Below are 72089 nucleotides of genomic sequence, written 5' to 3' on the forward strand. Positions count from 1 at the left end.
CTGTTTGTCTTACTTCATTCATTCCCAATATTTCCCATAAGACTTAAATAGTTGGGCTTTCCTCCAGTTGTCTTGTATAATATCTTTGGCATCCATCTTGAAAGTATCATCTTCCAACAGTCTACTATTGAGTTTCCAATAACTCCGATTCTTTTTATTTACTTCAGATCCATTCATATTTAAAGATAAGAATATAACTTTATGATCAGTAAGAATCGATGGTTCAATGGATACCTTGACTACAGAATTATCTAATGAATTAGAAATCAACCAGAAGTCAATTCTTGACTGTCTGGACATGTCCTTGTTACTCCAAGTGAAGTCCTTTTTATCAGGATATTTAGATCTCCGAATATTGACTAATCCAAGACCAAGACATAGATTATTAAACTCAGGATGAACTATGCTGGATCTGTTAGGAGGGGGATATCTGTCAATCATCACATTAGTTGCAGAACTAAAATCTCCACCTAAGATAATTTTGATATCCTGAAATACACCTATAACTCTATTAATCTCTTCTTCAAATTCTTGAAGTAATATCCTGTTGTTTTGTTTGTTGTTGGATGCATAAATATTCCATAATAAAATCATTTCACTGTTGAAATTCACTGTTAAAATTAAACAACGTCCAGAGTGGTGAGTCTTACTACTGATGACCTTCCCTTTAAATGCACCTCTTAAAACTGCTACACCTGCAGAGTGGTTAGTCTTAGTACTGATGACCTTCCCTTTAAATGCACCTCTTAAAACTGCTACACCTGCAGAGTGGTGAGTCTTAGTACTGATGACCTTCCCTTTAAATGCACCTCTTAAAACTACTACACCTGCAGAGTGGTGAGTCTTAGTACTGATGACCTTCCCTTTAAATGCACCTCTTAAAACTGCTACACCTGCAGTGGTGAGTCTTACTACTGATGACCTTCCCTTTAAATGCACCTCTTAAAACTGCTACACATGCAGAGTGGTGAGTCTTACTACTGATGACCTTCCCTTTAAATGCACCTCTTAAAACTACTACACCTGCAGAGTGGTTGTTGCCATATGATAACCCGATATCGGTACCCCACTGATTTTTTCCCAAAAAGCTAGATCGGAATAACAAGCATGAGTCTCTTGTTGAAAGCAAAAGTCTGCATTAAATCGTTTGCAATACAGGAAAATAGCCTTATATTTGAGTAAATTATGAATACCCCTGACATGAATTGAACAAAGAGATAAAGACATAAACTTCAACCAACAACCTTGTTATGCTAATATAAGCTTTTCCTAAGGATATGTAACTCAAAAGGATTTCCATCCCATTATTAACCTCTCCAACAAAAACAAACAATGTATTCTTGTTCCCACAAGGGGGAGACATTGTGTAGACTTTACAATAAGCAGTTATTCACCCATAGTTAGTGTTAGTTTACCAGTTCTCAGGTCAGCCTTTTCTCATTCTGGTGTTTGTGTAAAAAAATAAAAATAAAAGGCTGCTTTTCACCTGGCAAATAGCCCGTTTTTTGGCCTACCAGTTCTGGCCTACCAGCTAACAAGCTTGTGTGTGCAGAGCAGCACTAGAATGAAAAACACGTCTTACCTTTTTGTAGTTAATAAATCCAATGTGACACTTGATAACTAACTATAGTATCCTTATCCAGCATTGAAAAAGTAAATCCATTCTTCTCTAATTAAACATCTCCCTAATTTCTGAATTGTGGTTGTAACTTTGTCAGTAGGCTACTGACCTATGCTTCAGAGGGGAGGGGCAGATCATAGCTTACACACGTACACCCACTGGCAAAGATTTCCAGCTGGCAGGCAGACGCTGGAATAAGTTTTTGAGAGACAGAGTGAGGGCTTTGCATAGACACTGTTGCAATTTTTGTTGGACTGGAAAAAAATGCATGGAATGTTAAAGAAGGTTATTAACCTGTTCCAATGCTTTTAAAATAACAGTTTTGTTCCGGAACAGTATAGATCACGTTCGCTTTTAGTTCTGGTTCTGTTCCTTAAATAATGTTGTTATTTTCCGCTTTTCTGTTCTGTTCCCTGAACCGTGTTCAGGAGTATCATTAAAGCATGTTAACATGCCCCATCAACATTAGACAACTTTACTGAAAGCCCTTAAATTGCTGAAATAAGTCAATCAAAACAATGATGAGTAGGGTCAGATTAACTGACACATGACATGGAAATGGTAGCATAGCAGGAATTGGTGTACTGTGAACCAAGAGGTTGGGAGTTCAAATCCTAGGTGAGGACTGTTGAATATGAGTTATTGTATAAAAGAACATGCACAATCTAGTATATGTGCGTTGAAAACACTGTATTTTAAAAGCACTGTGTGTGAGTATCCCTAACCTTGCCAACAGTTAAAGAGCAGTGAATGGATCAGTGGTATAGTCGAAATTACCATTAGGGACACTTGAAGTCAATCTTAAATTAATCATCCTTTCTTATCGGAGTGCTGGAGAGGTTCCAACCAAATCAATGCACCACAGTACACATGTCAATCAGGAGCTCTGCTGTGGCAGTCCCAGCAGTTGTCTTGTATAGGGCTATACATAGACAAGTTTACATGATTTAGCATAATTAATTCATCATTACCATTTTGTTTCTTTCATGTGACCGACCAATACTGGTTCATAACATGTGACAGACCAATACCTCATGAGACTTCTTCTCTCTAAGCCGAGACCTTGAAACTGAGATATCTTTGGTTCTCAAAACAAAGGTCTGGGCATGCTGCCAAATTGCAGCTGCTGATAGTGAGGATTCGTTCCGTCAGTCACTTGCATGAACACAGAAAAGCACATGAATAGAACACAGAAATTAGTTATTAGAAAAGCTCAAACATAAAAGATGTCCAGCACAGTGGTTCACCAATCAGGGCCTTGATTGGCTCGGCATTAGTAACAAACATCATTTTTGGGGGGGGGGGGGGTATTTGGGATCATCAGGCGACGTCCTGCATTCCAACTTAAATCAATTATTTCTCAATTATGCTTTAAGATACATGTGTAAAATGTACAATTTTTGCTGTGTTTTTGTTGTTACTGTCTTCCACTCACTCTCACCGAACTCACTCAACGTGCCATCTTCTTCTACTTCTTCTTCTTCTACTTCCTCTTCTTTTTCTTCTTCATCTTCTTCTTCTTCTTCTACTTCTTCTTCTTCTTATTTTTAAATTGGTATTGGAGGATTGCAACCAACTGAAAGGTGCATACACCGCCACCTACTGTACTGAAGTGTGAGGCCAGTCACGTCCTCCCTATTCATGTATTTCTCTTATCTAGCCTTATGTTTCCACCAGTGGAGGCTTCTGAGGGGAGGACGTGTCATAATAATGGCTGGAACGGCACAAATGGAATGGAATCAAACCATGTGTTTGATACCATTCCACCTATTCCGCTCCAGCCATTACCACGAGCCCGTCCTCCCCAATTTAGGTGCAACCAACCTCCTGTGGTTTCTACATACTGTTCTGTACTGGGAATTCATTACACTTTGTGAAACAAAAGGGAAGGGAAACAGGATGGGGAAAAGGGAAGAAAAATTGTCCTACCAACTAACCCTACACCATTAAAATCTCACCACTGTTCCACTACTTGGCCCTGATCTTACAACAGGCCGGCAGCCTGGTTAGGACAGGACCCTATCATTAAAACCCACACTAACTCCACCGCAGCAAAATCTCGTACATCCAAGTACTTCTCTGCAGCTGCCACCACAACATCTATTTTCTGTGATTTATGTTCCATTTCTGTGGTACAGTTGATAACCATGACTATGAACGCTAAGAATGTCACATCGACTCAAAAAGCTCTACCAGCCTCCATTACTCCTCTTGAAACTCCCTTCCAGTGATGACGTCATCCTGCCATCAGAATCAAATAGCATTTCCGCTTCCGCCATGATTCCTCCATATCCAACCGTGGTCCTCTACTGCTCTCAGGCCGGTAGAAAGCATGCTCTAACATGGAGGGGGAGAGACAGTGTCCTGAAGTGCATCCATGTGAACCGATTGGTTGGAAATTGGAAAGGGTGTGACAGGTGATTGACAGGCGATTGAAGTGAGAGAGAAATTCAGGGTGTTAGGTTGAGAGGGTTGGCCTTTTTTGTGCAAGTTTAGTGAGCCACCTCGATGTACTTTGCAGCCTTCAATAATGATATTGTCATTCTTATGATATATTCAACGATGCAAAACATTTGAGTTATTACCAAGTAGGCTACTACCTCAATGCATATAATTAGTAACCCCACAAATAATACCAAGAGCCTATAGGTGTTATTAGGATATAGTCCACTACAGTGGTTAAAATGTATTGGAATTAAATGAGTTAGAAATGATTTACATTCTCCAACTGCAACTTTGCAATTGGTTCTCCTTCACGAGGTTGACAACGTTAGCAAAACTTCCATGCAACGGCTAAAATATTGCTCCTTCCAGGGTCTTAGGCTCTGTTTACACAGGCAGCACAATTATTTTATTTTTTCCTTCCCAAATTGGTCAGTTGACCAATCAGATTATCTATTTTGCCAATAATTGGTCAAAAGAGCACAATTGGGCTGCATGTGTAAACGCAGCCTTATTGACAAAAGATCTGATCTGATTGGTCAAAAGTACCAGAATTGCGCTGGCTGTGTAAACCAACACAGCCATATTGGCGCAGTATTTGAGGGGTTGAATAGTTGCTGACGACTCCCTGAATTTAATTCCGCTGATCTATTGATCGCACATACATACATTCGGTCTAAATCTGCCATCCTAGAAGTCGTTTGTGTGACTTCAGTGATTGGATCATTTCTAACAAATCGGTGTCAAAATTGATAACTCATCAAGTAGGCTGGCTCTGGCACAACCCACCGATTTCTGAGACCAGTCAGAACGGTCAGAAATGGTTTGCGTTGTAAGAATCGTAGGGGAGGGAGGCAAAGTCAGACTCATTTTGGAGAAGAAACTACATTTGGCCGGAGCGATGTGGATGGGTAAACTGTCAAGTTGAATAGGCCTTTGCGCTCACCTCCTTTTCTACCACTAGATGGCAATATTGAGCCATGTTTATACACTCATGGTTGGGTGTGTTGAGAGAGCCAAGGGAAGACAGGACAAATGTTGTTATTAGTTTCAATGCACTGTTCTAGTGCATTTTTTTTTTTGATAGCAGCTTGGGGGGAAAAAACATTTGAACAACAGCCCTTTATTAGCTGTGTGATCATATGTATTATAGTCATTCAAGAGAGGAAACAGAACTCCTTACCAGCCTAATGATCTGTATTTGAGCTATTGTACATTTGAAAAGTATTTCATGCCTATGATTGCGAAAGTGTGTGTGTGTTGGCCGTATGTGTGAAAGATAATCCTCAGGAATACTTTATATAAACTGTGATATTGGTGCAGCAAGGGATACTGTTGGCATCCAGATTGTATTTCGCGTTTGGCTTAATTAATACAGTTTCTACTTTGAAAAGGATCAAACGACTGAAGTCACAGTTGCCGTACTTATTTTTTGACGCACTGCGTTAAGCTGGGCCTGGGGGGTAGCTAGGGCCATGTTTGTGTGTGATGGCAGAACAGAGTGGCTGAGTGGGAATCATCAGGAGAATCCCGCTATAGGCCCCATCTCCACGTAAACCAGCACGGCAGGGCTTTCCCATGAGCCAAGCCAGGTGCTCGTTTGTATTAATGAATGGACGGTAATTAAGAAAACATTTCATTCTGGCGTAAAGCTCTAATTCTAAATGCAAGAAAATGCCACTAATTGGGATTATGATAATAACGCCGAACCCGAGCAGAATCTTAAACAAATTTCTCCGATCCTAACCAAGGTTGGCCCCTACTAATCTTTTCACCATCAGCAACATGGAAAACAGCTTTATCAGATTTTGAACAGTGTGTGTGTGCGTGTGCACTTGTGCAGTGACAGCAATGAGGTGAACCCTGAATACAGTTTTTCTTATGGTTGTTTGGCTAAAGTCTCAGGGTCTCAAACAAATATCCTATTGTCCACAACTCAACCGAGTTATGCTTGGACCAATGGCGTGGGGTTTTGTGCAGGACTGTGGTCTCAATAATAATTGAGTCAAAAGGAACTTACTACCTCTGCAAACCTGACTAGAGGAGGAACCTGCATTCTAGAAGGATGGCTGATATTGGGAGAGGTGGTTTAAAGAGGGGCCCGGCCACGGATCTCAGGCTGTCAATGGGCCCCAATAGGCTGGACATCAATAGGGAAGGTTGGACCGCTTACCTCCACCAAATAGGACAACTACACGGCCCCAAATGGGATTGCATTATGGGCCTTGACCCCAAGGTCATGGGGTCAAGAAGGGGTGAAGACAGGCCAGTGCTTATGAACACTTTATGGAGTTCCTCCTTTTTTTCAAAGGACGTGTGACACTAATTGAAAACTGGTCAAAGATTGTCCCTCTGCCCCCACACCAAGCGCAAGGTGCTTGTCACTCGGTAATGACCAGCCACCCCAACTCCCATGGGTAGAAGGAGAGAAATTGTTAGAGAAGGGGGGGGGGGGGTCACCAAATGACCTGCTACACAGTATATTTTATAGGTATAGTTTAAAAATGTCACTAGCCAATAGAAAAAAAATGGGAGGTTTTAGTTAATGAGCAACAAATTGCAGCACAGCAAATAACAGCATTGGATCTCATTGGAGGGCTGGCATGTACAACATTTTTTTTAAATCGTGTTAAACAGGCATGCCAAGTTGGCTGGGAATCCCACCGATATTCTTTACCCATAACCCTTCACCCCAACTCTCATTGCATCCTGTCCCAAATGACCAACAACCTTTGTGTACAACAATCTCCCTTGCATTCCAATTAGCACAAATACAATATCAACAGCACTTTTAACATGGACAGCACCAACTCAAACCCTATCATTCCCTAGCTCTGGAGGAATCACACACACACACACACACACACACACACACACACACACACACACACACACACACACACACACACACACACACACACACACACACACACACACACACACACACACACACACACACACACACACAAAGTTCATCCTGCCATGGTGATTTTAAACAATTCACTTTTGACTTACAGATGTAGGATCTTAATTTGAGCCAGTTTGCTACAGCAGGAAAATAATCCTGCAGCAACAGGAAATGTGAATTATTATGTGGATTATAATTATTGGACATTTTTGTAGGGGTTGATACATTTTTCGTAAGAGAAAAGCAAGTCTGAAATTTCAAAGTGGAAATTACAAACTTCAGAAGCCTTTTTAAACCTCAAATACACTACAAGTTAAAAATGTCCTGCATTGCAGGAACGTTTACCTGCAACAGGGTGATCAGATTAAGACCCTACGTCTGCACAGAGAGGCTTGCAGGAGAGAGTCAGAGAGAATGGGAGGAGAATGGTGGCAATGGAGGGAACACCCTGAATGTTAATCAAATGTCAACAGCAGAAAAGAGCAGTGGCGTGGAAGTAGATGGGTCTACTTATTGATCCTACCTACTACACTACATGGCCAAAAGGATGTGGACCCCACTTCAAATGAGTGGATTCAGCTATTTCAGCCACACCCTTGCTGACAGCTGTATAAAATCAAGCACACATCCATGCAATCTTCACAGACAAACATTGGCAGTAGAATGGCCCATACTGAAGACCTAAGTGACTTTCATTGTGGCACCGTCATAGGATGCAGCCTTTCCAACAAGTCAGTTCATCAAATGTTTTCCTTACTAGAGCTGCCCCTGTCAACAGTAAGTGCTATTATTGTGAAGTGGAAACTTATAGGAGCAACAACGGCTCAGCCGGGAAGTGGTAGGCCACACAAGCTCACAGAATGGTACCGCTGAGTTTGGAAGTGCATGGCATGCAAAAGTTGTCTGTCCTCAGTTGCTACACTCCAAACTGCCTCTGGAAGCAACGTCAGCACAAGAACTGTTCGTTGGGAGCTTCAAGAAATGGGTTTCCATGGCCGAGCAGCCCCACACAAGCTTAAGATCACAATACGCAATGCCAAGGGTTGGCTGGAGTGGTGTAAAGCTTGCCGCCATTGGACTCTGGAGCAGTGGAAATGTGTTCTCTGGAGTAATGAATCACTCTTCACCATCTGACAGTCCGACGGACGAACCTGGGTTTGGTGGATGCCAGGAGAACGCTACCTGCCCGAATGCTTAGTGCCAACTGTAAATTTTGTTGGAGGAGGAATAATGGTCTGGGGCTGTTTTTCATAGTTTGGGCTAGGCCCCTTAGTTCCACTGAAGGGAAATCTTAATGCTACAGCATACAATTACATTCTAGACGATTCTGTGCTTCCAACTTTGTGGCAATAGTTTGGGTGAAGGCCCTTTCCTGTTTCAGCATGACAATGCCCCCATGCACAAAGTGATGTCCATCCAGAAATGGTTTGTCGAGATCAGTGTGGAAGAACTTCACTGGCCTGCACAGAGCCCTGACCTCAACCCCATCGAACACCTTTGGGATGAATTGGATCGCTGACTGCGAGCCAGGTCTAATCATCCAACATCACTGCCCGGCCTCACTTATGCTCTTGTGGCTGAATGGAAGCAAGTCCCTGAGGCAATTTTTTATTTGACCTTTATTTAACTAGAGAAGTCAGTTAGGAACAAATTCTTATTTACAATGACGGCCTACCAAAAGGCAAAAGGCCTCCTGCGGGGACGGGGGGATTAAAAATAAATTAATAAATACAACATAAATATAGGACAAAACACTGCAATGTTTTGTGTGGACGGGACCGTGTGGACGGGACCGTGCTTCCACACGGTCCCGTGTGGCTCAGTTGGTAGAGCATGGCGCTTGCAACGCCAGGGTTGTGGGTTCATTCCCCACGGGGGGACCAGGATGAATATGTATGAACTTTCCAATTTGTAAGTCGCTCTGGATAAGAGCGTCTGCTAAATGACTTAAATGTAATGTTCCAACATCTAGTGGAATGCCTTCCCAGAAGAGTGGAGGCTGTTATAGCAGCAAAGGGGGAACCAACTCCGTATTAATGCCCATGATTTTGGAATGAGATGTTTGACGAGCAGGTGTCCACATACTTCTGGTGATGTAGTGTAAGTAACTAAATGTAATAACATAGAATTCATCTGTATTGGCCCTGTAGCTGAGGCCTCCAAATGCACTGTAAGAGACTCCCTATTGGCTTTAAAGGCCAATGTGACACTCAATTAATGATTGACAGCTCGAAGGGGTAAGTATAAGATAGAGAGAGCGAGTGAGAGAGGCAGAGAGAGAGAGCGAGAGAGCGAGAGAGAGGCAGAGAGCGAGAAAGAGAGAGTGAGGCAGAGAGAGAGAGAGAGAGAGAGAGAGAGAGTGAGAGATTTTGTCTATCGCACCCAGATTCGTCCGTCGGACTGCCAGATGGTGAAGTGTGATTCATCACTCTAGACAACGCATTTCCACTGCTCCAGAGTCCAAAAACAGCGAGCTTTACACTACACCAGAAGATTCTTGGCCTTGCGCATGGTGATCTCAGGCTTGTGTGAGGCTGCTCAGCTATGGAAACCCATTTCATGAAGCTCCCGACGAACAGTTGCTGTGTTGACATTGCTTCCAGAGGCAGATTGGAACTCGGTACTGAGTGCTGCAACCGAGGACAGGCGATTTTTACACGCTAGGCACTTCAGCACTCGGCGGTCCCGTTCTGTGAGCTTGTGTTGCCTACCACTTCACAGCTGAGCCGTTGTTGCTCCTAGATGTTTCCACTTCACTATAACAGCACTTACAGTTGACCGGGGCAGCTCTAGCAGGGCAGAAATTTGATGAACTGACTTGTTGGAAAGGTGGCATCCCATGAAGGTGCCACGTTGAAAGTCACTGAGCTCTTCAGATTGTGAGTTGAATAGAGAGGTGCATGTTTTTGGAGGGGCAAACTATGTCCTTCTTCTGTGTTTAATGTGTCTGTTCACTGGGGATGAAATTAGGGATGTATGGCTGCCTATATGAGCTATAAATCTAGGCAACTGCGATTTTAGAATTTCTCACATCAACAGCCTACTATGTCTATAGGCCTGAACCTAATTTGAAGAGGTAGGGCATTTCAGTCAAAGAAAAAATATGTTTTGAGACCGTAGGCTATACATTTAAATCCTATCCTACAAACATTAGCCTAAGTGCAATAAAATTACTGAGAAATATGAAATAAATTAACCTTTATATTAGGCTACGTTTAGGGGCTGTAGGAGCTAATTATTTGCTAATCCTGTTGCAATTTTGCTGTCAATTGCATTGGGAGATTTTGCGAAAAGATACCCCAAATATGTGCCTGTAAAAGTATAGGATAGTCCATCTCGTTTAATGTCCAATAGACCTACAGTTGAAGTCAGAAGTTTACATACACCTTAGCCAAACACATTTAAACTCAGTTTTTCACAATTCCTGACATTTAATCCTAGTAAAAATGTGTTGTTTTAGGTCAGTTAGGATCACCACTTTATTTTAAGAATGTGAAATGTCAGAATAATGGTAGAGAGAATGATTTATTTCAGCTTTTATTTGTTTCATCACATTCCCACTGGGTCAGAGGTTTACATACCCTCAATTAGTATTTGGTAGCATTGCCTTTAAATTGTTTAACTTGGGTCAAACATTTCGGGTAGCCTTGCACAAGCTTCCCACAATAAGTTGGGTGAATTTTGGCCCATTCCTCCTGACAGAGGTGGTGTAACTGAGTCAGGGTTGTAGGCCTCCTTGCTCGCACACGCTTTTTCAGTTTTGCCCACAAATTTTCTATAGAATTGAGGTCAGGGCTTTGTGATGGCCACTCCAATACCTTGATTTTGTTGTTCTTAAGCCATTTTGCCACAACTTTGGAAGTATGCTTGGAGTCATTGACCATTTGGAAGACCCATTTGCGACCAAGCTTTAACTTCCTGACTGATGTCTTGAGATGTTGCTTCAATATAATTGTCCTTCCTCATGTTACCATCTATTTTGTGAAGTGCACCAGTCCCTCCTGCAGCAAAGCACCCCCACAACATGATCCTGCCACCCCCATGCTTCACGGTTGGGATGGTGTTATTCGGCTTGCAAGCTTCCCCCTTTATCCTCCAAACATAACGATGGTCATTATGGCCAAACAGTTCTATTTTTGTTTCATCAGACCAGAGGACATTTCTCCAAAAAGTACTGTCTTTGTCCCCATGTGCAACTGCAAACCGTAGTCTGGCTTTTTTATGGCGGTTTTGGAGCAGTGGCTTCTTCCTTGCTGAGCGGCCTTTCAGGTTATGTTGATATAGGACTCGTTTTACTGTGGATATAGATACTTTTGTACCTGTTTCCTCCAGCATCTTCACAAGGTCCTTTTCTGTTGTTCTGGGATTGCACTTTTCGCACCAAAGTACGTTCATCTCTAGGAGACAGAACATGTCTCCTTCCTGAGCGGTATGACGGCTGCGTGGTCCCATGGTGTTTATACTTGCATACTATTGTTTGTACAGATGAACGTGGTACCTTCAGGTGTTTGGAAATTGCTCCAAAGGATGAACCAGACTTCTGGAGGTCTACAATTCTTTTCTGAGGTCTTGGCTGATTTCTTTTGATTTTCCCATGATGTCAAGCAAAGAGCCACTGAGTTTGAAGGTAGGCCTTGAAATACATCCACAGGTACACCTCCTATTGACTCAAATTATGTCAATTAGCCTATCAGAAGCTTCTAAAGCCATGACATAATTTTCTGGAATTTTCCAAGCTGTTTAAGGCACAGTCAATTTAGTGTATGTAAACTTCTGACCCACAGTGAATTATAAGTGAAATAATCTGTCTGTAAACAATTGTTGGAAAAATTACTGTCATGCACAAAGTAGATGTCCTAACCGACTTGCCAAAACTATAGTTTGTTAACAAGAAATTTGTGGAGAGGTTGAAAAACGAGTTTGAATGATTCCAACCTAAGTGTATGTAAACTTCTGACTTCAACTGTATGCACCACAGTTTACAATACAACACGCTATAGACTAGTGGTGTGAAAAATAGGGGAACTTTCAGAATAAAGTGTTATAGGCCAACTACATTCTTAAATGATCATTTTTGCTCGTTGGAACTTGGAACATTAGAACATTTTATATAGGCTATTGCATTATCGAAGAGCAGCTCTGAAAATCGAAGTTGTTTGTATTTCTTCACTCTTAATCCAGTTTTTGGAGAACAGCACAGAGAGTGAACGAATGAGCATGCATCTCGGCGGACACGAACATTTGACCATATAAGAGCGTGACCTCGGCAGTAAGGGCTTCTTCCCTCCAGATATGACTTGTGCTGGTAATAAGAGAATGAATCCTGTACCATCCCTCAAGAGCTAGATGAAATAGCCCTACCTGAAAAGAATTGAAACAGATTTAGCGTGTTTCCTTTTTGATTTAGGGCCTACATCTAGGCCTATATGGGACATGCATTAACAAATAAATAGGTTGAACTAATATCTCTGCAAAATGTTCACGATGAAAATGCGCTAATTCCAAGAAAAATAAATAAAGAAGAGTCCAATTTCCATCGCTTATATCCTATTTTCGTGATGTTTATCTTGCTTTTGAAAGCAGTACTTTCCTTTTTTTTCCTACAACTGATAATCTTATAGACTGACATTTATGAAAGAAAATGTATCTAATTAAACTGATAGGCCTATATAACAAGAGATGATTTATGCAGGAAATATTGGGCACATTATGGGCGTATAGGCTATAAATGACACAGATTGGCGTATAACATAATTGTAACCTAATTTGTAAGAAAGGGTCGAAACATCGCAGCATGACAATATTCATCATTTTGAACATTATGCAATACACTTTGTTGGGCATTTTGCCACTATCGGGAATTATTTAAATAGTATTTTAAGTTCCATCTTTTAGACACGGTGCTTGTGCCATCCAGTTTAGTCTGCCACCCAGTGCAGACGTTTATTGATGTCTATCGGATCCTTGCCAATGTACTCCCATTACTGTAGCAAGATGTGAGCGGGAACGGGGAGGGGAAGCATTGGAGGGACTCAAGAATATAAGTAGCGCAGGAAGTCTAAAGGCTGTTCATTGCCTACTTGAAAAGCACTTCTGCACGAGACAATGTGCATGAATTCGCGCATTATCCACACAAAAAAAAAAGTATTTTTATTTTTATACAGTAAACCAATTATAGTCTTTAGGCTAGGGATACTCATTTGAAGGTCCAGTGACACAAATTTCCTCGGTGCAAAGGACGATGGTTATCGTCCTTTATCGGCGCTGTGGTACAGCGTAGTAACAAACATAGTCGTCTACGACTTAGGAAAAACGTTGTTATATAAAATGTACATTAAATGAGACACGAAATTTGAATTAATTACAACTTCTTTCGAATGTTAACATGTGCAACATTGCTTCAACATTGCTGAAGAACGAAGGTGGTTGCATAATTGTCTATGCACAAAGTGCACTGTGAACCATTGTACATGGGCCTTGAATTATTATATTTATTTTTTGTATAAAATAAAGTGCATGTTTTCTGGAGAACAAAAGAGAGTTGAACAAAAATAATCATCTGAATGCACAGAACGTCATGGTGGGCCATGCAATATTAATGTATAAGTCACTCTGGGCCTTGCCCTGCATTAATGAGAGAAATGACACTTTCTGTCTCCTGCCAATGCTTTGAACTTTGGCACAAATGGTGTGAGAGCAACTCTGAGACACTGGTGCAGGTGTTCATTGGTGAGCCTGGTGTGGTATTTGTTTCTAATAAAGTTAATTGTGGAGAAGGCTGATTCACAGCTGTATGTGGAGCCAAACATAGTCAGGATGTAGAGTTTCTTGAGAACAGGGACATTAGCTGCAGGCACCATCTTTCCTCAGAAAGTGACAGGGTCACAATCAGTCTGCACCTTCAAAGACACATTTTTTTGCAGCTCAATCAACTCCATTTGCAGTGATGCAACATCTACCCATCTGAAGATCTGTTTTGCTACTTCTGACAACTTTGTCACATTTGTGACCAAGAAGGGGTTCTGGATGAGCAGCAGTTGTTCTCTTCCAACAGTGAAGTCATCAAAGCGAGCCTTGAAGTTATCCATCAGCTTCTGGATGAAATCAACATGGTTGGCAACATATTTGTCTCCCTGCATTTGCACCAGAAGATTGGGGAAGTGGACAAGTTCTCATGGGAGATCATTCTTGAAAAGCTCAGATTTCTTCAGGATAGCCCAGACTGCTGTTATCATCTCACACACTGTGTTGTCCCGTCCCTGCAGCTTAACATTCAGTTGATTAAGGTGTGATGTAATGTCTGTCAAAAATGAAACTGTTTCCATCTTCTCCTCATCTTCCAATCACTCTTTTGATCTGATAAGAAAGATTTGATTTCCTCCAGAATGGCCCAAAAGCGTTCCAAAACCCTGCCTTTGCTGAGCCATCTGACATTGTTGTGCAATAGTAAGTCATAAAAACTGCCATTGGCCTCTGTCAGAATGCCTTGTAGCAGCTGGTGTTGTAGGGATAATGTTGCCTTCATAAAGCTGATCAGTTTCATCATCGTTGTCATGACCTCAGAACACTCTTTTCCCAGACTGGCACACAGGACAGACTGATGGATGACGCAGTGATATGATGTCAGGTCAGGGTGGTCCTCTTTCAAACGTGCTACCAGTCCCCTCCCTCTTCCTATCATGGCTGGAGCTCCATATGTGGTGATAGATTTGAAGTCAGTGGTCTCCATCACCCTTTTTGTCAGCATCCCTTTGATGGCCTCATGGATAAGAAAGAGAGGATTTTTATTTTTTATTTCACCTTTATTTAACCAGGTAGGCTAGTTGAGAACAAGTTCTCATTTACAACTGTGACCTGGGTTGGTTGCTGAGTTAAAGAGGGCGCTGTGCCCGATAGATTTTTTTAAAGCTGTCTAAAAAAAAAAATTGAGTTTTATATAACAAAATGCAATGTTGACCCATCTCTGGGTCCAAACCCGAACCGCGGTCCACCAGTTGAGTTTGGCTGGGCTACTCCATTGACACAATTTAGGAGCATTTTATTTAGCTTTTTATCCCAAATGTAAAACTGACCTGTGTGGATATAAATATATTTTTCTTCTTATTACAATGTTTACCCCACCATTATAAGGCTTAGCCTGTTAGGCTATTGAAATCAGAAGGCTACCGTTTATGGAAAGTTAGCTTTCATGGAAATACACGGTTTTGTCTATCTTATTTTTCGCACTAATTTGAGTTGTTTAAGCCTACGTTCCCACCTCACAGAGGGGATCCACCGATCCGCCTTGAGCTTGATAGCGAAGTGGGCGGGAGCATGGTCGAGGTGAACAGGGTGGGACCGAAGTTGGGGAAAGCTGAACTTTATGCAAATACTCTGCGATATCGCAGCATGATTGAACAATCAAAGCTCACTATAGCTTCCAGACCCTACTGGATTGGCGTTTGATATCTAGCACTACCTAGCATGCTTGCTAGCACCCACATGAGGGCGAAGCTAGTGTAGCTATCCAAATTAACACGGATGGTGGAAATCTCCTGTCAGATGTTAGGCCTATGTCCATCCCCCCCATCCCCCATTGTTGATTTTAGTTGATATGGCTTGACACTATCAAATTTTAGGCCTGTATTCGTAAACCAGCCTACTCCCTGAAAACCATCAGTAGCCTTCACAGTCTGAAGCTCCTTGTTTAAATCTCCATAGGACATTCTTGTCATGTTCTGGGTATACATAACTGACAGATTTGTTGTTGTTGTTCCATTCAGTGTTATAGGCCGGCCATTAGCAAATCCATCCGTCTCTTGCGCGTGACATTTGGATAGACTATTTTAAACCTGTCTTTTAGATGCCCTACCCATATTATTTTTTCATCAAATATTTTGATAAGCTTTATAAGTGAATATTTTCTGGTTTTTGTTTTGTTGATCGTTGTAGCTAATCATTTTTCGGGTGTTGCTATTACCGTTTACTTCTCAATTACGATTAGTCCTACATCAAATCAGGAACAATTTTAGTTAGCCTAAATATAGATTAGCACATTGTTTTTGTAAACCTTCTGGACTCAAAATGTAATATGGCTTTTTACTTCCATTCTCGTTTTGGCTCCTATTCATGGATCGTATTGGCCAGAGTAGACTAGCTCTCCGGAACCTGAGTTCATACAGCCATTGGGTTCTCATTAGAACAATTGACCTCAGCGGGGCCAATGTGTAGCCTACAACTGTCCTGAGTCTCTGTCTAACCGTTAATAATCATTACGTGCAGTACAGTTTTGGAAACCTCAGAAACCCTACTTTCATATCACCCCAAAATGATTTGACAAATACACTTAATGTGCACCGTTTTAAGACAGATTCCCACAGAGGTGTTTTGCATTGCACTTCCTGAGGTAATGGAAACTCGGGAGGGAACACCAAAAAAACGTTGGCTCGAAGCTGTGTTACACAAAAAACCTCTGTGGTAATGTGTTGGTAAAAAGCTAACAGTAAGTGTATCTTTTGTACTTGTAAAGTTCTTTTTAGATGATAATTAAGTGTTCAAGGCTTCCAAAACCATATTGCAATCAAGGATCAATTGTTTCTAGATGGCGAGTTTCACACTTGACCAAATCACAATCGAAAGGGCCATGGAATGATTCCAATTTAGCATTGGAGTCAGAAGTGCAAGCGTAGACTAAAGAATATTGTGCATGGCACATGTGTAAGGCATCAGTCATTCCCCTGAAGTCCGGATGAGGTCGCATGTGGGTGATGCTTGAAATTTCGCCAGGCAAGCAGCATTAAATTAAACGCCATTATCCTGCAAGTCGAATATTACAAATCAAACATGAAAATGGATAAGTAAGATTGTCTCTCCCTTTGAATGAGAATGCTCAATGTGATCATTTACGTAGCTAATGTGTATGTGTGTGTGTGTTTGTGTATTTTTGTCTATGCAAACATTAAATTAATGTTCATTGGATGTCCCTTTTGTGCCAGCTAATGATATGAAGCTTGAATTAGAGGAAGGTTCATCCCAAGCTGAAGAAATTCAGCAAGCATGTTGTTACATAATGCATGTCTGTGCGTGTCCCCCACAACAAGTGGTCGTGTGGTGGTCTGGCTCTCACGACTCGTGGCCACAAAAGACCACTGACTAGTTGAGAAAGACTGACTAGACTGAGTCATATTAAGATGATGTCACCCCCCCCCCCTCGCTGTCTGGAGCTGGTCTCATACACACTCTCCCGCTATCAATGCCATAACCTCACAAAGAGTAAGTCTAGTCAGAGATGATCATACACACTACACACTCTCAAAGCATCACGCACAACAACAGACACCCTCCGGGTAACACACAGAACACACTGCTTAAAGGCACAATATGTAGAAATCGCTACGCTATTGTCTGGTTGCAAAATGTCTAATAGTTTGCCTAATTCAGTTTATGTGGCAAAATAAGCAAGTCAAGTGTAGAGAATCATTGTACCATCAATACCGCTGTGAAATATATTTTCCATAACCAAAAATATTGTATTTTCAGCTGTTTGAAGCTGGTGTACAAAACCAAAAGTAAAAGACTCAAAAATGAAACTTAAGAACGGGAAGTATAGAAATAGCGCACATAGAACTGATTTACCGCTTCTTAAACTTGCTTTCAATGACAATAACAGATCTATAACTCATATATGTCTATGTGAATTTGGTCGGGTCACCCAAAAAGTTGCCTAATTTCAGTTAATGTGACAAAACAAGCAATACTGTAGTGTAGTGTGATGTAGAGAATCATTGTTCCATCTAAACCGCTGTAGAGAATCCTTGTTCCATCTAAACCGCTGTAGAGAATCATTGTTCCATCTAAACCGCTGTAGAGAATCATTGTTCCATCTAAACCGCTGTAGAGAATCATTGTTCCATCTAAACCGCTGTAGAGAATCATGCTGTGAAATATATTTTCAATAACCTAAAATAGCATATTTTCATCTGTCAAACTGTGTACAATCTGGAGGCGGAAGAAACGCACACCTGCTTAGATGAGGAGCTGGTAGAACACTTGAAAAAGGAGAGCCGCACACTCTAGGAGCTCAGATTCAATTGTGATAATTGTGTTTTTGCTCTCTATTGTAAATACTGTTTGTAGGCCTATGTGTCCAAATTGTATCTATGATCGTATGTCATCCATTCATACTTTTTTCGATGTTCTATTTATATCTGTAATCGAGATACAGCCGGCCATGATTACAGACCCCTGTGTGTGTCATTTCAAACTATATAAACTAGTGACCCTGTAGTGTTTGTCATTATACCCATATGAAGACAAATTATTGCATCTGAGTTCCTGTTCTTTTTCAAGCTGTGTGTTCAAAAATAAAACTTAAGGACAGAAAAGCAAAGAAATAGCACATATAGAACGAATTGACTGCTTATCAGACTTGCTTTCAATGAGAATTACAGACCTGTAACTCTCATTTCAATGTGAATTTTGTCAGGTTGCACACAAAGCTGTTGCGTTATCTTTGTTTAATGTTCATGAGTTTGATGACTGTTGGAATGAATGAGGCTGCAGTTCTAATGGTGAACAAGGGGCTCTTACAGGGGTGGGGAACTCCAGTCCTCGGGTGCCTGATTGCTGTCACACTTTTTCTCCTTCCCTAGCAAACACAGCTGATTAATCAAAATGCAATCTGAACGGAAGATCATGATTACAGTAGTTGATTATTGGAGTCAGATCTCAACGTCAACAGTGATGAGGCGACTCCGGGATGCTGGCCTTCTAGGCAGAGTTGCAAAGAAAAAGCCATATCTCAGACTGGCCAATAAAAATAAAAGATTAAGATGGGCAAAAGAACACAGACACTGGAACTCTGCCTAGAAGGCCAGCATCCCAGAGTCGCCTCTTCACTGTTGACATTGAGACTGGTGTTTTGCGGGTACTATTTAATGAAGCTGCCAGTTGAGGACTTGTGAGGCGTCTGTTTCTCAAACTAGACACTCTAATGTACTTGTCCTCTTGCTCAGTTGTGCCCCGGGGTCTTCCACTCCTCTTTCTATTCTGGTTAGAGACAGTTTGCACTGTTCTGTGAAGGGAGTAGTACACAGCGTTGAAACGAGATCCTCAGTTTCTTGTCAATTTCTCACATGGAATAGGCTTCATTTCTCAGAACAAGAATAGACTGATGAGTTTCAGAAGAAAGGTCTTTGTTTCTGGCCATTCTGAGCCTGTAATCGAACCCACAAATGCTGATGCTCCAGATATTCAACTAGTCTAAAGAAGGCCAGTTTTATTGTTTCTTTAATCAGGACTACAGTTATCAGCTGTGCTAACATAATTGCAAAACAGTTTTCTAATGATCAATTAGCATTTTAAATTGATAAACTTGGATTAGCTAACACAACGTGCCATTGGAACACAGGAGTGATGGTGGCTGATAATGGGTCTCTGTACGTCTATGTAGATATTCCATTAAAAATCAGCCGTTTCCAGCTACAATAGTAATTTACAACTATTGTTGTAACATTTCTGATCAATTCGATATTATTTTAATGGACAAAAAATGTGCTTTTCTTTCAAAAACAAGGACATTTCTAAGTGACCCCAAACTTTTCAACGGTAGTCTACATTCGTACAAAGAACAAATAGCGTATCACCATTATTGAATACGGAGACAAATAGCAAAGGATTCTTAGGCAGTATTTCAAGTACACTATATACAAAAGGATGTGAACACCCCTATGACAGGTGTATAAGATCGCGCACACAGCCATGAAATCTCCATAGACAAACATTGGCAGTAGAATGACCTTAATGAATAGCTCAGTGACTTTCAACGTGGCACCGTCATAGGATGCCACCTTTCCAACAAGTCAGTTTGTCAAATTTATGCCCTGCTAGAGATGCCCCGGTCAAATGTAAGTGCTGTTATTGTGAACTGGAAACATCTAGGAGCCGCGAAGTGGTAGACCACACAAGCTCACAGAACGGGACCGCTGAGTGGTGAAGAGCGTAGTGTGTAAAAATCGTCTATCCTCAGTTGCAACACTCCCTACCGTGTTCCAAACTGCCTCTGGAAGCAACGTCACCACAACAACTGTTCATCGGGAGCTTCATGAAATAGGTTTCCATGGCTGAGCAGCCTCACACAAGCCTAACATCCCCAATGCGCAATGCCAAGCGTTGGCTGGAGTGGTGTAAAGCTCGCCGCCATTGGACTCTGAAGCAGTGGAAAAGCGTTCTCTGGAGTGATGAATCACGCTACACAATCTGGCAGTCCAACAGACAAATCTGGGTTTGGTGGATGCCAGGAGAACGCTACCTGCCCGAATGCCTAGTGCCAACTGTAAAGTTTGGTGGAGAAGGATTAATGGTCTGGAGCTGTTTTTCATGGTTTGGTCAAGTCCCCTTAGTTCCATTGAAGCAAAATCTTAACGCTACAGCATACATTTGCATTCTAGACGATTCTGTTCTCCCAACTTTGTGCCAACAGTTTGGAGAAGGCCCTTTCCTGTTTCAGCATGAGAGTGCCCCTGTTCACAAAGCGAGGTCCATCCAGAAATGGTTTGTCAAGATCGGTGTGTAAGAACTTGACTGGCCTGCACAGAGCCTTGACCTCAACCCCATCGAATACCTTTAGGATGAATTGGAACACCGACTGCGAGCCAGGCCTAATCGCCCAACATCAGTGTCCGACCTTGATAATGCTCTTGTGGCTGAATGGAAGCAAGTCCCCGCATCAATGTTCCAACGTCCAGTGGAAAGCCTTCCCTGAAGAGTGGAGGCTGTTATAGCAGCAAAGGGAGGACCAACTCCATATTAATGCCCATGATTTTGGAATGAGATGTTCGAAGAGCAGGTGTCCAGATACTTTTGGTCATGTAGTGTATCTAAATATGGTGTAACCTACCAATCAATGTATATCAAGTGCCGTGGAGGCGACAATCTTACAATGTTGTGGTCCAGAAATTAGAGTTTTACCAAATATTCCAAAAGCCTGGGCCTCTGATGGAGACTGTAGAACTGTCATCAAGGCATGCTTCAGTATTCCCCCTTCTCTCTAGGAGCATTTGTGTGCCCGGGGCCCATAGGCGTATCGAAAGGATCCCACTCTCGTCACCAATGTAGCTGACCGATGTATAGAGAGACAAATGCCTTAGCAGAATGCTTGTGTGGTCTAAAGCTTGTGTGGTCCAGAGACGAGATCTCTACCATCTATGGCAAAAGTCTGCACTACTGACAGGGACAATAGAATTATCAATAGAATTGTTACAATAGCAAAATAATCTGTTTGTCACCTGTCAATCTGATTCTACATTGAATTTAGTCTTCAAGATGCTCAAACAAGCACGTGTATCTGTAGTGGTTCTTCAACTCTAAAATGCACTAGACTGTGTAAGACAAAATCCACAAAGAAATGACAACCGGCAAATGCATATGTGGTCCCAATGTGTAAATAGTGATGGCAGGGCTAGCTCAAACTGCAGGACTTGATGAATAGATCATGGGAGACGAAATAGAGAGACAATAAAGAGTAAAGATTCTATAACAAGCATGTGTATCTGTAGTGGGTGTTCAACTCTAAAACGCACTACACAGTGTAAGACAAAATCCACAAAGAAATGACAACTGGCAAATGCATATGTGGTCCCAATGTGTAAATAGTGACGGCAGGGCTAGCTCAAACTGCAGTAGGATGGTTCTTCTTACAGGTGAGTGAATCAGCCCGTGGTTGGTGAATAGCACTTGGTTGATCTCTGGGAGAAGTACATAGGAGAGCTGAATAGATCAAGAGACAAAAGTGAGAGACAAGAATTAATCAAATAAATCCTCACAGCAAAGGAATGTAGCTTGTGAGCTAGAAAATGAACTTCCACACAATCCCAGGCAGGGAGGGTGCTCTGAGATCATCCTACTCCAACTATTGACCGGGATAATGTGGCATTTCTTATTCAGTATGAAGGAAATGAGTGGGTTCTGCCTTGATGACTGTATTAGCTTTACACTACTTGTCCTATAGATTTTTGTAGTCTTAAGTAATTACTTGAAATAAACTGATCGCTAAAATGATCCTTATCCCGGAATAACATGCGAGATATTGATTCAAGCTATCTGCTCCTGCTAGCTAGCAACAGATCTACTTGTTGTAACTAGCTAACGAGCAAGCTAGCTGCATTACTAAGGTTGCTGCGTTCTTAGTTGGGAGTCATTTTACAGCTTGGATTGATGGTACCACATTTCTATAACTACAAAGTTTGATTACAAATAAATACAAAATACTTTACCTGATAGCAGTTTGTTGGACGGAGATATCTCGAGCTGTCACCAGCTGTGTTTAGTACCTTAGATACGGAGAACTTGATTGGCAGTTGTGATCAGCGGAGATGGTTCCTGGATAGTACACAAGTTTTGATTGGTTTACAGTTTAGTATACTCGGCGGTGTTTGCCTGTCCAGCTAGTAAGTATATATTTTAAAAAATGCAATAATTGATATTGCCAACAAACGGAAATGTGCTCAGAATATATAAATATACACAATATGTAAAAACCAGCTTCTCCATCGACATAGATTATCTTGAAAACTGAAGCAGATTGCTTGCTACGCCCCCATTCCCCCCGTCACCCCCCTACTTCCACTCAACACTCCCGGCGGGTTGGGATTCCCTGAGCTCATTAGCATGTGAAAGACCTCAGTTCCTGTGAACTTATGTGTCCTCTGATCCCTCCCCTTTATGCCTGGCAGACAACAAATAGCTGTGCTGATGATGGAAGGTCCCCCCCTCTTGGATTCTCACCCTGCCCTGTGGTTCTCACCCCGCCCCTCTGTCCGGCTGCAGACTACACACCCAGGACCCTGGAGAAAAGACTCCAAGACAGGTTGTGCCAGACATGTCTGCCCAGGTCTGTTCCCAAGCCCCTCTATTAGTTTGTGATTGTCATGCCCTGACCTTAGTTATCTTTGTTTTCTTTATTATTTAGGTTAGGTCAGGGTGTGACGAGGGTGGTATCTGTGTTTTTGTCTTGTCTAGGTTTTTGGGTATGTCTAGGTGTGTGTGTGTAGTCTAGGCATTATGTAGGTCTATAGTGGCCTAGATTGGTTCCCAATCAGAGGCAGCTGTTTATCGTTGTCTCTGATTGGGGATCCTATTTAGGTTGCCATTTTCCAGTTTGGTTTGTGGGTGATTGTCTATGTGATGTTGCATGTCTGCACTCGTTATATTTAGCGTCACGTTCATTTTGTTATTTTGTATTAGTTTGTTTATTGTTTGTCGTTGTCATTAAATAAGATGTATTCACATCATGCTGCGCTTTGGTCTCCTCACTACGACGAACGTGACAGTGATATTGTCACGTTCCTGACCTTATTTCCTTTATTTTGTCTTTGTTTAGTATGGTCAGGACGTGAGCTGGGTGGGCATTCTATGTTATGTGTTTCTATGTTGGGTTCTTTTCAATTAGCCTGACATGGTTCTCAATCAGGGGCAGGTGTTTTACGTTTCCTCTGATTGAGAACCATATTAAGGTAGGCTGTTCACACTGTTTGTTTGTGGGTGATTGTTCCTGTGTTAGTGTTTATGCCACACGGGACTGTTTCGTTTGTTAGTTTGTTCCTGTTCGTGCGTTCTTCGTTGTCTGTAAGTTCTCATGTTCAGGTCTGTTTACGTCGTTTATTGTTTTGTAGTTTGTTAAGAGTTTTTCGTGTTCGTCTTTCGTTAAATAAATCATTATGTCTTCATACCTCGCTGCATATTGGTCCGATCCTTGCTCCTCCTCAGACGAGGAGGAGAACGAACGTTACAGATATGCATGTATGTTCCCTGCCCACTCAGAGACTCCAACACATTTTAATTAGATAATTGGAACCATTGTGGGTACAAAGGACCCAAATATTTTATAGGTCATATGGATGCATTGACTGGCGAGACGGCAAGTCGTTTATCAATAGCACTTAAAACACACACACACACACACTCAAACACGATGTGTCAGACACTGGCACAAACACATCCCCACTCTGTCAGACTAGAGACTTGCATGCACACAGACCTCTAATACAGACATGTCTACACCAACACACAGACACTCCCACTCCATGCATGCACTCCCACACACAAACTCTCTTTCTCTCTCTCTCTCTCTCTCTCTCTCTCTCTCTCTCTCTCTCTCTCTCTCTCTCTCTCTCTCTCTCTCTCTCACACACACACACACACACACACACACACACACACACACACACACACACACACACACACACACACACACACACACACACACACACACACACACACACACACACACACACACACACACAGAGAGAGTCAGTCAGACACAGTCCCACAGTCTGACACAGACAGACTGAAGGGCCTCGTCTCGTCTGTCTTTCTTTCAGCTGTCTGCTCCGTCTGACCCATTCTTTTCATATGTGTAATTAAGTGCTTAAAAACCCTCCAAAGGGCCATGACACACTCATGGCTGATTTCTTGCCATGTCTTATGTATGTGTGCCTGTGTCTGAAGCAGTTTTATACCCCCCCAATCTATGTGAAGTTGTTTTCTCATCTTCTTAGACCCCCTATTATTTGTCTAGTCAAGTGATACTTCAGTTAAGACAAGTTCAACAGCCCTAGACTGAATGTGTGGGAAACAAGGAAGCAAGTGAATGTGTCTGATTTGTAGACAGAAGAAGATAGCCCAACAATTCTCTTTTCTCAGCCAGTTGCTGGATGTGGATGGATGCTTAAATGTGCATTCCAGGGCATGATCTTTATAATACGTGCAGTTTCTTTTAAGGGAAGTCATTGTTAGGGTCCTTAGGCTTTGTCAAGGTCTGACTACAACAGTGAGTGAACACACACACACACACACACACACACGCAAACATTGCCTAGGCAATTTCGTAAATACACCACCATGAATGACTTGCTATCTCTGTGTGTAGTATGTGTGAAGTATCAGTAAATGTGTGTGTGTGTGTGTGTGTGTGTTGAGTACTACTGCTAGCTACTTCCTTTTCTCTGACTGTCCCTGAGGGTACTCCACTGTGACCCCTAACCCTGCCTGACCTCTGAGTGTGCTCCAGCACAAGGGAGGTCAAGAGCTCAACCTCATCACCAGCCTTCAGGATCACTTAGACCAGAGGTCAAGCACCAATTAGTTTGGCTTCGACCCTCTCTGTCACATTGCAATATACTGGAGAAGAGACGTTTCCTATACATTAGTGCAAAGGCACAGCTCTACTTCTTGTCCAGTCAGTGGTGATGTGGGGAAACATCGATACATTTACATATCTGGATATTATTTTTGACGATATATCAAATCGTATCATTTCGACAACATCGCAATATATTTTTGCGCTAGTTAGCTGTACCTGCACCAACCCACCTGTATTTTTTATTCATAGCTTGTTCTTCATCTTTTGAAATAGGGAGCCAATTTGTTTTCAGCACTTTTATTTCCATGACTGATCAAAACTAGTTTTCTCATGGTTCTCTCTTGTCTCTCTGCGGCAGACATATGGTGAGCATGGAACATCAAATCACAGTATTGAATCGCAATTCCCCTCTATGATTCAGACAGGTTGGGTTAAATGCGGAAGACATTTCGGTTGAATGCATTAAGTTGTGCAACTGACTAGGTATCCCCATGTCCCTTTCCCAATACATGTACAGTAGAATCGTGAGAATCGCAATACATATTGTTTCGGCACCTAAGTATCGGGATAATATTGTAATCTTGAAATCAATGGCAATTCCCAGCCCCACCAGTAAGGGTGACATTTTCTTCATAAAAGCACACGCAGTGAGTTACATAACCATAACACTGAAATAGACAGGATAAGTAGACAGGACTCAGGTCTTCTTCTGTCCGCCTGTATAGTTTACTTGGAAATCTATCCTATTATGACCGTACATAGGACATTTTCCTAATGCGGAATAGCAGTGAGCATTGCAAATACATGGAAATGCACATTATCCCAGGTGAGTTTAGAGTGCTGCAACTAGTGAATGCACAATTTTTTCGCCATTACTTTTTTTGTGCTCCTTGAATCAATACACCCCTTGCCAGCCTCTTTCCCCGCCCATTTGCCCGTGGCATTTACCTTTTAGACGAGAAGGATGTATCTGCTGCCCTAAGAACTGAATAGGGAGAGCACCACAGGTGGGTTTGTGGGGACACCCCAGAGGCCTATCAGAACATCACAGTCACCACAAGGGGGTCAAGGGTCACACAACTTGTGGATTTCACAGACTGTCTAAGAAGGCTGTATGTGGATGGAATGCATGCACGCACACACACGCACACACACACACACACACACACATCCAAGTCCACCATTGTCCCTGCAGGGTCTCTGAGTCTGCACCCTGTCTAATTTCTCAGTGTCTGTGGTGACTTGCTTCTTATGCCTTGCGTGTTGTGCTTTAGCTCCAGGATATTTTTACTAGTACCAAATAAGTAAAGCATCGTTAGATCAGCATACCACATGCGATTTAGTTCAACGATTGATTTAAGCCCAGAGCCAGATCGAACAAACAATAACAATAATGTCCTTCAGATTTACAAAGAAACATGTCTCTTTATATCCAATGTGTATGGATCAAGGTCATTATAGTTTTGTGATATTCCATTCGTTTTAATTTGAAGTTCAGTTTAGTTTCAGTTAGTTTTAAGACTTGATTTACTAGTTTTTATTCAGCTTCAGTTTGATAAAAACATTTTTTTATTTTTTATATTATTGAGTTTCAATGTTAGGGTTCGGGACAGAAAGTAGACTCATACATGGGAGGCTAGGAGCCATGTAGGCGTAGGCCTATAGCAGGGGTAATCAAGTGCTATTTGAGATGGTCCAGTCACACACATTTCCTAGGTGGTAAAGGTCCATATGGATATTGTCATTTATTCTTCTTGGCAGAGAGAAACATTAGCAGTTTTAAAGCACATTTTCTGCCATTCTATACACTTGTCACACTTATTTGTGTTCATATGATACCAGGAGTCGAATCCTGACTGAATTCCAAAAATAAAATAACGGTCCCACCTTGTCTTTATCTGAAACTCTTTGTGGGTGCTGTTCAGATGAACTCTGATGTTGGTGAAGGTTCTCCCTTTTTTCTCTGTTCCACACACGATGCTATCTTCTGCCACTACGTACATTTGCTTTGATCATTTCCAGCAATGTAATCCCATACAGGGCTTTTGCTTTTGCGACCGACCAATGCTGGTGTTAGGTTTGCTGCTGCTATTGTTCACACCTTTGGTTTACACTCATGGTCACACCTATGGTTTACACTCATGCTCTGATTTTTTTCCCTGTTAGCTACTGATAGCTAGTGATAGTGATGCACAAGCTAGGCCTATTTGAAACATTGCCATCTACTGGCAGCTTTTACCCACCAGATTCAAAGCTTGAAAACCCCATTTGATTTTTGCCCAAAAAAAACATTATTTATGATGGTTTTTATTTGATTTTAATTTGTTCTGCTGTCAAATACAATAGTTTCAGTATAGTTTTAGTTTTTCAGATGTTTGGTCTCGGACAAGTTTGGGCCAACTATGTAGACCTGTCCCACAGCAGGAATTTGGGAACTTGGGACAGGTCAATAAAATGTAGACTGGGATATACCCTTGAACTTGAACCCTATCTCGGTCTCCTAGAGACCCCACGTTTTCCTCAGTCTACCCTCAATCCCCCCCCCCCCCTTCTCCCCAATACTCAACCTCCCTTTGTGGAGCTGTCTGCTCACAATCTCCCGTCTGCCCTTCTCTAAACCCCCTCCATCTTCTGACCCACCCCCTTCTTCAGTCCTGGGGGACTCCTGTAGTAGACAACCCACGGAGACGTGCGTTTTGGAATGCTAATCGGGCACTTGGATGGCATTCCCACTACTTGGCTCCCAGACATGTCCTTTTTGTTTTTGACTCTTTTCAAATCAAAATGTTCCCCTAACTTTCTGCTGTCTGGAGATAAGGCTAAGTCCCCAGACTGACTTCAGACGTACCTATCATGTTATTACTTTGGTTGTGATTTCCCCCAAAAATGGTCCAGATGGGAATGGAATAAATCATTCTTGTTAAAATCGTCAAAGACAAAACAAAATATTGAACTTTCATGCTATCCACCATATAGTCCCGTGTGGCTCAGTTGGTAGAGCATGGCGCTTGCAACGCCAGGGTTGTGGGTTCATTCCCCACGGGGGGACCAGGATGAATATGTATGAACTTTCCAATTTGTAAGTCGCTCTGGATAAGAGCGTCTGCTAAATGACTTAAATGTAAATGTAAATATAGTATATCTTGGTATATAAAACAGTAAGACACAGAAGTCCATAAAGTGACACACTTTCAACAAGATTGTTAAAGTGCTATTGGCAACATGACAGTGACACTTTCTATGATTGTGTTAATGATAGAGGGAACTTTTGAAGCACTCGTAATGCATTGTCGTAAAGTCAGAGGACAGTTGGATCTGGTGAGGATCAAAACAGTAAACCATGTGCTCCTCCGGCGAGCGCACTAATCAAAGTCCGCATTGAGTCAAGTTTATTGGAAGTGGACGGTGGGAGAATCGAGTTTCCTTGATTCCTCGTGTCCTCTCTCCTCGCCTCTTTCTCAAAGCCTGTTGGATGAGGTCAGATTCAAGGAAATGCAATTGAGATTCTCCAATAGTATTTCTACACTACTTCCGCTTCAACTTTCAAGTATCTCTGCATTTTAGCTGGATATACGTGTCAATGGATCCCACTTCTGACACTGATGTACCAATCAGGGTAGTTGACTCTGGCTAGGATCAAACCAGCAACCCTGTACTCCAAAGGCAGGTGCACAGGGTGTAGTGTCAGTATCGTTACTTGGAGATAGTGGTATTTGCTCAACAAAGGCAGGATTGTTAAATAATATATAACAATATATGCCACAAAGCACCTAGTAAGACTGTATCAAGCCGTTAAATTGGTAGCCAATTATTGACACAAAATAACTGCCTGTAAAATGGCTCTGCTTTGCTAAGTTCTGATGATAACAGCTGTTCCACTGGCCCGTGCTGCCTTACGAGCGGCCATGTCGCGATGTCCCACATATTGCCCAGATGCGGCCCGCGGTTACTCTGAAATTGCGCAACCGCGTAAACATTGATAATTCGTCTATGTGCTTATGTTCCCGTCTGAACACATGGCTCCTTGGTTGACACTAAAAACGGTACCTCAAAATGACAGCAAACGTAGGCCTGCTGAAGAACAAGTGAACTCTACTGTAAAAAGGCTACAATGCAGATGATGGTGATTCTCATTAAAATGTTCAGGGATTTTCTTTTACTGTAAAGTACTATTTCTTTCATACAGTCTATGCTCCAGAACCTGGATCTTGGAATACTGTGCCTCCAGGTAACGTCCTTAGTGAAGAAATACTCATTTATGAAATCTCAATACACACTTACGCTGAACTATGAATTGACTCAATGAAAAACCAACTGAATAGATAGATTGAAATTCCAGATAGACATTTGTGTTGTTTTCTTTTTTCAATGTGAACATTTATTGATTGTGTAAACTAATCCTGCATAGTACAAAGTACATGGTACAAGAATGAATCAGTCCCATACAGTTAGGATTCAGAGGTCATGTGCAAACATGGCTAACATAGGCCAAGCATTTGTGGGACATAGTGCACTCATGCAAGCATCTCTTTAAAATCCAACATTGTCATTAAAATATTGCGTTCACCCTCAACATAGTGCATACTTCCTCCATACAAATTGCATACATTCCAAATAGTGCACACCGTCCATCAATTACACTCTTGCTTTCTACATGATACATACTTCTACAGATACTTCACTCTGACTGTTTAGTTTAATCTCTTCATGTAGAGCCCACATCCACTCCGACTGTTTAGTTTAAACTCCTCGTGTAGAGCCCACATTCACTCCGACTGTTTAGTTTAAACTCTTCATGTAGAGCCCACATTCACTCCGACTGTTTAGTTTAAACTCTTCATGTAGAGCCCACATTCACTCTGACTGTTTAGTTTAAACTCTTCATGTAGAGCCCACATCCACTCTGACTGTTTAGTTTAAACTCCTCGTGTAGAGCCCACATTCACTCCGACTGTTTAGTTTAAACTCTTCATGTAGAGCCCACATTCACTCTGACTGTTTAGTTTAAACTCCTCGTGTAGAGCCCACATTCACTCTGACTGTTTCGTTTAAACTCCTCGTGTAGAGCCCACATTCACTCTGACTGTTTAGTTTAAACTCCTCGTGTAGAGCCCACATTCACTCTGACTGTTTAGTTTAAACTCCTCGTGTAGAGCCCACATTCACTCTGACTGTTTAGTTTAAACTCCTCGTGTAGAGCCCACATTCACTCTGACTGTTTAGTTTAAACTCCTCATGTAGAGCCCACATTCACTCTGATTGCACAATCCTCGCAACAAATTGCACAGTAACCCACTACATATAGTGTGGTCTTGATAACAGTATTTCTAGACTATAGCATATTGCATACTTGCTCATATAGTGCATATGTGTTGTTCATGTAGAGTACACATTGTTGTTAAACCGTACAGTACATCACACTATCAAACACATTCTTCATACAGCCATTGCATAGTTTTTCTAAAAATTCCAACAACAAAAATATGAAACATTTTCAACATCCTAAAAATGACAGAAATCAAAATATGAATTGCAGTTGCTCCGAATGATAGTCACATTACTGATGACAAAAAGCTGCAAAAGTGACAAAATATAAAAACTGCATAGAGTAAAAATGTTCACATGAAATCCCAGAAATAATTGGAGTTGTATGGAAAAATGTATATGAAACTTTGCAGTCGATCCATTAGAACCAATCTGAAGATGTATACATGTCCCTGCACAGTTAAGTAAATTAACCAGTCCAATGTTTATATTTCGATATTGATACAAAAAATGTATCAAAGCAGTTGAGAAAAATTTTGTAAAATCCCAACATATTTTTTAGTCTGGACCAGAGCGCAGAAACCTTTCTATATATGCACTTTCATTTCATTTCTCTCACATCACCCTACAATATTTAACAGATTGTCCTTGGAAAAAAATCTAAACCCTCAGAGAATCTGAATGATTCTCATAAGCAAATGATACAATTGTTTGTTGATTCATTTGCATAGATTTCAAGATGCATTTCTATGTTTCTATTTTAATGAATTGCATCTGTTCTATCTATACACACATTATCGGAATACTATGTGGTCTGTCCAATATAAAATACTTGTTTGCCTCCCCTTGATAATAAAATCAGTGGTGCAGAAGGATTCCACTACTAAACCATATAACCTCCAGTGTCAAATATCATTTTTGCCAGGTACTGTAGCATAAGCGCATGATACATCCAATGACCATTAACCAGAAGCAGTTTACAAGACCTTTACTATGACTTGTGGTGTGTGTGTGTGTGTTGCTTACAATCCGAGAACAGAACTTGCGCTGAGTGAGGATGACACAAAGTGCGTGCACATACACATACACAGACACAGACACAGACACGCACACATACACATCAACAGATCAGCGTGCTGACACCCGCGGCTCGAATGTACGGCAGATGTGACAGATACAGCTGTGTGTAGAGTCGTCTCAGAGAGGCCGGTGTACCATCACAACACAGCGCGCGCACACACACACACTTCTCACAACCCTCACTAAAACCCTCACGCAGCACTCGTCCATAAACACGGGGCTAGTGGTCCGTGCCGTCTGTGTTGAATGGTATACTCCGGCTCAGGAGTAACAACTCCGCTTCCAGTTCTATGTGTCTACCGTTCGGACTCATGGGCGTTCCATACGCCAGTCCAGTATGCTTCAATATGCGTATTAGTCTATGTTCTTCTCAACTAGCGTGGTCCACATCCGGCTGCTTAGCGCAGATATGTCCATTTCTGTCCATGTATCCAGACAGTTAGTTGTGGGAGGACCGAGACGCACCAGTTCACAGTAGTCCGTTTAAACTTCTACTTTGATTGGTATATCCGGACGTTCAGAAGACAGTCTGGGGGTTAGGCCCACAGACACAGCTGTGGTTGAGTATCCATTGGTATCCGTGACTCGACAGTACATTACCCTATTTTCAGCTGTGGTTGCGTATCCATTGGTATCCGTGACTCAACAGTACATTACCCTATTTTCAGCTGTGGTTGAGTATCCATTGGTATCCGTGACTCAACAGTACATTACCCTATTTTCAGCTGTGGTTGAGTATCCATTGGTATCCGTGACTCAACAGTACATTACCCTATTTTCAGCTGTGGTTGAGTATCCATTGGTATCCGTGACTCAACAGTACATTACCCCATGTTCAGTCCAGGCATGTGCCCAAAGTTGACCCAAACTAAAGGGAGATCCCTCAACGTCAACAAAGTGCTTCAGGTTTAACAAGAGGAGTCAATCCGCTTCCATTTAGGTCAGGTGGGCACCATTACGTTCGGAAATGGACGCCCCCATTGGTGGGGTGGGGTGGGCGTTGGCAGGTGGGGGACTTCAGAGGGAGGCGGAGCCAGATGACTGGCCTTGACATCATATAACTTCAATGTGATGGGTCACCTAGGGGGGATTGAAGGGCAGAGGTTAAAAAGTGCTCCCTTTTACGGGTCTAACAGGCAAGCTTGCATTAGTAGGGCGAAGCAGAGGGGGATTTTGGGTAGAATGGGATTCAATTTGAGACAAGAATTTGCTCTCTTTCATGGACCCCCTCTGTGTGTGAGTGGATCTACTACAAGGATTGTAATATCGTGCCAACTCCACCTAGCCATCTGGTATAGCTTAGGTGGAGCATCCGTCCATATTACATCACTTACGTAGGCCTACATGAACCCAGTCCTTTCCGTTCTGCTAAGACAACTCGTCAAGGGCCCAGAGAAGGGAGGATTGGTATTGGATTGGAATGTGGCCAGGGCTAAGGTTCTACCAACCTTAGAAAATGGGTCATGTGAAGAGACTCAAACACCAGGAGGATTGGGAGATTACCAAAAAACAGCATTAGCCATCCCAAGCCCCATGGTAATATTACATAAATCTATAGGATTTCTGAAGTGGCATATACCTCAAAGGAACTTTTAATACAATGCATATGTCTTAACATGTAATTGTAGAGTAATGCGTCTGTCATATACTTTATAGTACAGCTGTCATTTATGTTGAGATATACTTAATATTCTGACTTGATACACTTGTCCTCAGCTGGACACCCCTCCTCACAACACGCACACACCCCCAGACCTAACTAGACAGGTCTGCAATATGCCTTGCCCCCTCCCACCCCCCCACCCACATGTCTAGTAGCTACAGTCCAGACACAAGCTGCCCTCTACCCACCACCCCAATCCCAACAGACACACACCCAGTTACTGCCCCCCCCCCCCCACCTCCCTCCCGCCCTCATCCATTCCCAACACAGTCTCAGTCTCCATCGCCCTACCACTGTCATTGTCTAAGCCCCTGAGTATTTTCCCACGCTTTATTTGTCTTTGTCCTGTTTGTGGCTGGCGGGGGGCCCTGACGAGGTCGCCATGGCAACCCACATTGGCATTCCCCTGATTGGTGTACGTGGCGAGCTAATTATTCAATGCATACGCTTTAAATAAACAATAAAGTAGGACGAATGGAAATGTGGACCCGAGTATTAGACAGGCTGCGATTAACACTAAGCTGCAACGCCAACAAAACATTTGAGGGGATACTGTTTCAGTGGGACGACCTAATTCTCTTCTTACTTCGCCATCCAAATATTTTCAAAGGATTTAGAATGTAAATTATTGATGTTGTAATATATTAATACAATAAAAATATAATTCTCATTACAAGTCCAACTCTCATTGTATTTCTTTGATTATATCTTGTTTGCTTTCAAACAAATCAGAATGTTGATATTTAGCATTATGAAGGGATAATATGACGTGTGTGAGTGTGTGTTGCTACTCTACTTGAATGGCAACTTATTAACAGCGAGGGAAAACTCTGCATTTACCTTCAGTTCCTCAACTAGGGATTCATGTGACGAGGAGAGGGTGAAGAACTGGCTACACAAGAGCACCATGTTCATCTAAGGCGTCTAAGCACTCCTATGGCAAACAAAGGTGGGTGGGGGGGTTCCAGAGGAGGGGGGGTTACCATGACAGTGAGCGACATTGTTTACCAATTCTCCCTTTTCATTAATCAGGGCGAGCCGGCTCTAATTGGCGTTTTGCTTAAGCCGGTCTCCAGACCCCTCTCCCTCCACTGGTCTAAATAATGGCGTTACGCCACAAGTGCCGCCGCACTGACGGAGGACAATGCTCCGCTTGTCAGCTGCGCTGGGCAAGGCTGAACCCACCCCTACACCCTCTCCATCCCTCTTAATACCCCCCCCCCCCCCCCTTAAATAAACCTCACATGGAAAGACAAAGAAAGCCTCTCACTATTGAGACCTCACTGTCTCCTCTCTCTCCTCATCGGTCTCCCCTCCCTTCCTCTTTCCTATACTCTTTCCCTATCTCTCTCTCCCCTCTCATTTACTCTGCTCTCATGCGGAGCTCCCTCTTCCTCATTTATCTTTCTGTCTGCTCCACTTCTCTCCTCCCAAGTTGGTCCCTTGAGTTTCCATGGACATGGACAGAGTGATCAACACTACTAGAAGTGTTAATTGTCCTACCAGATATTGGAAAACATCTCGTCAGTGTGTGTGCGACTTTATATTCTCAGTATGTCCATTGGTGCATCCAGTTTCAATCGGTTTCCTCTAAACTCATATTTTAGTTCTTCTCAAGACTAAACCAATTCTGTCACCCGAACACATTAAATACTAGCAAGTAAAAAGGGGTGTTACTGTACTCTTCAGATGTCAGTGGATCAAATGTTCAATAACTCTCTGTGTACAAAATATCATTTTAGGGATATCTATTAAATTGTGTGTGTATAAAGGAATGTGCTCATGCTTTTTGAGTTAATATTCTGTGTGAGGTTATTTTATGTCATAGTATTGTGTGTGTGTGTGTGTGTGTGCGTGCGTGCGTGTTTGTGTGTGTGTGTCTCTAGTGTCTATGCATGTATACACAGTGCTCTGTGCTGATAACATGGTGTGTGTACAGGTATGTGTGAGTGTGTGTGTGTAGCAGGTTATCTTTCACATGATCTAACCATCCTCAGCTACATGCTCCATGAATATAAAACGCTTTCATGCCCCATATGCAAATAGACCCACAGTGTTGTCATTAATATGCACTCGTAATTAAAACGCCTTCCGTTGATTTGATTTATGTAGCCGAAATAAGTCAGGTAAAATAAATTCCTCTTCGGAAGCGGTTCCAAATTCACAAAATGGCGGAAAGACGACATTTGCAGTCTTATCGCAAGGAGGGGCACAACGAACACTGCATGAGGACGAGGAAGACCACAGCTGCCCCTCAGAATGCCAGCTTAAAAGACATAAAATACAGAGTGGCTTCGTGATTAACTCAGATCACATTCCCTCTCCCATAACGCCTCTCGGGCGATCTATGCAATTAACACACTGCCAGTAATTAACGCAGTCTCGAGGCAGCCAATGGGGCAGGAATGCGAGGGGGGGCCAAAGCGCAATGGGTGGAAGGCGCAGGATTGGGAATAGGGCACTAAAACAACAGTACCTACGTGCTGCCATTTTGTGCCAGTCCTTGTCCTATTCTAAGATGGTGGCAGCAGGGCTGTGACTCGTTGTGCAGGAGAAGGGGGCAAACTAGGGAGGGAGGAGGGAGGGAGCGAAGGATGCTGGGATAGAGAAGTGAGTATCTTTCATTTAGTCAGTGCATTACAGAATGGTTACCAGGACAGAGAAACAAGGGGGGGGGTGGGACAGATGGAGGAAGGGAGATGATTGTCAGGTCTATAGGCCAATGAGCAGGACATGCCCGCATGTCTTTCTCAGGTTCACACACACACACACACGCACTCTCTCACACACACACACACACACACACACACACACACACACACACACACACACACACACACACACACACACACACACACACACACACACACACACACACACACACACATCCATACATTGACACATATTGTGCACGCTTAAAGAATTACTACAGTAGAAATATGAGGGAGGAGATGTATCTGGCAAAATGTGCACACAAACCAATACAAACCTTTGATATACACACTATGGATGAACAACAAGATGACGTGGCTATATTTGCTTTATTCCACAAACGTAACATCTACATGCACACACACACACACACACACACACACACACACACACACACACACACACACACACACACACACACACACACACACACACACACACACACACACACACACACACACACACACACACACACACACACACACACAAACAACCAAGATACCCGTTCTCATGGTATGGTCTGCCCCTGAGCATGCAAATGACATTCATTATGCAAATGCATGCAAATCAGAACCAACCATCTGAGAATCCAAGCTAGAAAAAAAACGAGGAGAATAAAATGAAATGAATGAGAGTGAGTGAGACAGAAAGGAGAAACGTGGGGCGGCAGTGTGAAAGGAGAAAGTACGGTGGCCTATACTAGAGCAAAAAAGACGAGTGCAGATTGTTTGTCGAATCAACAAACAATCGCTAGATCTGATAGCTATTTCCATGTTAAAATCTCAGTCTTTAACCAATTGGAATTACCTTACAGAACCGTGGCAAGTATTTCAAACAGCTCACCAAACATTGAGTCTAATGAATGCAGTAACTCAATCAGCTAACGAATTCAATGCACCGATGTATACGAACATGGAACAGGGATGAGAGATGTAGTAGTCTATAAGTAGTGCAAAGGCAGAATGTGCTAACAGGTCTAGTTAGTCACTTTCTACAGGTCATTTACACGATACCCCCATCTATGTGGACAATTCATGCTACAGTAGTTAGCAGTGTCCAGCTATAGCTAGCAATAGTAAAATAACTGCAGATCAATCGTGCTTTATCTTCAAACCAAATACTTTGAAGCTTGATTACCATGGCAAACAGTTTATCAGAGAGAGAGAGAGAGAGAGAGAGAGAGAGAGAGAGAGAGAGAGAGAGAGAGAGAGAGAGAGAGAGAGAGAGAGAGAGATGCCAGTGAAAGGTGAGGGAGACCTTTTACTCTCATGCTGTCTTTTACTCTTTCACTGCGGTAGAGGAAACAGCTAGGTCTCTATCTCTCTCTCTTTCTCTATCGCTCTCTTCCCCCTCCTTTTATCTGTCAGTGTTGACAATACTAATGGTAATCAAATTACAGTATAACCTTTACTCGTATATACCTTTCACAAAGTTACAGCATGATGTGCTTAACTATGTTTGAAATTCAAACATACTGTAAATCAAGCCAAACTGTATTGGCTTGCCTGTACCATTTCAAAGCCTCATTCACTTAAAGAAGTCCAGCATCCCGGAGTGGCCTCTTCACTGTTGACGTTTTGCGGGTACTATTTAATGAAGCTGCCAGTTGAGGACTTGCGAGGTGTCTGTTTGTCTGTCTGTACTTGTCCTCTTGCTCAGTTGTACACCGGAGCCTCCCATTCCTCCTATTCTGGTTAGAGCCAGTTTGTGCTGTTCTGTGAAGGGAGTAGTACACAGTGTTGTGCGAGATCCTCAGTTTCTTGGCAATTTCTCGCATGGAATAGCCTTCATTTCTCAGAACAAGAATAGACTAACGAGTTCCATAAGAAAGTCTTTGTTTCTGGCCAATTTGAGCCTGTAATCGAACCCACAAATGCTGATGCTCCAGATACTCAACTAATCTAAAGAAGGCCAGTTGTATTGCTTCTTTAATCAGCACAACAGTTTTCAGCTGTGCTAACATAATTGCAAAAGGCTTTTCTAATGAAAAACTTGGATTAGCTAACACAACGTGCCATTGGAACACAGGAGTGATGGTTGCTGATAATGGGCCTCTGTACGCCTATGTAGATATTACATTAAAAATCAGCCGTTTCCAGCTACAATAGTCATTTACAACATTAACAACGTCTACACTGTATTTCTGATCAATTTTATGTTATTTTCATGGACAAAAAATGTGCTTTTCTTTCAAAAACAAGGACATTTCTATGTGACCCCAAACTTTTGAACGGTAGTGTATGTAACGGGGGTCTGTCTGCAGCTTAGCTTCTTCCACTGTCCGACTGCCCCATACTGGGCTCGAACCAGTGATCCTCTGCTTCGCAACACACGTGACCACTCTCCTTGACAACGCGCATACCGATTGAGCTGTACAAAAGAGTACCCCTTGGATGGCTCCATCTGCATCTCCAACATTTTAAGCTTGCTCTGAAGTGAGCTTACGATACATTCTTAGCTGCTACACATATAACCCCTCAAACCTACTATGCATCCTCATGTGAGCTTAACATTAGTGACAATTGAGTCTGACATACTGTACCTTTAAGTCTTCTGATTGGTTGGCTGGGCACAAACGCTGAGTCACTTCCTCTCGGGCGTCGGCCATTTTGTTTTGTTTGTTGGCACAAGAAACAGGCTTTGCGGGAGCGCAATGGGATTCTTGTTACTTTCGGTTATCTAGCTTTATGAAGAATGTACACCACTCATACAGCTAGATAACCAAAGATAACAGCCAACCCCTCGGGCCCACCTAGACCCACGCGGCGAAGGATAGTAGAAGCTAGGCTGGATACGCACACCTGTAGACGAAGGATAAAAAAACGACACACTCTTATTATGGCAAAGTATTGAACGTGAAGAGAGTGTGGACAAACGTACAGTTGGTTTTGTAATGAAGGAGGAAAGCTTTCAATATCAAAGAAAAACAAATAACCACAGAATTCTATCATCTTAAACAACAGATTTCCAGTCCGCATCAATATATGCAGGACAAGATTTTGCCTCATTTTGCCTCATTTGTCTATTAATTGACTAATCGTGTTGTTAAAAATGAGACTAATCATGTTACCAAGTGTGTGAATTCTATTTCAATCAACTATTGTCAAAGGGGACAACAAGCTTACTTGTTATGTGGCCGGAAGTATCTACTATAGTAGGCCTGTATTATACCAAAATCATTACAGTTATTTTAAAATTAAGAGATCAATTGAACATTATAAGACTACCATTTACTGGTCCTGAATAAACATCACTTGTCTCCCAACCCGCTATCAGAATACGAGGTGTGCTTGTTCAATGACTCGCTTAGAAAATTACTACTGCTATCAAATAGCAAATCATTAGTAAACATCATGGCACTGGCATATGCCTATCAGTATGGCCTGTTATTAATCACTGCATTAGAAACCTACAGCCAATTCCTTAGCCTGTTATTCACAACTGTTGTAATAATATGACGGAGGTTGGTTTTCGCTTGTGCCACTTTGTTGTTCACATCGATGGAGATCAATAGAGAACACGGACACACACATCAGATTCAACCAAGAGCATCATTGTTGCTTCAAGTTCTGCTTCGGTCAAATAAATGATGAGCATTTCATGAGCATAAGGGTGAGGGAGTGTGTGTGTGAGAGAGAGGGATGACACCAGAGAGAGGGATGAAGCCGGAGAGAGGGATGATGCCAGAGAGAGGGATGACACCAGAGAGAGGGATGACACCAGAGAGAGGGATGAAGCCGGAGAGAGGGATGATGCCAGAGAGAGGGATGACAGAGAGAGGGATGAAGCCGGAGAGAGGGATGATGCCAGAGCGAACTCGTTGCATTTCCATTCGTGTGTCTGCAGCAAGGTGTGACTTCTCATCAAGATGAGAGCAGCCAACAGAGGAGCACACAGTATAACAACACACACACACATAATCACACACACACACATAATCACACACACACAATCACACACGCACACACACACACACATAATCACACACACACACACACACACATACACACACTGTAATTTGAAGCCTTTCATGTAATGGTGTATTGATTAGGGATTAATTTCCAATGTATTCTCAGAAGACATTTACCCCAAACAATAAAAAATTGAAAAATCTCATGATGAATATACTATCTATTTAACTACAAGCTAACAGAATGACATGTTTTAGGGTTATCACATACTGTATTCACGTTAGTCACTTTTGAATTTTGAACATCACTTCTCTGTTTCATGTTTGGAATTGGTTTCAATATCATTCCACATTGCTTTTGCAGAGGCCACATCATGGTTTTTGCAGGGCTCTGTTTCTAATGTCTTATGTAGGCCTAATATAATTTGTTAAGTACACTTACCCGCTCAGAATTTTAGTGTTTCATGATATATACTGAGGTTTGTAAAACAAAGTCTACCTAAAAGCTAAGAATAGGTTGATGTAAAAGCATTCCATTGACATCCTATAGATTATTACAAACCAGGTTGTTTGAGCCCTGAATGCTGATTGGCTGAAAACCCATTTACCACCGGTATGAGAAAAACAAATATTTTTACTGTTCTAATTACGTTGGTAACCAATTTATAATAGCAATAAGGCACCTCGGGGGTTTGTGGTGTATGGCGAATATACCGGCTAAAGGCTGGCACTCCACGTTGCGTAAGCAGCCCGTAGCTATATTGGCCATATACCACACCCCCTTGTGCCTTATTGCGTAAGTATATATAGAGGACTATTGGAAGCACTATTCAGCTAAATAGGGATGTTGAGACAGCCATTTTGAGACCATAAACATACACACATTTTCTTCACAATAAGTTCGGCAAAGTGAAGGTCCTTATAAAAAGAGATGTGTTATTACTGTTTTTCATTATTATGATGATTATTTTACATATTATATACAATAACCGTAATTATACATATTTATATTTAGTATATTTATTTAATCAAATAATAAGTGTCTGAATAATTACATCATTTGTGTTTCGTTGTGTTATAATGCATCTGAGACGCAGGGATTCTTGTCTGCAAATGTATCACTGTTGGATTCAATTAAAACTGTATTACAGTGAATGATTTTCCACTGTAACATCATTCACTGTTTTCCAAAGGAATAAGTAATGCAAAGTCGGTGCATTGCCCGCAACTGTGCCTAATTTAAATGACCTACGCTTCCATATATGTATCTACATTAATATCCCATCGAATATTTGACCCCATCTAGTTGCGTAATTCCAATATCACGATGATTTGATGAATGAATTCAACCGTTAATATGAAACAAAACCCTGAGAAATTATTTTCTAATAAAATAATATATTTATGTTGCATATGCCTACACTATTAAGTTGATTGCAAAAAAGCTTCATTTCTAAGCACAATAAATTGGTTGTATAATGTATTTTCTTTACAGAAATGAACACTGCATCGTCATTGGCAGAACAGGTGAAGTGACGTCTTTCGTAAGGAAGACGCACAACTAAAACCCACTTTCCGATCTGTTTGTTAGGGGTCTTTTCTGTAATAACGCAATGCATATTTATTCCATATTCTTTGAGTATTCGTGTTAATCGGATCAAATTAGTATGCATTTCATAATATATCTGATAGATGATTATTATACTCTAAACAAACACATTAGGAAAATGAAGATTATTTATTTGAAGGCTGACTATTTGGAACAAATTCTGTAACCTATGACAATTCAAACAATACAAACATCTACGATTCTTGAAATAGGCTATAGGCCTATTCCTCAAACCGTTTTTTAAATGTCAGAGCTCCCTTTGTCTTAGAAATTAACATTTGGATATTGGTCAAGATGTCTAGAAAGTTTTTCGAATGTCCAGTTCGTGATACATTTAATTGAAAGGGATGGATTGGTGCGGCTGCTCAAGAGGTCGATTTTCTTTATTTTGTGTTATCGACTATACGAACAAATATCAACGAAGAAGCCAAAACCATCAGGGACAAGATATTGAGGACACCTTTACGTCTTACTTTAAATCATTTTTGCCATTTTAAATATGATATTGATATAGGCCTAGATATTAAACTTATAGGCCTACAATAAACTTTATAAAAATGATGGCGATACCTTGATATACAAGTTGAGTGTGAGTGTGTGTGTGTGTATTTGTGTGAGTGTGTGTGTGTGTGTGTGTGTAAGTGTGGTGTAAGAGGAAGAGAGAGAAAGAGAGCGAGACATTTTCATAGTGCAAAATTAGACTTGATTTGTATCTGAAGAACACACACACTAAACACGTTGTATGCAGAACTATGGTCTCATATACATTTCTAACGATGCGCAAAGCCCCACTCGAAGTGTCCCCAAAGAGAAACAGATGTGATTTCGTTAGTTACACATCCTATTGCTCATGAGTCATGTGATTGCTGCTACACAGGTAGGCCTATCAAATGAATTTTAAATTCCATCTGGTATATTTTGAATATCCTCTGTCTTTGTAGCTTACTCTAGTGATCCTAAGAGGCCAAGGTGTACAAATTAAGGATCCATTCAAGTTAATTTTAGACTGACATGGGACAAATTGACTGGTTGTACAAATCGCTTGTTTATGGCATGTATCGTGTAGGCCTATAGGACTATCAACGGTTAAAAAAAAATACTAATTAAAAGAAAGTGTATATATATATATAGACTAAATGTATTATGTTTACCTGTGCAACGTCGTATGCTACTTCATCTTATATTGTGGGAGGAAGTGCTGAAATTGAAGGAATAAGACGTTAGTGCTCGAAAATGGAAAATAATACCCAAGCAATCTCATAATTCAGATGCAGCCATAAAATAACGCCATAAAATATATTTTATAGGGCTGCTGAAAGGGCTGCTGAAAGCCATAGGGTTGCTGAAAGCCATGGGAATAAATACAACTGCAGTAAGATACACATGCCTGTTTGTGCCAAGCGTTAGTGATCACAAATCAGTGTGTGTGTGTGTGTGTGTGTGTGTGTGTGTGTGTGTGTGTGTGTGTGTGTGTGTGTGTGTGTGTGTGTGTGTGTGTGTGTGTGTGTGTGTGTGTGTGTGTGTGTGTGTGTGTGTGTGTGTGTGTGTGTGAAAATACCTGACTCACGTGTCATGTTCAATTCAAACAGTCTTAAGCATGGTTAATGACAAGACCGCAAATAACCAATACAAACCAAGTAATCACACTTAAAGTAGCTTGCAGGCAGGTGCTTTTAATCACCAAAACACTTGTATTGTTCCACCCCCATTGGTGACCATAATAGGCCACTATAAAACAATAGTTATTCTTACCCTGCATCAGTCATATCGTAGATGCATTGTGTAACCTCATCAATAACTACCCTTATATCTTGATCGTAACAGCATAATACAGGGCATGGGAACAATGCCACCATTTAAGTTAGCAACTTCTAAGTTGGCAACATCAAATCATCTTCGGCTTAGCATAAACACCATGTTATGCAGAACAGAATAGGCTAACACAGTAATAATGACAACAACAAGCCTAATAATAATTACTAATGGGCCTAACTAGTAACTATTCATAATATTAATAATAACAATAATGGGCATTTCATAGTTAATGATACACCTAATGTTATTAAGTTAGGAATTTAATCGTTTAATATAGAACCAAACTCTATAGGCCTGCCTAGTTTAAGCCATAAAACTACGTCACGTTTCAACACCACTCCCAATCCACAATCGAAAAGGTTTTTAATCAACCTCTTTCAAAATCAGATTTACAGGAGTTTAGTCCCAAAATACCCCAATCCTTGTAATCACACATTTCACAAGGAGGTGGGGTGACGCGAGAAAATAATCGCCCGAGCACAACTTCACAGCTCACTAGCAGATATTTCAATTGACAAATGTGCGATTTATTTCCAATTACATGCCTGTTATGAAAGGGACGTATAGATTGGACTAATAGCCATGAGAAAACGACTCAAGTCGGATGATGACCTTCTGTTTGGGAGGTAAACCACTCATATAACAAGGTTGTCTGTTTGAGAAAACAGAAAGTGCACATTAGATGTTTGAAATCCCTCCTCACAAATGTTAAACATGATTTACGTAACAGGCCCCATAAAGCGCTTTGCTCTATAATCCCCATGCTGCTCGAGCCCATGTGTTGCGTCCGCGCGCAGCTGGTTTCACGTAATCATGTAATCATCTTTGCTTTTTACTCTTGGCCCTTTATGAATAGACCACTAATATTTTAACAGTGCATTTCAAACATATAAAACAATTATTTTTGGATTGTCTGGATAGCCTTGCTCAATACGCCATAGCCACATGCGAAGACATAGGCCTGCCTATACATTAAACAATCATTCAGAAAAACAGTTACATTTTAGCCTATATAGTGTGTTGAAGAAGATGGGCTAGATTTAAGTGACACCTAGGCAGACGAGGCAAGTTTGGATGTAGGCCTATCGGGTAGTCTACCTCCAAGGTTGGCAAAATGAATATAGGCTTATACAGTGATGGCTTGTTCCGTCATATGGGGAGTCATATGGAGTGTGTGTTCATTGTAGCCTAAGGAAGGCCTATAATATCTGTTTTCGTTTTACTATTAGTTGTAGGCTAAGATCACCATATGGCGCAAACACTGCAATGCCCATACAATAAGAAGAGGTGTGTAAGAGGAATTCACCGTATGACGGTATTTGGTGAGTTTTGCATGGTCCTAAATAGGTTTTCCCACAAAGCCTCAAATAAGTCTGCAAACATCAAACGCGAAAAGCACGCACGTATGAATAAGTATCTCTCATTATCTCCTTAACCGAAGTGAGCCTATGTAGGCTATACATTCGCAGACCACACCAGCAAAACGATAATAAAAGAGCAGAGAGGGAGAGAGCCATATGTCCCAGTGAATGCGATTTTAATCGGATAGAAAGCCAGCGTGACCTTCCAACTCCGTACCCAAGGAAACTTACCCCGAATGGCATCGTCCTATATAGCCTAATGAATCGTGCGCACTCGCTCACATAGGCTGCTCTCATCATATCTGCATCTCCATGATAACAATAGGCTATAGAAGGCTTACATGTTTTGGGATACTTATTGTGTTGGTGACGTTCTACCTTCCCATACTAGCCTTCCATAAGAGAAGAGCCAATCTGATTCGTGAAAATTAAAAGTGTTAGATATTGACCATTTAAGTAATATCGATTTAATTAATCCACAAATCGTTGTTTCCCTTTCAACTGTATAACGTTAGTTCCCTTTTGACTGCGACTATCCCTCTTGCCAGGCAAGGAACCTGTAATGCATTACGCATACCCAGAATGCAGAACCAACAGTCACCATATGCATAAAGACATTTCGCTGGCAACATCAGTCACAAATAGGCCTGTACATTGTTCATTGATTCCATAACGTTCGACTCTTACCCTCAGAAGACAAGGGTGGATCTAGTGGGGTTGTCAAGCGCCTCTCACAACTGCCGACTTGTCTGTATGAGCAGAGCGATGTAAACGACACGAGCACCTTAAGAATAACAGCAGTAGATTCTCGAGCTTCGTGCGGACGGTTGATAGTGACGTCGCCTGGGACCATCCATCTGTTTTAAATCAACCGGGTCCTCCTGTTTCTTCACAGCTATCGTAGTAGCAATATTTCCCCACACAGACAACCCCGTCCTCCCCCCTGTAAAAGGCAGAGTTGGGGCTGTCCGTTCTCCTCGTCTTCCAACCTGAAGATAGACTGGTTATGATCTGGATCTCGTGTGTCCGAAATCATATACCATTGCCAAGGCCCACCCCTTTGTGACAATGCGGTAACATCATTGTCCCCACCATCTGAAATTAACCAGACAAGTCGGTGGAGTGACAATGTGGACCTGCCGTAACATTCCAACCCCCTCCCCTCCCGCATCCCATATACACGCACGCTTTCACGCACCTCTCTCTCTCTCTTTCTCTCTCACACACACACACACACACACACACACACACACACACACACACACACACACACACACACACACACACACACACACACACACACACACACACACACACACACACACACACACACACACACAAACGTTTGTCTCTGGCCTATACACATCAATCATCACAAACAAACTTATAATATTATAGGACTACATACTGGGGTGTATATTGAAGTAACCAAAATAGCTTAGCATTACATTCAACTGGGGTATATTCATGTGGACGTCGTGAATTGTAACCAAGATATTGGCCTGGATAAATTAATACAATTCATGATGGAGAAAAACACCAAAGTGAAATATATTTTATGCATAATAGTATATTTCATAATGGTCCGCTAGTTGTATTCAACTATTTAAAACAATTCATGCATAGCAAACTAGAGCGCGTCCGTTAGGTCATAAGGTTTGGAAAGTGCACTTAAATTGTCAGCCAGGTTCAGACTTCCAAGAAAGCGAGTTTTAGGGAGGCAGTCTGGGCTGGGTGCGTTATTATCATGATAATCACACATGGGGTTGGGGCTAAGAAACCCCTTTGAATATTTGTTCAATAGGGGCGAATCCACCAAACAGGCATTGTAGTTACTGGCTCACCCCTTATTGTTGATATGAATAAATGAAAAAAGATGGCCTTGTCTTCTACATTTTTTAAAATATTTTCCTGGAAACCATAAATACAGCCTAAACCGCTCTCGGCCACCGGGCTCCTTTTGGAAGTGCGGCTAATGGGCTATGGATAATACACAATGGCCCCGGTTTTCTCCCAGCAATGTATGGGAACCCGGATCCATAGCAGTTGACAAGAGAATTTCAGAATCGTGATGAGATGACTCAAGTTCATTATCAACCCTAACCTCCCCACTCCCTCCTCCCCAACTTCCAGTCACACACACAGGCGCGCGACACAAGTTGCCAAGATACAGTACCATGCGTGAGAAGCAGATACTTGGCAGGTCGTACGTCACAATCTCAGAACCTTGCAGACAGCTGCATACCACATACATTATCACACTATTGCTTTATTACCGGCGCTACCAGACGAGACCAATACATTTAGCGGTACAACGTGAGAAATATATGCAAAAGTAGATAACAAAAGGCTACTACGCACGCGCAATGCAATTTAGAGAGAACCCTGTTTCACCAAGACTGACTGAGAAAACTAACGTGGAGGGAATCATAAGAATCACGAGCGAATTAATTATTTTGAAGCAGAGGGCGAGTGTAGACCGCTTATGTTGCGTTTCGATGTTTAATTTCATCTTCAATGTTTTTTATAGAGTGAATTACATTTCTAAGATTCATTTTCAAAACATTTAGAGCCAGCGACATAGCCTATGTTCGCAGTGTATCAACATAATGTTTTGATACATCTAATTGAATAAAGGGTCAAATAAACACGCATAAGGAAAATGACCAAGCAGGATGCTTTATGGTTATTTTTAGGGTCCCTGTTCTAAAAATAATTAAACTCGCTGGCAGCCTCTCACACTCCCCCCACCCCTGTCTCTATTCTGAGATGGTTACATCCCTGTCGAGCCAATATTAAAATTTAGAGGCTATAATTTGAATGAGGAGAGTGATGAAGGAGAATGATGAATAATGTGAAGGAAAACGGTGCAATGTGGACATTTTCAGGACGGTTTTATACAATTAGGCTTTAGCCTTCTGCTGAACATTTTTACGGTTGGTTGTAAAATTTTATTTTGACCTTTTTTGGAAGTACATACCGCCATAACGGGAGTAAATGAAAACAGTTGCTCAGCGTTTGCTCAGCGAAACTCCATTTTTGGTGAGAAATTAATGTATTTTGACATTTTATAACGCTTGCTGAGCTGTCTAATGGGAGATGGAATCAGAGCCTCCTGGGCGTTAGAGTAGAGATGTCACACTCACCAGAGAAGCAACACGTCATGCTCATCATCATTTCTAACTCACAGATACAGGGTCAGTCTTCTGCATGGATAGGAGTCAATATCCAAATATGCAGTATATTTCAGTGGAGGCTGCTGAGGGGAGGACCACTCATAATAATTTCCTGGAATGGAGGTAATGGAATGCTATGAAACACAAGTGTTTGATACTATTCCGTTCACTCCATTCCAGCCATAAAACTCAGTTCCAGCCATTAATATGATCCGTTTTCCCCTCAGCAGCCTCCACTGGTATATATACAGTTGAAGTCTGAAGTTTACATACACCTTAGCCAAATACATTTAAACTCAGTTTTACACAATTCCTGACATGTAATCCTAGTAAAAAATCGCTGTTTTAGGTCAGTTAGGATCACCACTTTGTTTTAAGAATGTGAAATGTCAGAATAATAGTAGAGAGAATGATTTATTTCAGCTTTTAATTCTTTCATCACATTCCCAGTGGGTCAGAAGTTTACTTACACTCAATTAGTATTTGGTAGCATTGCCTTTTACATTGTTTAACTTTGGTCAAACGTTTTGGGTAGCCTTCCACAAGCTTCCCACAATAAGTTGGGTGAATTTTGGCCCATTCCTCCTGACAGAGCTGGTGTAACTGAGTCAGGGTTGGAGGCCTGCTTGCTCGCACACGCTTTTTCAGTTCTGCCCACACATTTTCTATAGGATTGAGGTCAGGGCTATGTGATGGCCACTCCAATATCTTGACTTTGTTGTCCTTAAGCCATTTTGCCACAACTTTGTAAGTATGCTTGGGGTCTGTCACACCCTGACCTTAGAGAGCCTTTTTATTCTCTATTTTGGTTAGGTCAGGGTGTGACTAGGGTGGGTACTCTAGTTTTTGTATTTCTATGTTGGCCTGGTATGGTTCCCAATCAGAGGCAGCTGTCTATCGTTGTCTCTGATTGGGGATCATATTTAGGCAGCCTTTCCCCACTGTGGTTGTGGGATCTTGTTTTTGTGTAGTGCCTGTGAGCACTGCATTTGCTTCACGTTTTGTTACTCTTTATTGTTTTTTGTGAGTTTCATTAAATAAACATGTGGAACTCTACGCACGCTGCGCCTTGGTCCATTTATTCCAACTACCTTGACAGGGTCATTGTCCATTTGGAAGACCCATTTGCGACCAAGCTTTAACTTCCTGACTGATGTCTTGACATGTTGCTTCAATATATCCACATAGTTTTACTTCCTCATGATGCCATCTAGTTTGTGAAGTGCACCAGTTCCTCCTGCAGCAAAGCACCCCCACAAGATGATGCTGCCACCCCCGTGCTTCACGGTTGGGATGGTGTTTTTTTGGCTTGCAAGCCTCCCCCGTTTTCCTCCAAACATAATGATGGATACATGAAAAATGGAGCGGCGATGGCTAGAAAGCCGGTGACGTCGACCGCCGAACGCCGCCTGAACAAGGAGAGGAGACGATTTCGGCGGAAGTCGTGACAGTACCCCCCCCCCCCCCCCGACGCGCGGCTCCAGTGGTGCGTCGACACCGGCCTCGGGCACGACCCGGATGGCGAGGCGTAGGGCGATCCGGCCGGCGACGGTGGAATTCCCGCAGCAGTTCAGGGTCTAATACATCAGCCACCGGAACCCAGCACCTCTCCTTCGGACAGCACCTCTCCTCCAGACTGTACCCATCCCACTCCACGAGGTACTGAAGGCCCGACGACTCGAATCCAGGTTGGAACGGACGGAGTACGCCGGGGCCCCCTCGATGTCCAGAGGGGGCGGAGGAACCTCCCGCACCTCAGACGCCTGGAGCGGACCAGCCACCACCGGCCTGAGGAGAGACACATGGAACAAGGGGTTAATATGGTAATCGGGGGAAAGCTGTAACTTGTAACATACCTCGTTCACTCTCCTCAGGACTTTGAATGGCCCCACAAACCACGGGCCCAGCTTCCGGCAGGGCAGGCGGAGGGGCAGGTTTCGGGTCAAGAGCCAGACCCTGTTTCCCGGTGCGAACACCGGGGCCTCACTGCGGTGACGGTCCGCACTGGTCTTTTGGCTTAGCGCGGCCTGCTGGAGGTGACCATGGGCGGCTTCCCAGGTCTCCTCCACGCGTCTGAACCAATCGTCCACAGCAGGAGCCTCGGTCTGACTCTGATGCCATGGTGCCAGAACCGGCTGGTACCCCAATACACACTGAAAGGGGGAGAGGTTAGTGGAGGAGTGGTGGAGTGAGTTCTGCGCCATCTTTGCCCAGGGCACGAACTACGCCCACTCCCCCGGCTGGTCCTGCCAATAGGACCGCAGAAACCTGCCCACATCCTGGTTCACTCTCTCCACCTGCCCATTACTCTCGGGGTGGAAACCCAAGGTGAGGCTGATCGAGACCCCCAAATGTTCCATGAACGCCCTCCAGACTCTCGAAGTGAACTGGGGACCTCGATCAGACACTATATCCTCAGGCACCCCGTAGTGCCGGAAGACGTGTGTAAACAGGGCCTCCGCAGTTTGTAGGGCCATAGGGAGACCGGGCAGAGGGAGGAGACGACAGGACAGAGAAATGATCCACAACGACCCGGATCGTGGTGTTTCTCTGTGAGGGAGGAAGATCCGTTAGAAAATCCACCGAAAGGTGTGACAAAGGCCGTTGTGGAACGGGTAAGGGATGTGGCTTACCTCTGGGCAGGTGTCTAGGAGCCTTACACTGAGCGAACACCGAGCAGGAGGAAACATAAACCCTCACGTCCCGAGCCAAGGTGGGCCACCAGTACTTCCCAGTCAGACAGCGCACCGTCCGACCAATCCCCGGATGACCAGAGGAGGGTGATGTGTGGGCCCAATAGATCAAGTGGTCACGGACAGCAGACGGAACGTACTGATGCCCGACGGGACACTAGAAGGGAGCGGGCTCTGTACGCAACGCCTGCTCAATGTCCGCGTCCAGCTCCCACACGACCGGCGCTACCAGGCAGGAGGCCGGGAGAATGGGAGTCTGATCCATGGGCCGCTCCTCTGTGTCATACAGCCGGGACAGTGGGTCTGCCTTCTTATTCTGGGAACCTGGTCTGTAGGACAGGGTAAACACAAAACGGGTAAAGAACATGGGCCACCTTGCCTGACGAGGATTCAGTCTCCTAGCTGCCTGGATGTACTCCAGGTTGCGGTGGTCAGTCCAGATGAGGAAAGGGTGTTTAGCCCCCTCAAGCCAATGTCTCCACGCCTTCAAAGCCTTAACCACAGCCAACAGCTCCCAGTCCCCCACATCATAGTTCCGCTCCGCCGGACTGAGCTTCTTCGAGAAGAAAGTACAGAGGCGGAGCTTCGGTGGCGTGCCCGAGCGCTGAGAGAGCACGGCTCCGATCCCAGCCTCTGACGCGTCCACCTCCACTATAAATGCCAAAGGGGGATCCGGATGGGCCAGCACGGGAGCCGAGGTAAACAGAGCTCTTAGGTGCCCAAAAGCCCTGTCTGCCTCAACCGACCACTGCAGATGTACAGGACCCCCCTTCAGCAGTGAGGTAATGGGAGCAGCCACCTGGCCAAAACCCCGGATAAATCTCCGGTAGTAATAGGCAAACCCTAAAAATCGCTGCACCTCCTTTACCGTGGTGGGAGTCGGCCAATTACGCACAGCTGCAATGCGGTCACTCTCCATCTCCACCCCTGATGTGGAAATGCGATACCCTAGGAAGAAGACGCCTGCTGAAAGAACAGGCATTTCTCATTCTTGACGTACAGGTCATAATCCAACAGTCGTCCAAGTACCTTGCGCACCAAGGACACATGCTCGGCACGTGTAGCGGAGTATATCAGAATGTCATCGATATACACCACTACACCCTGCCCGTGCAGGTCCCTGAAAATCTCGTCTACAAAGGATTGGAAGACTGATGGAGCATTCATCAACCCGTACGGCATGACGAGGTACTCATAATGCCCTGAGGTGGTACTAAACGCCGTCTTCCACTCGTCTCCCTCCCGGATACGCACCAGATTGTACGCACTCCTGAGATCCAGTTTAGTGAAGAAGCACGCCCTGTGCATTGACTCAATCACCGTGGCAATAAGAGGTAGCGGGTAACTGTACCTCACCGTTATCTGATTTCGACCTCTATAGTCAATGCACGGGCGCAGACCTCCATCCTTCTTCTTCACAAAAAAGAAACTCGAGGAGGCGGGTGAAGTGGAGGACCGAATGTACCCCTGACGCAGGGATTCGGAGACATATATCTCCATAGCCACCGTCTCCGCTTGTGACAGGGGATACACGTGACTCCTGGGAAGTGCAGCGTCTACCAGGAGATTAATTGCACAATCCCCCCGTCGATGGGGTGGTAATTGAGTCGCCTTCTTTTTACAGAAGGCGAGAACCAAATCAGGCATATTCTAGGGGAATGCGCACGGTGGAGACCTGGTCTGGACTTTCCACCATGGTAGCACCAACGGAAACCCCTACACACCTCCCTGAGCTCTCTCGCGACCACACCGCGACAGCCCTCTGTTGCCAGGAAATGGTGGGGTAATGACGAGCCAACCAGGGAAGGCCTAGTACCACGGGAAACGCAGGAGAGTCAATGAGAAAGAGACTGATTCTCTCCTCATGACCCCCCTGCATCTCCATGGCCAGGGAGATGGTGGCTTCCCTGATTAGCACGGACCCTAATGGTCGACTATCCAGAGCGTGAACCGGGGAAGGTCTATCCACAGGAATAATGGGGATCCCTGAACTAAGAGCTAACGCTCTGTCGATAAAATTCCTAGCTTCGCCTGAATCGACGAGCGCCTTATGCTGGGAATGCGGGGAGAACTCAGGGAAACAAACAGGTACAAACAGGTGGACAACAGAGGACTCTGGATGAGAGTGGTGCAGACTCACCTGGGGTGACGCCAGAGTGCCCTGCCTGCTGCCTCGACTCCCAGAGGGACCAACCCGGCACCGACCGGCAATGTGCCCTCTGCGGCCACAGATGGTGCACGTGAAGTCCCCTCCTCCAGCCTCCCTACGCGCAGCCCCTCCCAACTCCATGGGCACCGGAGCGGGAGTGCTGGGAGATGGAACCGACAGAGCCCCCTCAGGACGTCCACGGATGACCAGCAGGTTGTCCAACCGGATGGACAGATCCACCAGTTGGTCAAAGGTGGCATCCCTGCAGGCCAACTCCCATCGGACGTCCTCACGCAGGCTGCATCGATAGTGGTCGATGAGGGCCCTGTCGTTCCATCCTGCTCCGGCGGTCAAGGTCCGGAACTCTAGCGCGAACTCCTGTGCACTCCTCGTCCCCTGCCTCAAATGAAGAGTTGTTCCCCCGCCGCTCTACCTTTGGGCAGATGGTCAAAGACGGCCCAGAAGCGGCGTTGGACCACTTTGAGGAGTTCACCGGCCGCGTCTTCCTCTCTCCACATGGCGTTTGCCCACTCCAGAGCTCTCCCCGAGAGGCATGAGACGAGGGCGGATACTCTCTCCCTTCCTGAGGGAGCTGGGTGAACGGTGGCCAGGTATAGGTCTAGTTGTAAAAGGAACCCCTGGCACTGTGCGGCCGTCCCATCATACTCCCTGGGAAGGGAGAGACGCATCCCACTGGAGCTGGATCTGGACGGGACGGGTACAGGTAACCCCGGTTGCGCTGTTCGAGGCGCTGGAGAGACTTCCTCTCTCTCCCAGCGGCCCATGGTTTGGACAACGTGATCCATCATGGCACCGAGATGATGTAGCATTGCTGCGTGTTCCTGGACGCACGCCTCGACTCCTCTGACCGGGGTACCTGCTCCTGATTCTGTCAGAATTGTGTGCGTACTGGTAGCGAAGTCAGGTGCAGGAGAGCAGAGATTTGTGAACAGGCGCACACTTTATTTAGGCAAAAGTGCCAAACGCGCAATACAGTCACAAGAATTATGTTTAACAATAAACATCTTCGTGAAAAATAACACTGAAAAAACAAGCCAGTTTGGCGCATCAACAATACACACGTAACATCAAACAATCTTACACAAAAACATGATGGGGAACAGAGGAATAAATACATGTAGATTGATTGGGGAATGAAAACCAGGTGTGCAGGGAACAAGACAAAACAAATGGATACATGAAAAATGGAGCGGCGATGGCTAGAAAGCCGGTAATGTCAACCGCCGAACGCCACCCGAACAAGGAGAGGAGCCGACTTCGGCGGAAGTCGTGACAGAAACGTTTGACCCAAGTTAAACAATTTAAAGGCAATGCTACCAAATACTAATTGAGTGTATGTAAACTTCTGACCCACTGGGAATGTGATGAAAGAAATAAAAGCTGAAATAAATCATTCTCTCTACTATTATTCTGACATTTCACATTCTTAAAATGAAGTGATGATCCTAACTGCCCTAAAACAGGGAATATTTACTAGGATTAAATGTCAGGAATTGTGAAAAACTGAGTTTAAATGTATTTGGCTAAGGTGTATGTAAACTTCCGACTTTAACATGTATGTTCCGGGTAGCCTCGGAGATTAACAGTGATGTATACACGGACACAGTGACTGAGTTCATCAGGAAGTGTATAGGGGATGTTGTTCCCACTGTGACTATTAAAACCTATCCAAACCAGAAACCGTGGATCGATGGCAGCATTTGTGCTAAACTGAAAGCGTTTAGCACATGGCAAGGTAACTGTTAATATGGTCGAATATAAACAGTGTAGTTATTCCCTCCGTAAGGCAATCAAACAGGCAAAATGTCAGTACAGAGACAAAGTGGAGTTGCAATTCAATGGCTCAGACACAAGACATATGTGGCATGGTCTACAGACAATCACAGATTACAAAGGGAAAGCCAGCCACGTCACAGACACCGACGTCTTGCTCCCTGACAAGCTAAACATCTTCTTCGCCCGCTTTGAGGATAACACAGTGCCATCGACGCGGCCCGCTCGAAAGTATTGTGGGCTCTCGTTCTCTGTGGCCGACGTGAGTAAGACATTTAAGCGTGTTAACCCTCGCAAGGTTGCCGGCCCACACGGCATCCCTAGCCGCGTCCTCAAAGCATGCGCAGACCAACTGGCTGGAGTGTTTACAGACATATTCAATCTCTCCCTATCCCAGTCTGCTGTCCCCACTTGCTTCAATATGTCCACCATTGTTCCTGTACCCAAGATAGCAAAGGTAACTGAACTAAACTACTATCACCCCGTAGCACTCACTTTTGTCATCATGAAGTGCTTTGAGAGGCTAGTTAAGGATCATATCACCTCTACCTTACCTGACACCCTAGACCCACTTAAATTTGCTTACCGCCCCAATAGATCCACAGACAATGCAATCGCCATTGCACTGCACACTGCCCTATTCCATCTGGACAAGAGGAATACCTATATAAGAATTCTGTTCATTGACTATAGCTCAGCCTTCAACACCATAGTACCCTTCAAGCTCATCATCAAGCTCAGGGCCCTGGGTCTGAACCCCACCCTGTGCAACTGGGTCTTGGACTACCTGACGGGCCGCCCCCAGGTGATGAAGGAAGGAAACAACACCTCCGCTTCACTGATCCTCAACACAGGGGCCCCACAAGGGTGCATGCTTAGCCCCCTCCTGTACTCCCTGTTCACCCATGACTGCGTGGCTACACACGCCTCCAACTCAATCATCAAGTTTGCAGACAACACAACCATAGTAGGCCTGATTACCAACAATGACGAGACAGCCTACAGGGAGGAGGTGAGGGCCCTGGGTGAGTGGTGCCAGAAAAATAACCTCTCCCTCAACGTCAACAAAATGAAGGAGCTGATCATGGACTTCAGAAAAAAGCAGAGGGAGCACGCCCCTATCCAGTGGAACAACCACTTTACAATAGTGCATCTAACTCTTTTAAGGGGGAGGGCTAATAAAATACTTTTTATGAATATAATAAGTATCCCTAATTTCACGTCATTGGTGTTACTGCCTTGAAAATCACTCACTACTAAGATATGCAAGGACCTTGTGCATTCCCTCCAGTGGCAAACTGTTATCCGGGAAGGGTCTATATAAAAATGATTAGCTAATAACATCCTTTTAGTATGTCATAAAATTATTCCATTGATCATTTGGTGTTTCTGAATCCAAAGTGTCACTTGATGTTACTCAAATTAAATGAAAGGAAAATACATTGTGAGCAAAATTATGAATCATATCACTTTAGTAAATACTTTCTAATGGGTTAATGACCTTAGATTTGAGCATCTGTGTCACGTCCTGACCATAGAAAGCCTTTATTTTCTATGGTAGAGTAGGTCAGGGCGTGACTAGGGGGGTTAGTTTATATTTTCTATGTGGGGTTCTAGGTTGTTCTTTCTATGTTGGGGTTTTTGGGATGATTCTCAATTAGAGGCAGCTGGCTATCGTTGTCTCTAATTGGGGATCATACTTAAGTAGCATTTTTTCCACCTGTGGGCTATGGGATATTGTTTCTGTGTAGTTGCCTGTTTAGCACTGCATTGTCATCACGGTTCGTTTGTTCTTTATTTTGTTTTTGTATTTGCTTAAGTTTCACTTTCCTTAAAATTATGTGGAACTCAACGTACGCTGCGCCTTGGTCCGATCATTACTACGGACATCGTGACAATCTGTGGCCTCCATTTTAGAACATTCTAATATACCTAAAATGTATCATCAGTGTTATCATCAGTGGTGTTACTACTCCTACTGGTGGCACAATGTTATCATAATGGTAAAAGAAAAAAGTCAAACCCAGGTCAAACCATTTTGAATCATATTAGATAGTTAAGTCTCTAGTCAAATACAATACTTTGAAGGAGTAGGCTGTCATTTCCCGCAAGTCCATGACATCATTCTACTAGCAATACTAAAGGAGAGGGTCTTTGGCAAGTGCACAACAAAAGACGACTAGGAACAGGCACAATCATAGTCGATGACGTGGTCAGATAAGAATAGTAGCAACCAAATAGTCTTCAGTGAGAAGTAGCCTTTGCTATGAGCACAGGGACCCAAAGTCCCAAAAAACATGCTTCCCAAAGAAGTCAGAGCCAGGTTTAATTTGTTGAAACATTTAAATGAAATGTTGAGAGGTCATTATAAGGGTTTGTTAGCCTCATAGACTAGACATAACATAGTAAATGTAAATCTGGGACACTCAAATTAGTATGATGTTACATTTGGTATGGTTACATAAGACATATGGTTACTTAGGGTGGTTGGTCAGGATAGATGGTGAGCGTATAACACGCATGGCTAGCAACCAAATGGATGCAAGTTCGAATCTCATCACAGACAACTTTAGCTAATGAGAAACTTTTCAAATACTTACTACTTTTTAGGTACTTTGCAACTACTTAGCATGTTAGCTAACCCTTACCTTAACCCTAGTAGCTAACCCTTCCCCTAACCCTAACATTAACCCTTTAACTTAACTCCTAAACGTAACCCTAACTCTAACCCCTAGCCTAGCTAACGTTAGCCAGCTAGCTAGAATTCGTAACATATCAAATGTTTTGCTAATTCGTAACATTTTGTACATTTTGACATTTTTAACATGTTGTACATTTGGCAAATTCATTACATATATTACGAAATGGGTGATGGACATCCACAAATTAATACATACCATATGAAATTTATTTTTTATTTTTTATTTCACCTTTATTTAACCAGGTAGGCTAGTTGAGAACAAGTTCTCATTTGCAACTGCGACCTGGCCAAGATAAAGCATAGCAGTGTGAACAGACAACACAGAGTTACACATGGAGTAAACAATAAACAAGTCAATAACATGGTAGAAAAAAAAAGAGAATCTATATACAATGTGTGCAAAAGGCATGAGGTAGGCAATAAATCGAATAATTACAATTTAGCAGATTAACACTGGAGTGATAAATCATCAGATGATCATGTGCAAGAAGAGATACTGGTGTGCAAAAGAGCAGAAAAGTAAATAAATAAAAGCAGTATGGGGGGTGAGGTAGGTAAATTGGGTGGGTAGTTTACAGATGGACTATGTACAGCTGCAGCGATCGGTTAGCTGCTCGGATAGCAGATTTTTAAAGTTGTTGAGGGAGATAAAAGTCTCCAACTTCAGAGATTTTTGCAATTCGTTCCAGTCGCAGGCAGCAGAGAACTGGAAGGAAAGGCGTCCAAATGAGGTTTTGGCTTTAGGGATGATCAGTGAGATACACCTGCTGGAGCGCGTGCTGCGGGTGGGTGTAGCCATCGTGACCAGTGAACTGAGATAAGGCGGCACTTTACCTAGCATAGCCTTGTAGATGACCTGGAGCCAGTGGGTCTGACGACGAACATGTAGCGAGGGCCAGCCGACTAGGGCATACAGGTCGCAGTGGTGGGTCGTATAAGGTGCTTTAGTAACAAAACGAATGGCACTGTGATAAACTGCATCCAGTTTGCTGAGTAGAGTATTGGAAGCTATTTTGTAGATGACATCGCCGAAGTCGAGGATCGGTAGGATAGTCAGTTTTACTAGGGTAAGTTTGGCGGCGTGAGTGAAGGAGGCTTTGTTGCGGAATAGAAAGCCGATTCTTGATTTGATTTTGGATTGGAGATGTTTGATATGAGTCTGGAAGGAGAGTTTGCAGTCTAGCCAGACACCTAGGTACTTATAGATGTCCACATATTCTAGGTCGGAACCGTCCAGGGTGGTGATGCTAGTCGGGCGTGCGGGTGCAGGCAGCGAACGGTTGAAAAGCATGCATTTGGTTTTACTAGCGTTTAAGAGCAGTTGGAGGCCACGGAAGGAGTGTTGTATGGCATTGAAGCTCGTTTGGAGGTTAGATAGCACAGTGTCCAAGGAAGGGCCGGAAGTATATAGAATGGTGTCGTCTGCGTAGAGGTGGATCAGGGAATCGCCCGCAGCAAGAGCAACATCATTGATGTATACAGAGAAAAGAGTCGGCCCGAGAATTGAACCCTGTGGTACCCCCATAGAGACTGCCAGAGGACCGGACAACATGCCCTCCGATTTGACACACTGAACTCTGTCTGCAAAGTAGTTGGTGAACCAGGCAAGGCAGTCATTAGAAAAACCGAGGCTACTGAGTCTGCCGATAAGAATATGGTGATTGACAGAGTCGAAAGCCTTGGCCAGGTCGATGAAGACGGCTGCACAGTAATGTCTTTTATCGATGGCGGTTATGATATCGTTTAGTACCTTGAGCGTGGCTGAGGTGCACCCGTGACCGGCTCGGAAACCGGATTGCACAGCGGAGAAGGTACGGTGGGATTCGAGATGGTCAGTGATCTGTTTGTTGACTTGGCTTTCGAAGACCTTAGATAGGCAGGGCAGGATGGATATAGGTCTGTAACAGTTTGGGTCCAGGGTGTCTCCCCCTTTGAAGAGGGGGATGACCGCGGCAGCTTTCCAATCCTTGGGGATCTCAGATGATACGAAGGAGAGGTTGAACAGGCTGGTAATAGGGGGTGCGACAATGGCGGCGGACAGTTTCAGAAATAGGGGGTCCAGATTGTCAAGCCCAGCTGATTTGTATGGGTCCAGGTTTTCCAGCTCTTTCAGAACATCTGCTATCTGGATTTGGGTAAAGGAGAAGCTGGGGAGGCTTGGGCGAGTAGCAGCGGGGGGGGCGGGGCTGTTGGCCAAGGTTGGAGTCGCCAGGAGGAAGGCATGGCCAGCCATTGAGAAATGCTTGTTGAAGTCTTCGATTATCACGGATTTATCGGTGGTGACCGTGTTACCTAGCCTCAGTGCAGTGGGCAGCTGGGAGGAGGTGCTCTTGTTCTCCATGGACTTTACAGTATCCCAGAACTTTTTGGAGTTAGAGCTACAGGATGCAAATTTCTGCTTGAAAAAGCTGGCCTTTGCTTTCCTGACTGACTGCGTGTATTGGTTCCTGACTTCCCTGAACAGTTGCATATCGCGGGGGCTCTTCGATGCTATTGCAGTTCGCCACAGGATGTTTTTGTGCTGGTCGAGGGCAGTCAGGTCTGGAGTGAACCAAGGGCTATATCTGTTCTTGGTTCTGCATTTTTTGAACGGAGCATGCTTGTCTAATATGGTGAGGAAGTAACTTTTAAAGAATGACCAGGCATCCTCAACTGACGGGATGAGGTCAATATCCTTCCAGGGTACCCGGGCCAGGTCGATTAGAAAGGCCTGCTCGCAGAAGTGTTTTAGGGAGCGTTTGACAGTGATGAGGGGTGGTCGTTTGACCGCGGACCCGTGGCGGATACAGGCAATGAGGCAGTGATCGCTGAGATCTTGATTGAAGACAGCAGAGGTGTATTTGGAGGGCAGGTTGGTCAGGATAATGTCTATTAGGGTGCCCATGTTTACGGATTTAGGGTTGTACCTGGTGGGTTCCTTGATGATTTGTGTGAGATTGAGGGCATCAAGCTTGGATTGTAGGACTGCCGGGGTGTTAAGCATATCCCAGTTTAGGTCACCTAACAGAACAAACTCTGAAGCTAGATGGGGAGCGATCAATTCACAGATGGTGTCCAGGGCACAGCTGGGAGCTGAGGGGGGTCGGTAGCAGGCGGCAACAGTGAGAGACTTATTTCTGGAGAGATTAATTTTTTAAATTAGAAGTTCGAACTGTTTGGGCATAGACCTGGAAAGTATGACAGAACTTTGCAGGCTATCTCTGCAGTAGATTGCAACTCCTCCCCCTTTGGCAGTTCTATCTTGACGGAAAGTGTTATAGTTGGGTATGGAAATCCCAGAATTTTTGGTGGCCTTCCTAAGCCAGGATTCGGACACGGCAAGGACATCAGGGTTGGCAGAGTGTGCTAAAGCGGTGAGTAAGGCAAACTTAGGGAGGAGGCTTCTGATGTTGACATGCATGAGGCCAAGGCTTTTTCGATCACAGAAGTCAACAAATGAGGGTGACTGGGGACATGCAGGGCCTGGGTTTACCTCCACATCACCCGAGGAACAGAGGAGTAGTAGGATGAGGGTGCGGCTAAAGGCTATCAAAACTGGTCGCCTAGAGCGTTGGGGACAAAGAATAAAAGGAGCAGATTCATGGGCGTGGTAGAATAGATTCTGGGCATAATGTGCAGACAGGGGTATGGTGGGGCGCGGGTACAGCGGAGGCAAGCCCAGGCACTGGGTGATGATAAGAGAGGTTGTATCTCTGGACATGCTGGTCTCAATGGGTGAGGTCACCGCATGTGTGGGGGGTGGGACAAAGGAGGTATCAGAGGTACGGAGAGTGGAACTACAGGGTCCATTGCAAACCAAAACAATGATAATGATAACTAGCCTGAACAACAGTATGCAAGGCATATTGATATTTGAGAGAGACATACAATAAGGCATAAAGTGATTGCAGGTCTTGATTGGGAGAGCTAGCTAAAACAACAGGTAAGATAACAGCAGCAATAACAGGGTGCTAGTCTAACACAGCAACAACAGGTAAAAATGGCGACGACTAGGCAGAGAGGGTCGGATTAACTACACACAGATCCTGAGTTAAAGCACAGAGCCGACAGATAAAACACAAATAAACAGAATGGAGTACCGTGAATTAATGGACAGTCAAGCAGGCATCAGCTATGTAGCCGAGTGATCATAGTGTCCAGGGGGCAGCCGTAGATGGAGCAGGGAGGCCTCCACTAAGCTAGCACGCGGCGTTTAAAGTTAGTAGCCCGGGGGGTGGTCTGCTCAGACGGAGGGGGTCTGCTCAGACGTGGTCGTGTCGACAGAGAATCCAAGCCGGATGGCGGTGGCGAAAGAGAGGTTGTGAATTGTAGAATTGTGTTTGCTAACTGGTGCTAGCTTCGTGGCAGTGGCGCTAGCTGCGCTAGCTGCAAGCTAGCTGTGAGGATCAGAAGTAGTGGCTCAGGGATTACGGCAGGAATCCGGCGTTGTTGTCGAGAGACAGTCCGATGCTGGTAAATTGGTGAGTAATATCCAGGCTAATAACAGGGCTGGTGTCTGTGCAGAAGGTAAAAGCTACTAGCAGCGGCAAAAAAATGGCTAAATTAGCTTGTAGCTGATTTAGACCAGTTGTGATGGATTGGCAGGGCTCTGTGTCGGCAAAAAAAGGTCCAGTCCAATTGGCAAAAGAGGTATTGTAGCCCAAGAATTCGCTGGTAGACCTCTTCGGCTAGCCGGCAGATGGGCCTAGCTCGAGGCTAGCTCAAGGCTAACTGGTGCTTGCTTCGGGACAGAGGTGTTAGCCAGTAGTAGCCACTCGGTTGCAGCTAGCTAGCTGTGATGATACGGTGTAATTGTCCAGAGCTTGCGTCAGGAATCCGGTGATGTGGTAGAGAAAAAGCAGTCCTATATGCTCTGGGTTGATATCGCGCTTGCAGACTGGCAGGTATTGGCCCGAGCTGAAGCTGGCTGTGTCCGAGTTAAGGGTGAAGACCGCAGCAGTGGCTAACTGACTACTAGCTAGTAGCTAGTTATCTGGCTAGCTTCTGATTGGGGTTACGGTTCTAAAGTATAAAAAATAGCAGGTCCGTACCACATTGGGTGAGGCGGAATGTAGGAATGTATATTCAGTTCCTAGATGGAAAGTGAAATTAAAATATATACGAAATGTATACGAAAAATACGAGGACTATTTACACGGGACAAGACAAGACAAACACACGTCCGACTGCTACGCCATCTTGGATTCAAATGTAACATAGCATACTAAATGGAGTGTCTCGGATTTACGTACAGAATAATACAAAATGCTCTGAGACCAGGTTGGGTTTATACATGCTTATTACACTTTTTTTTATTGTATTATGCAACTGTTGGTATTGAGTAAAAGGTCCCCCCTACACACACATTGTTTTTATGGCATTGTGAGTTGTTGCACCACTGTCATGTCATTCATCATGAAAATAAATGACACAGTGGTGTGCATACATCCATTATTTCTCAGGTACTGTGTAAAAAAGACATTGGTTAAAATAATATCAAAAGATTTACCTCAATTTGACCGACTGGCCTACCTTCACCTCTCTCTCTCTCTACCTTCACCTCTCTCTCTCTTCACATTTCTCTCTCTCTCTCTCTCTCTCTCTCTGTTCTGTCCATTATCTCACTGATAAGTCTCCATTCAGATAATAAGGACACGAAAGAAATGCCAGTTCCGTGTTATGGCAAGATCCCCATAGTAATGGAAAAGAATATCAGTACTGGAAGGCGAAATTACAGGGTATAGCGCAGGCTATAGAGGTCAAAGAAGCCGGTCTGAAGGCATCTAACCTCGGTGATTGAGTTGCCAGCATGAGGCCTTCTTTATTAGGACCGTTTGAACAGAGGAGCAACGGTGTGGATGGAAGCTCGAGCTAATGAACTCAGGCTGGAGCGCACGGACAAAGCGCTCCTGACTGAGTTTAGAGGTTCCCAACCTTTGCCACTTTCAACTAACGTTCGGACAAATGTGAGAATCTATTGCTTTGTTCCCCTGTTCAAATGGCGTCCCGCACTAGGAAATTAGAATTGGCGTCGCTCTCGTAAACTCTGATTGAAAGGGGAAAAACAGGTGCCCGTTGACGAGATTATGATATTAATACGCTAAATACAATGGTTATATTTTTCTTACGGTAACTATAGATTTCGAATGCCTAGCATAAACACCTCTCACTCATATAATAATTGATTGAAATTAACTAATTATTATTATGAAATTGCCCAATAAATTACTTTTTATTTTACTTTTTTTATGGCAATTTCAATACATGACAGGGAAATCATTTGCGGGAGACTATTTAGGCTCATGATAATAATAGCCTAATAACAATAGCCTTATTATAATAAACCCAGATAAAACATTCATCATGTTTGGTTAATTGAACAGAAACAGCATGTTCTCATGTTTATACGCACATATATTTCGAAGTAGGTTACACAGTGCCACTTAGTCTAACAAAAAAGTTGCAATGGAACAAACATTACATTGTGTTACACGACGAAAAAAAAAAGTTTAAAATCTCTAATTGTAACATAGAATATCGCTTATAGGCTACACAATGAACCACTAAGAAAACGCTGGTTTATTCAATATAGTCAATTTAAAATGAATTCCGTTTCAAGTTAGTTTTTTTTGTCTGTGGTATTTTACAACCTCATACGTTACCTATTTGTATCTAGGCTAATAGGCTACTAACTGTTTTTCTGTCAATGTTCCAAAACGCAAATAAAAATCACTTACATTTTCATCCCATCCTTTGTATCACTGTAAGCGTGACATTGCCTATTTTTTTCTTCACTTTCTGTCCATATCAGAAGTTTATTGGTAGGCTACGCTTCGTTAATTCGATCTATTCGATTTTAGTTCATTTGACTACTGAGAATTAAAACAAATTATTACGGTGGCATATTTGACAATCCTTTATGGTGGAAATTATAAGAATTCCAGTGATTCCTTTGGAAAACGTAACAACGGACTATAAACACTATATATACAAAAGTTTATGAACACCCCTTCAAATTAGTGGATTCGGCTATTTCAGCCACACCCGTTGCTGGCAGGTGTATAAAATCGAGCACACAGCCATGCAATCTCCATAGACAAACATTGGCAGTAGAATGGCCTTACTGAAGAGCTTAGTGACTTTCAATGTGGCACCTTCATAGGATGCCACCTTTCCAACAAGTCAGCCGGTCAAATTTCTGCCCTGCTAGAGCTTCCCCTGTCAACTGTAATTGATTTTACTGTGAAGTGGAAACGTCAAGGAGTAACAATGGCTCAGCCAGGAAGTGGACTCTGGAGCAGTGCAAACGCATTCCCTGGAGTGAGGATTCACGCTTCACCATCTGGCAGTCTGACGGACAAATCTGGGTTTGGTAGATGCAATGAGAACACTACCTGCCCAAATGCGTAGTGACAACTGTAAAGTTTGGTGGAGGAGGAATAATGGCCTGGGCTGTTTTTCATGGTTCGGGCTAGGCCCCTTAGTTCCAGTGAAGGGCAATCTTAACTCTACACAATGACATTCTAGATGATTCTGTGCTTCCAACTTTGTGCCAACAGTTTTGGGAAGGCGCTTTCATGTTTCAGCATGACAATGCCCTTGTTCACAAAGCAAGGTCCATACAGAAATGGTTTGTCGAGACCTGAGACCTCAACCACATCGAACCCCTTTGGGATGAATTGGAATGCCGACTGCGAGCCAGGCCTAATCGCCCAACATCAGTGTCCGACCTCAGTAATGCTCTTGTGGCTGAATGGAAGCAAGTCCCCGCAGCAATGTTCCAACATCTAGTGGAAAGCCTTCCCAGAAGAGTGGAGGCTGTTATTGCAGCAAAGGGGGAACCAACTCCATATTAATGCCCATGATTTTGGAATTAGATGTTCGACAAGCAGGTGTCCACATACTTTTGGACATGTAGTGTATTTTGCAAAACCACCATGTAAATGTGTGGCAGGTAGTCCAAAGGTTAAGTAACAGAAAGGTTGCTGGTTCGAATCCCCGAGCCAGCAAAGTGGAAAGATCTGCTGTGTTTACTACAACCACATCTATCCGTAACCTACTGACATAACCACGGCTCTATGAACCAATTGATATTTCGTTTAATTTTAGAGTTTCTCTAGCGACCCCATTTTCAAAAAATGCGACCACTAGTTTGGGAAAAGCTTATCTAGAATTTTGGGGGCGATGAAACAACAGTCTTTTTCATCTTCAATGAAGGGAAGCTTAGTGGGCAGGGGACCGTTGGGCAGGGGGGGACCATTGGGTGATGCAAGTATGGGCGAGGAAGCATGAACAACAGGGTGGGACTAAAGTTGGTGAAATCTGAAATCGCGTTGCTATTGACCAAGCAAAGATCACTATAGTTTTCAGCCCGAGCAGGCGTGCAAGTCTTTCTCTGTTGTATTTTTAATATGTACAGTAGATCTACCCATGTGTCATATCCCTTTCTTGCAAATTTGGTATTTACATACATCAATGAGAGTCGATTTATCTTTCTTTTTTCATTTTTCATTTTGAGGCAAAATCTTCGACATTATTTCAGATAGAGATGATAGGAAACATGCATTCTCACTATTTTACTATTAATCATATGCTATATGTCCAATACAAGGCATGTTATTTTTACTATCCTGTCAACACAAGATCTTATCACTTGAAATTAGATAAATCTGAGTCATGTATTTTGTTAATATATAATATATGTTTCTGGTTTAAACTAGAGTTAATTCCGTTTCATTTCAGGAAATACATTGACATTCAAGTTTAAGAATTGAAAATAGTTTTAAAACAAATGTATTGTTAATGAGTAATATAATCAATTTAGGAGATGACTTGGGCAAATACATGCTTCAGTGGAATCCGAAAATGCCAATACAATTTTGGCAGTGGCTAGTGTAACAAAACTAAAGTGTGGATTGCAGTCACTCCATAGACTGCTTTAAAAGGTAGGGAAACAAATATCTAAATATTTTAAATTGCTGAACTATCCCTTCAATTGAAACTAATTGACCCCAACCCTGGTTTAAACAAATAGTATGAATATATCATGAATTCCTTATTGTGCATTAATTTATTGTATTAAATAATTCGCTCAAATATGTTTTTTTTTCTCATTTGAAATAACTCTTCTTGTTGTTTTTATTTATTTATTAAATCTCAAATGAGGTAGGCTAAATGAAGCGTAATACATTTAGTAAAAGAGGTAACCTCAATTCAGTCAATTTTTCTGTAACTGTTACAGAACTGTTAAGCCACTACAACTGTCACTACTAATTTGCTTGCACTAATGACTATTTGATGTAGGAACAATTGTGAAACGCCTCCACTGTATGTCATTATTATCTGTGGAAAGTGGAGACGGAATAAAGATAATAACCATTCTAAAGACTATGCTTCCATCATGTGGTGTTTTTGTGTATTTCACATGCCACCTGCTTTACTTATGCTGGGAGCTGACAACGTATAGGATTCTGCGTCCCCCTGCTGTTTCCGAAGTTGCACTACACATATTTAGAGTTGAGACGTTCTACATTTACATTTACATTTAAGTCATTTAGCAGACGCTCTTATCCAGAGCGACTTACAAATTGGTGCATTCACCTTATGATATCCAGTGGAACAACCACTTTACAATAGTGCATCTAACTCTTTTAAGGGGGGGGGGGGTTAGAAGGATTACTTTATCCTATCCTAGGTATTCCTTAAAGAGGTGGGGTTTCAGGTGTCTCCGGAAGGTGGTGATTGACTCCGCTGACCTGGCGTCGTGAGGGAGTTTGTTCCACCATTGGGGTGCCAGAGCAGCGAACAGTTTTGACTGGGCTGAGCGGGAACTGTACTTCCTCAGAGGTAGGGAGGCGAGCAGGCCAGAGGTGGATGAACGCAGTGCCCTTGTTTGGGTGTAGGGCCTGATCAGAGCCTGAAGGTACGGAGGTGCTGTTCCCCTCACAGCTCCGTAGGCAAGCACCATGGTCTTGTAGCGGATGCGAGCTTCAACTGGAAGCCAGTGGAGAGAGCGGAGGAGCGGGGTGACGTGAGAGAACTTGGGAAAGTTGAACACCAGACGGGCTGCGGCGTTCTGGATGAGTTGTAGGGGTTTAATGGCACAGGCAGGGAGCCCAGCCAACAGCGAGTTGCAGTAATCCAGACGGGAGATGACAAGTGCCTGGATTAGGACCTGCGCCGCTTCCTGCGTGAGGCAGGGTCGTACTCTGCGAATGTTGTAGAGCATGAACCTACAGGAACGGGTCACCGCCTTGATGTTAGTTGAGAACGACAGGGTGTTGTCCAGGATCACGCCAAGGTTCTTAGCACTCTGGGAGGAGGACACAATGGAGTTGTCAACCGTGATGGCGAGATCATGGAACGGGCAGTCCTTCCCCGGGAGGAAGAGCAGCTCCGTCTTGCCGAGGTTCAGCTTGAGGTGGTGATCCGTCATCCACACTGATATGTCTGCCAGACATGCAGAGATGCGATTCACCACCTGGTTATCAGAGGGGGGAAAGGAGAAGATTAATTGTGTGTCGTCTGCATAGCAATGATAGGAGAGACCATGTGAGGATATGACAGAGCCAAGTGACTTGGTGTATAGCGAGAATAGGAGAGGGCCTAGAACAGAGCCCTGGGGGACACCAGTGGTGAGAGCACGTGGTGCGGAGACAGATTCTCGCCACGCCACCTGGTAGGAGCGACCTGTCAGGTAGGACGCAATCCAAGCGTGGGCCGCGCCGGAGATGCTCTCTCTTTATAAAAATCAAGAGTCAATATTTAACTGTTGGGTGGGGAATTCTAATGTGCCGATCTGTAAAGGTAGCCTATAATGTGCAATTTTTACAGAATTTTCAATGGTAATGGTTCATTTGGCGAAAAAACGTACAATTGAAAGAGCATTAGCCAATTGTGACTGCTGAGGCCAAATGCAGTAATGTCAATCAACAGTTGAAGTCGGAAGTTTACATACACTTAGGTTGGAGTCATTAAAACTCGTTTTTCAACCACTCCACAAATTTCTTGTTAACAAACTATAGTTTTGGCAAGTCGGTTAGGACATCTACTTTGTGCATGACACAAGTAATTTTTCCAACAATTGTTTGCAGACAGATTATTTCACTTATAATTCACTGTATCACAATTCCAGTGGGTCAGAAGATCACATACACTAAGTTGACTCTGCCTTTAAACAGCTTGGAAAATTCCAGAAAATTATGTCATGATTTTTCCATGATGTCATGGCTCATTACATTTACATTTAAGTCATTTAGCAGACGCTCTTATCCAGAGCGACTTACAAATTGGCTCATGACATCATTTGAGTCAATTGGAGGTGTACCTGTGGATGTATTTCAAGGCCTACCTTCAAACTCAGTGGCTCTTTGCTTGACATCATGGGAAAATCAAAAGAAATCAGCCAAGACCTCAGAAAAAAAATTGTAGATCTCCACAAGTCTGGTTCATCCTTGGGAGCAATTTCCAAACGCCTGAAGGTACCATGTTCATCTGTACAAACAATAGTATGCAAGTATAAACCCCATGGGACCACGCAGCCGTCATACCGCTCAGGAAGGAGACGCGTTCTGTCTCCTAGAGATAAACGTACTTTGGTGCGAAAAGTGCAAATCAATTCCAGAACAACAGAAAAGGACCTTGTGAAGATGCTGGAGGAAACAGGTACAAAAGTATCTATATCCACAGTAAAACGAGTCCTATATCGACATAACCTGAAAGGCAGCTCAGCAAAGAAGAAGCCACTGCTCCAAAACCGCCATAAAAAAGCCAGACTACGGTCTGCACATGGGGACAAAGTTTGTACTTTTTGGAGAAATGTTCTCTGATCTGATGAAACAAAAATAGAACTGTTTGGCGGTTTAGAGGAAAAAGGGGGAGGCTTGCAAGCCGAAGAACACCATCCCAACCGTGAAGCACGGGGGTGGTAGCATCATGTTGTGAGAGTGCTTTGCTGCAGGAGGGACAGGTGCACTTCACAAAATAGATGGCATCATGAGGGAGGAAAATGATGTGGATATATTGAAGCAACATCTCAAGACTTGGTCGCAAATGGGTCTTCCAAATGGACAATGACCCCAAGCATACTTCCAAAATTGTGGCAAAATGGCTTAAGGACAACAAAGTCAAGGTATTGGAGTGGCCATCACATAGCCCTGACCTCAATCCTATAGAAAATTTGTGGGCAGAACTGAAAAAATGTGTGCGAGCAAGGAGGCCTACAAACCTGACTCAGTTACACCAGCTCTGACAGGAGGAAGCTTGTGGGAAGCTTGTGGCAGGCTACCCGAAAAGTTCGACCCAACTTAAACAATTTAGAGGCAATGCTACCAAATACTAATTGAGTGTATGTAAACTTCTGACCCAGTGGGAATGTGATGAAAGAAATAAAAGCTGAAATAAATCATTCTCTCTATTAGTATTCTGACATTTCACATTCTTAAAATAAAGTGGTGATCCTAACTGACCTAAGACAGAGAATGTTTACTAGGATTAAATGTCAGGAATTGTGTAAAACTGAGTTTAAATGTATTTGGCTAAGGTGTATGTAAACTTCCGACTTCAACTGTATGTCATAGTATAAAAATAGATAAGAAAGAGCAGCAGAGCTTTAATAGCGGTGTTGCCAGTGAGTTACTTACAGTATTATCACAAAACCTCCAGTCTACATCCTACAATATCATAAGTACTGTATTACAATCTTCTGTCATGCCATCTATGTAGTTTGTAGTACTATAGAAAAATGATGTTGAACCCCGTACTTTTTTACATCCCCATTATTGTTGCTCTCATTTCCTCTGTCTGTCTGCCTCATTTGTCTGTCTGCCTGTCACACACACACACACACACACACACACACACACACACACACACACACACACACACACACACACACACACACACACACACACACACACACACACACACACACACACACACACACATTCCCATCCCTATGTGCGGGTAATGTGGAAGTGGGCTGTGGGTGAGTGCTTTTGTTGGTTTTGTTGCCATGGTGACAGTGTGTTGCCAGGCAGCAGGCGGGATGCGATGGCCCTTGGGAGCAGCGGGTCACCGCACACTAAGGGTTCTCCGCCCACACATACACACACACACAATTCAGAGGAAAAATGGATAGAGGAAGTGAGGCACCCAGGAAAGCACCCAGGAATGGTTCATGAATAAACACTGGACTGTTTTGGAGTGGCTAGTGATGAGTCCAGATCTGAATTCCGTCATAAACCTATGGAGTGGCCTATGGAGACCTGAAAACAGCAGTTGATGGAAGGCACCACTCAAACATTGAAGAATTGGAGCAGTTTGCAGCTGAAGAGTGGGATAAATTACCCGTAGAAAGGTGCAGCAAGCTCATTGATGGCTACAATAAGCATTTTTTGCAGTTATCTTCACCAAAGGCTGTTTAACCAAGTATTAGCGCCTGGGTGCCAATAATTTTGTCATTGTAAACTTAAGTTTTCCAAAACAAAATTGGTTCTGCAATGTTGACATTATAAAAGCAACGCGTGGAGACCAACGTTATTTTATAAGAAATAAGAAAAGTGCTAAGGTACAAAATTTGGCCGCCACTGTATGCTTGATACATACTGATGGTGACTTGATGTGACATTTAAAGGCAAAGAGGCAGTCGAAGCTTTATAACAAATGTAGACATTTCCCCCCCCGCTTTTTCACAGATCAAATTAAATCACAGATTAGGTCTGTTTATATTATGACAGGAAATGTGAAACAAGTAATCCGTTCAACATGTTACATAATGTTTATAAAAGCATTTAAGGAGGGCAATCCACCACCACACGCTGCTTTATCTGGGAATTTTGTTATTATTCCTTGAAACCCCATGATGCTAAAACAAGATAAGATTGGAATATCATCACTATTAAATCCATTGATTCATCAGTTCAGTTATGAAGGTGAATCTTCTGGTCACACAATACAGCCATGATATAGGTTTCCTGTAATAAGTATACCAAATATTAATATTTGTTTCCATGTTTATTCTGAATGTGTAAAGACCTCTGTCCAATCTGACAGAGGGGTTAGATGTTGGCAGATGGGGACCCATCTGTTTGCAGTGTATTTCCCCTGTAGCCAACATAAGCTTCTTACATAAAACACACAGTAATCTTCTCCCCCACCCCCGGACTCACTCTCTCTCTCTCCCTCTCTCTCACACACACATACCCGCACACCCATGTCACACGCACAGACACCACTCTATCTCACTTTATCTCTCTCTTTCCTCTACACTGCTCCCTCCATATTCAATTAGTTAGGTTCCATTATACACTGAGTGTACAGTGTACTTATTGATACCACTTGTTAAATCCAATCAGTGTATATGAAGACAGGTTAAAGAATGATTTGTAAGCCTTGAGACAATTGAGATATGGATTGTTTATGTGTGCCATTCAGAGGGAGAATGGGCAAGACAACATATTTAAGTGCCTTTGAATGGTGAATGGTGTATGTCAATGACTGCAAATGCTGCTGGGTTTTTCACATTCAACAGTTTCCCACGCTCAACAGTTGGGTATCCTGTCGGTATCAAGAATGGTCCACCACCCAAAGGACATCCAGTCAACTTGACACAACTGTGGGAAGCATTGGAGTCAACATGGGCCAGCATCCCTGTGGAACGCTGTCGACAAGTTGTAGAGTCCATGCCCCGATGAATTGAGGCTGTTCTGAGGGCAAAAGCGGGTGCAACTCAATAATAGGAAGGTGTTCCTAATGTTTTGTACACTGTGTATTTTCATGACAGGTTTTACTAGGTTATTGTCACAGGACGATCCACAAATGGCCATGGTCATAAACCAAGAGTTCACGCACAATAAACTGTGAGTGGATCTATGCATGCAAATGGTTTAAAGATGGCAATTTGTCTTTCCAAGATCATTCATCCTGACAGAAGTTGATTTACAAATGCTTCATAAAACCTCATCAAAATACACGCACTGTCATGTGTTCTTAAAAACCTTGTAGCCTATAAGTTACAGACCCAGCATACCTTGTTTCACTTTGAATTCAATACTTTTCCGTCATACAATTTTATTTTATTTCTACTGAATTATC

General features: G+C 43.2%; 1 long non-coding RNA gene across 2 annotated transcripts; it reads right to left on the bottom strand.

Moving 5' to 3' along the window:
* Positions 1 to 29424: 29424 nt before the first annotated feature.
* On the bottom strand, positions 29425 to 45493 carry LOC139554801 (uncharacterized). Of its 2 annotated transcripts, XR_011670894.1 has the most exons (4): positions 45192 to 45493; positions 42480 to 42526; positions 38352 to 38610; positions 29425 to 32514 (listed from the first exon to the last, which is right to left on the bottom strand). It is a non-coding gene; the product is annotated as an uncharacterized lncRNA (long non-coding RNA). The 2 variants fall into 2 exon arrangements; XR_011670895.1 differs by lacking the exon at positions 42480 to 42526.
* Positions 45494 to 72089: the final 26596 nt, after the last annotated feature.

Source organism: Salvelinus alpinus, chromosome 26 (assembly GCF_045679555.1).
Source record: "Salvelinus alpinus chromosome 26, SLU_Salpinus.1, whole genome shotgun sequence".
In the NCBI taxonomy this organism is placed as follows: domain Eukaryota; kingdom Metazoa; phylum Chordata; class Actinopteri; order Salmoniformes; family Salmonidae; genus Salvelinus; species Salvelinus alpinus.